Source organism: Labeo rohita, chromosome 3, assembly GCF_022985175.1.
Source record: "Labeo rohita strain BAU-BD-2019 chromosome 3, IGBB_LRoh.1.0, whole genome shotgun sequence".
Classification (NCBI taxonomy): domain Eukaryota; kingdom Metazoa; phylum Chordata; class Actinopteri; order Cypriniformes; family Cyprinidae; genus Labeo; species Labeo rohita.
Window position 1 is genome coordinate 47,233,479 of NC_066871.1, and position 71,728 is coordinate 47,305,206.

Here is a 71,728-nt window from a genome sequence, read left to right on the forward strand (position 1 = left end):
GCTAAATTACGAAAGACTAGTATTTTTAAGCTCTGATGTCTTTGGTTCTGCTTTCAGTACTGAAGAAATTAAGAAAATACATTTACAATTTATTACTTGGACAGAAACATTGTCAAGTTAATTGTAAATGTGTATGTGATAATATTAAGACACTTGTTTATGATGCATTTTCATTATTTGACAGCCAGATCTCTCTTGTAGCCTACATTAGTGCTGTGTGATTAATCTAATTTTATTTCTAATTTTGAGTTTGGTTTCCATGAATTATGCAAACAAGATGTTTAAGGTAAAGCAATATATTTGTTTTGTAGGCTATTGTTTTCCTTAGTTTGTTTGTTATTTATTTATTTATTTATTTTTGTATTAGACTTATATACAAACTTCATGAATATAAATCTTAAACTCTAAAAATACCTCCATACTGAAAAAAAGAATACCGTTAAAGAACCAGACTGATGCACAGATTCTGAGTATCATAATAATAGTAATACCGTTAAAACCTCGCTGATATAGATTTCAGTAATTATTTATTAAATGTTATCTTTTTTAATCAATACATTGTTATTTTTTATCAACAACTTTTATAGTGTGCTGATTGTATTTGCATAAGGAAAAATAAGTTTTCTAATTTTAGTTTTTATGTCCGAAAGCCATGAAGTGTTATGTTTGCTTTTTTAAATATCTCAGTAAAACTTTTGAATGGAGATGACTTGAATTGAATTAAATTTAATTTAAGCCTTTATTGTCATCTTATTTTTCTGCATACAATAAAATTAGAAGCATGTGTAGCATATCTTTTCTAAGATTTGACCAGAACATTGTTGAAACAATCCCAAAAGCCCAAATTCCACAAAGAGGCCCAGACAAAGTCATAAATCTGTCAGTGATACCCTGGCACCACAAGTTTGAAGCAAGTGTAACCAACCAACTAGCAGCTTTGAACAGCTTGCAACATTAATACAAAAAAAAAAAAAAGCACTTATTGATATTGAACATTTTAATGCAGGAATGTGATTGTCAATTTTCAAAGACACAGCACATGAGAAAAATCATTAGTAGACACTTTGTTGAGTGGGTTCCACCACCTAGGACAAAGACCAGATTCCTTCTATACCCTTTTGACCTTTTCGTTCCACCCAGAACGTACACAGTCAGCTTGGTAAAGCTCTCTCCAAGATCATTCTGTGTTCCCATTATTATATGTGATTTGTAAATAAATGCATATGATTTTGCATAAAAGGACTTATCGTGCAGGAGTTTAATATTGTTTCTAAATCATGTTACTTGCTACCGAGTGTCTGTGAGAACAAAACACAGGAGTAGAAAAGACTATAATATATATACTGTTAAAAGAAAGGCTCAATAAACTGTTGCACAGATATAATAAACTACACATCAATTTCACTCTGCATACCAGATGCACATATAAGCGCTTTATGTCAGTCCTATCTATCCTATGTTATTATTTAAACATTTAAACTAGATAAATGTATGCTATTAGGTGCATATCCAAGAGTTATATATAAATATATTTATAGTTATATACATATACTGTGTATATATATATATATATATATATATATATATTCATAATCTATGAGAAAAAAAAAATCAAACTAGTGGATAATTAAGCAGCAAATGTTATTCTAATAAAATCCGTGCACAGTATTTTTAGAAATCCAAACATTTAGTGAACAAAAACAAAACAAAACAAAAAAAAAAACACTATTTTGTGGGGAACAAAAGTATGGCATTAAATCTGGTGAAATGTTAACATTGCTATTTGTATTATTCTAAAATTAATTACTTAAAAACAATGTATATAAGTATGCACTATAAAATTAAATACATTTCTTTTAAATGTATAGCATTTTTTTTAAATAAGGCAAATAATAAATAACATTCTGAATAGTTCAGAATGGGTTCTGGGCTTGTTTACCAACCCCGCCCACCCTGGGTGCTAGTGAAGTGGCGAGCTTCATTGCAGAGAATTTGCATTGTAAGAAGCGTCTTTCACACCGAACGCTAAAAGCGTCCTATTTCTATAAGCGTTCTGTAGCTATTTTGAACTTTAAGCGCAGAGCACGCGGCTTAGGCGCGCGCTTTTGTCAACGCAGAAACAAGCCGTCCACGGGAGGCGCAAGCAATTGCAATTGCAATGAGTAGGTTTCATAGCGCAGCGCTTTCCACGGTCGGCGTGAAAGCAGTTAAACACGTGCGCATTGCTTGAAAGTGTGTGCTTTCACCCGCTGTGTTTTACTTTAGATATGCTCTCATTAATGCTGTTTGTAATGCAGTACTATTAGATGCACGAAACTCGCGCACTGACGGACTTTCACGTGCGCTTTGTGTTTGTTGTCCTGAAGATCGACTGCGGCTGTGGTTAAATGCACTTTCATTTTCACTATTGCCTGAAAACTTTCAGATAATTAAAGAACACTTATTTTAAATAATTTTAAAAAGTAGCCTGTTTATATGATAAAAAATAAGGTTTGCACAAAATAAATTTGATATAAAATTTCTATGAAAATGTAACCAAGTGCAGAAATATTGAAAAGTGAGAATGTGATGCATAGTGATTTTGAATTGATAATGAAAACTGAAATGAATCATGAAACCAGTGAAGATTCACACCCCTATTTTTAAGATGGCAGTACTTACATACAGAGATTCCAATTATAAACACAAAGCAAATAAACTGCAATTTTGGTTAAAATGTAAGATTGTAAAGATGTATTTGCACAGCAGAAGAATTATTTGGGGAAAAATCTAGATCAAGAATCGTTTTGGAATCGGATCGTGATTCCCAGAATCGGAATTGGATCAGATAGTGAAGTGCCTGAAGATTCCCATCCCTAATAGTGTCTGTGACACATCACATGGGCAGTTGTCATTGCCACTGTCACAACCCTAGTTATAGAAAACAAAAATTTTAATTGTAAAAAACAACATATTATACATGTGTTTGTTTTATTAGAAAAATACTATATACATTAAAAAAGTGGGCTCAATGTAGACCAAATTTTCCCATTTTATTAATGACTTTAAATAATATGTAAATCACTTGGAACAAACAAAAAATAGAAAATCACTGAAATGTATGTAATTTTCTTTCTCTTTTTCCCCTCTTTTCTTCATTTTTCTCTGGCAACAATTTTTCTTGTGACATTGAATTAAAAAAAATAAAGCTTTAAAAAGTCACAACCCTAGTGAACACTTGTAAGATTTTTCTCCAGTGTGAATCCTCTGGTGCTGTTTCAAATGTTCAGCTGAAGTAAAAGTCTTTTCACACTCAAAGCACATGTACTCTCTCACAGCAGTATGTATTTTCTGATGTACTTTCAAAATTGAAAAACGCGAAAAACTCTTTCCGCACAAATGACATGAATGCGGCTTCTCCTTTGTATGAACTGTCAGGTGTCTCTTCAGGACTGAAGCCCTCAAAAATGTTTTATCACATTGATCACAAGAGTACAGTTTCTCTCCAGTGTGGACATTCATGTGATCCTTAAGATTTCCTGATCGTATAAAACTCTTCCCGCACCGATCACACGTGAACGGTTTCTCTCCAGTATGAACTCTCATGTGAAGCTCAAGACTATAATTGAATTTAAAATTCTTTCCACACAGACCACATGTGTGCAGATTCTCTCCTGTTTGAACATTCATATGTGCCATAAGGCTTCTTTTTTGTGTGAAACTCTTTCCACACTTATCACATTTGTACGGTTTCTTTCCAGTGTGGATCATCTCATGTCTTTTCAGGTCTCCAGACTGACTGAATCTCTTGTCACAGTGTGAACACTTGAAAGGTTTCTCTCCAGTGTGGATTTTCAGGTGTACCTTAAGTTGTGATGATTGTGTGAAACTCTTCCCGCATTGCTCACATGTAAACGGTTTCTCTCCATTATGAACTCTCATGTGAATATCAAGATTATATTTGCTTTTCAAACTCTTTCCACACTGAGTGCAGGTGTAAGATTTCTTGGCTGTTCTTTTCTTTAAATCTTTCTGTTTTGTTTGAGCGCAACTTGTTGTTTTTTCTCCAGTTTTGACATGATTTTTCTCCTCATCTTCACTCAATTTTTCGTTTTCCTCACTTCCTTCAATAAACTCTAAAATAAAAGCAAAAACAGTTTATCTGTCAGTAGCTTGAAAAAAAAAACTGAGAAATGATACAGTACATAAAAGTGATTTAACATAACATGTTATATATGTATATATATACCACAAGACAAAAAATAATAACTGATTATATAAAAATGACCCAGTTCAAAAGCATTAAAAGCCTTGAATCATAATACAGGATGTGTGCAATTTTTACTTTTGTTGAGCCATGATTTTTTTTCCATTTAGTATTGCACTTCAGATGCCACATAAATATTTACATGTCTCCCAGAAGACAATATAAATACAATTTACAATTTTTCTTAATGCGTTCTGTTGCTTTATGAGCATCAGTGACTGTTTTCATCTTTTGTAATAGTTGCCTATCAATCGCTAAATTATCAGTGTGAAAAGATGGATCTCAAAATCTTACATTCACTTTTGAAAAGGGTTCAAATATGCAGATGTTGTTGGAAAACCAAATAATGTGCAGGAGCTGGAGGATTTTTCAGAAGAACACCAGGCAGATGAACTCCTCAGGACAAACAAGGGACTCATAAACGATGTTTGTGTCACATACATAATGTTATGTGAAATGGTTTATTCAAGACAGTACTAAATAAAAAAATAACATGCAATTTTCAAGATCCCTCTTATTTTTGTAAAAAGTATAAACATTCAAGGGATATGTACATTTATGAGCACAACTGTATTTTCTTAGGGAGCCAATATAATGCTGACCATCTATCTCTCTAAAACTTTATGTATAACAATTTGCATGTTGCAAAACTGCAACAGCTGATTGCAAGAATTTAAGCAAAGAGATTTCTAGGCATACCTTTTCTTTTATTCGACACCTGATGTGTGCAAACTACTTTGCTTGTTTTGCTTGCTAAGATTTTTCCTAAGATTTTCTTTGTTAATTCCATGTTCTATAGGTAATCTCTGTCATGCCAATTCAGATTAGCACAGTTGGTTTTCAAATTAATCTATTTTATTTTAGTTCAGGACTCCATAGTCCGGGAGTTTGTAATCTGTTCTTAATCTGTGTTTCAGAAAGACATTTTTAAATTAACTATTCTAGATTATGCCTACTCCTGTCTTAATTTAAACATGATGAGTGAAGAATAAACACCAACCTCCTTTTTCCTCATGTTTTTTCTACTAGTTTCTGGTTCTTCATGTTTTATCCTCCATGTTTCTGGTTCTTCGTGTTTTATTATACAGGTTTCTGGTTCCTCCTGTTTTATTCTCCAAGGTTCTGGTTCACTCATGTCCTCTTCACTCTCCTCTTTAATAAACACCATCTTCACGGCAGCAGATCTCAGTTCACCTGATACTCCTCCAGACATTATATATTCCTGCTTGCTTCAAAACTTAATCACGACTGTGAGGACGAGAATGTTACAAGACCTATCGACCTGATTCAAAACTGTATTATTCTATTTACAGAAACTAAATTTCTAACACTTTGTATTAAACCAACATCACGAAAAAACAACAGAGGGCGCGTTGAAACTAAATTTCTTCTTCTGAGGTTTACTGGAGTTTGTCAAACAAACGTATGTGTTTTAGGGCCACCCGCTGGACTGGAGTGTGAAGCGTTGAGAGGAGGGTAAATAATACTGGGAAAATTAGTGCGTTAATAAGATGCACTAATTTGTTTTCCTTTAAAAATCCGATCTGCACAAATAAAAAGGAACCATAATGAAACAAAAATAAATGAAAGGCCTTAAAATTATAAATTCGCATGGCATTCGATCAACATCAACAGTCTTCATGATTGAGGATTACAAGAGAAGTGACGTCAAATATTTCTGAGAAAATTACATATGGTTCCCAATATATATATATATATATATATATATATATGAAGAGTTCAGATGCAAAACCAGCTAAATCCATCTGACGTATTTCTATAAAAAAAACGCATTTTTTTATCAGGCTCAGATGCATAGGTTTCTATGTAAATACCAGTGCTTCTGATTAGGCTGAGGCTGGAATTTAGCGAGTTTGAAGAAGAAGTATTTGATGGACATATAATATGTGTTGAGAGCATTCATTCAGTATCATTATCTCATTTTTGACCGATATGGCTTTTAACTGGTTTTGCATCTGAACTCTTCATATATAGCTTTGTAATTGATCCGTCTTTGCTTTCTTGTAAGTAAGAATAAATGTCCTGAACCGGAAATGAGCCCTGCATATATATAGCGGCATTTGGCGACACGAAGCGACAAAGTGTTCACCGCTGAAGTGAACGGGACGTTTAGAGTGATTTACTGCGTGTTTAAAGTGGCTGACAAACGACCAGGGATTATGGTTAACACCTTTGTGTTGTTCTTTTTGTGCTCATGGCGTCTGGTTGGTAAGTTTGAGTGTTTTTAATTATGACAGTCCATTCATTTTTATTAATAAACGCTTGCCTTACAGTGGTTGTCATTATCAGCTTCGTATCTCGTAAATGTCTTTACAAATGTAATTTATTAGTATTGACTCCAGCTGTGAAATAGTGGAAGGAAATCCAAAAAAAAATCTGATATTTAGTTTGAAATCAGTCTGATCCACAGACAAATGTTTGTTTCACTTCTGTTTTAATGAGAGAAAAATAACCTGAAACTGAACATCTGAACTTTTATTGGTATTAATGTCTAACAACATAAACACTTTTAATTCTTAAATTCTTATTGCAATTTAACCAACATTCACCAAATCACTTAACTGTAGTCTGTTACAAAATATGTTCCCATTTTTCTGTAGATGTGAGGACAGTATCAGTGTTTGAAGGAGATTCTGTCACTCTAAACACTGATCTCACTGAAGTACAGAAATATTTGTTGATACAGTGGCTGTTCGGAAGCACAAGAATAGCTGAATTTGACAAACTCACACAAACCAACTCGACATATGATGGTCCAGATGAGAGATTCAGAGATAGACTGAAGTTGGATCATCAGACCGGATCTCTGACCATCACAAACACCAGAACCACTGACTCTGGACTTTATAAACTAACAGTTATCATAAACAAAGAGACCAGCTACATGCGTTTCAATCTTACTGTTTATGGTGAGTAGAGAAAACAGTTTTAGCATGACTATTCCTATGGGTCTACTATAAACTAACACCAGAAGTGTGTGCGATGAGACTGATGTCAAAGTATCTGTCATTATCAGAAGCTCCACAAAGTACTTCATCACCAGAAAGATCTTCAATCTCCAGTTTTTTGGAGGTGAATAATATAACCATTAACCAAACTGAGGATGCCAACATTACTGAACTCCATCAGCCATGTTCAGGTACATCACTTATAATAAATGTGAGAACTGATATCAGTTCTTAAAAATATTCACCCTGAAAGTCAGAACGGAAAGCACACTCAAGTTGTTATCAAACATATTCATAAAGCAATTAAAACCGCAAGATTTCACAAGACCGCAAGAGTCCATTTCCTTTTCTTTCCTCTTTGTGATTACACTGTAACAGAAGAAGCAGAAGAGCGACAGCTGTGAAGCAGGTGTCTGAGAATGAGCCGTGATGCTTAATTAAACATTGAGGCAAAAAAAAAAAAAAATTCTCACAGAAAGAGTCACATAATCGCACAGGTTTCTAGGGGAACTGAGATTAAAGAAGAGGCTGAAGCTTTTAAAAGAGTCTTGTTTGGCTAAGCAAAGAAAGTATGTATGCAAACAAACTCAAACATGCATACACTAAAGCTTGTGGTTGTGTTTCCTTCACAATGAATGCTTGAACTCCTAAGTATAACCCCTAAAATCTTTAACTGTAAATGAAAAGGAGGTAAACACACAATTCTGATTCAGCGTTTCTCTTTTTTTCAGATCACATCCTCTGTTGTGGTCTTATTGAAACTGTGATCCGGTTGATTGTTTCTGCTCTGGTGGGTGTGGCTGCTGCTGTCATTATTGTTTATGACATCACATCTACAAGAAGTGAGCTAAACAGAACAAGATAACAGACTGGATATCACCATCAGATCCATGGAGTGAAATTAGACCATCAGTATGAAATAAGCAGAACCTTTAGCTCCAGATATGTTTGTGGGTATAACCCTAGAAATAAAATATGCATTAATATTTCCTGTTAATTAATAAATATTAACATTTTCATTCATTGACCATTTGTTGATTGCATATGCCCAGAATATGACTATTGATGTATTAATCAATCTTGTTTCTGTTGCACTTTTGAAATGACTATCCTAGAAGAAACTGGTGACTTTTAATAAAGTTTTAGTTTTATAACTGAGTGAGAGTATTTCTATTGTTTTACTGTACATCATAAGACCCTTAAACAATTTAATTCAAATAGCAGTTGAATATCATTTACAGAATCCCTTTATTTTGGGAACAGATAAAAAATAAACAGACACATAAAAATTCCTTTATTTTTATAATAGAATATATTTTCACTGGGAACAGTGAAAATATATTCTATACTGCAATAAAGGCTATGGATTAACACTGCATAACTGATATGTTTAGCACTAGTAATGCTCAGTCCATCCTAGTTTGTGTAAACAGAAAAAAAAAACTTCCCTTTAGAGAAATTTTAATGAAACAGTATAATTGATGTTTTTCTCCAGTGTTACAGTTCATACTTAGCAATAATTATAAATCATCAAGACAAGGCAAATTTATTTATATAGCATTTTTTTTTTAGCATTTATTTATGTAAAATAAATTAAATAATCTTTAAAAAAAAAGTCACAACAGTAAAAACAAGGAATTAAAAAAAAATAAAAATAATTTAAAAATTGATTTAAAATGACTTAAACAGTTAAGAATAAAAATGATTATATATAAATACAGTGCAGCCAGTTTGGACGTAGCATAAGAGCTATAAACAGATTCCCCTTGTTTTGAGTGATCCCTGGTATTTCTATCTGACTCAATCCTAATGCTCTGAGTGGTCAGTTATCCCAGAGGAAATTGGTGACTCCACTACAAAATTATCTAACAAAATGATATTGATAAAAGTGCCCAGCTCATAGAAAGTATCCATTACAGAGCTCCAGACTAACATTTGTTAGCAGTGGCAGCACCGCCACTAAGTTCTACAGATGGTGACATCAGAAGCAGATTTGGTAGTGCTGAGGGGTATTGAAAATAAAGCTAATCTCAAATTTACAACTGTTTTGCATTAAAAAGTGTAGTTATTAATAATATACACATTTATTTCTTGGTAATACACAGTTAACAGTAAATGACATAACATGAAGTAGCTGTTTCTCTAGTTTAATTTGATATTTTGCATTCATGTTAACCTAAAACCCACATGCTAAAACAGTGTGTTGTGTTATGGCTGTTTGGGGTGGGGATAGTTGAAATAGTTCATTAAAAATGTTACAACCAACTCCTTATGATGATTCCAATGAGTCCAGTTATCCAATCACATCCTCTATTGAGGCAAAGTCATGTGAGGTTCTTGTTGCACATCAAGAGATTTATGTAAAATGTTTTTCCATCATAGTTTATGCACATCTTCTTGTTGGATAAAAACACTATCCACCTCAAATGAGCACATACATTTTTTTGTGCATGTTCAGAATTTGTTTCCAGCCATCATTCATTGCTTTCTAAACTGTCATCAGGCAATGAAGTGTTTGATTGGTCATTTTACTATTTCCTACTGACAGAGAGCATCATTGACTGACAGAAAATCACTCGATTCATGTCTTTAAGTCTGTACCATATGTTGTCAGCATTATTTCTCTAAATGATGTTTACAATGCATGTATTTCTTTATGTCCTGACTGAGCAACATCTATTTCAGACGAGCAAATTCTAGCATAATTACATAAGCAGTGAATTATTGTACAAGGTAATTTAAGGTATATGCACAAAGAAAGTAAAACATTTTATTCAGATTTCATAATAAGCACCAAAATGGCAGCGCAGTCACTTTTATAACATCATCAGCAACTCAGTTCTTTATTATAGATCAGTGGCATATATAATAATATATAATAATAACTTAATAATGGGTTACTACGGTCATATGGACTTAACAGACACACACACGCAGTGCCGATAAAGTCATTAGATGTAACTGAATATATTGCTATAACGCAAACATCCTGTTTGCATAATACGCTGAAGTCAAACTCATTTGAATATAAGATTAATTTAATTGCACAGCCCTACGGTACAAGAAAGATCTTACTACTGGATTGCAAAATAACAAAAATGTGCCAGTGAAGAATGTCTTGGTATTCTCGCATGTAAAAATGGTGGGCCAGATACAGTTAGCTTGATAATATTTACATAACAATAATAAGTGTTTTTCCTTAATTTTCCCAGCACCAAAGGTAGAACAGTTAACATCAGAGCTTATCGATACTACACTCTTTCATAATTTAGCCACAGGGCTCATTTATTTTTGGGTTCAAATATTCATTCCTACTTACAAGAGAAGCACAAAAGGATGAGTTGCAAAGCTACATGACAGTGCATCTTGCATCTGCATTTTCTAAATACGTCTTAAGAACAACTCAGTCATTTTAAAAACAACAATGAAGAAAAAAAAAAAAAAAAAAAAAAATCTCAGTCTCTTTTAAGTGCTACAGCCTCTTCTTCAGCTTCCTGAACAAGAACAGTCTGTAAAAAGCTTCTACTTTACTTCATGAAAGACTAAGATGAAAGAGTAAGCAAACTACAAGTGACACATATGCATTATAAGGCAACTGAATATAACATAAAACTCATACGAAAACACAATGACATCATTTATACCATGAAGCAAAATGATATACAAGAATAAAACGTTTTGAATTTGTATTTTGCCAAGGAACTCCATCTTTGATTTGATCTGAATCTCATAGTTGATTCTGCTGGTTTTGAAGATGAACATGATTCATTCACTGTGAAAACTTTAGATAATGTTTCTTTGTCATGTCACTTGTAATGACTGGTTAGGACAGATTTATCCAGATCATATTTTAATGCTTGATGCATTATTGTTTCACATTTGGTAGAGGAGCCAGCATCAGATCTGAAAGTGCTGGGTCTGAAGATGATCTACTTACTGTGATGTCTTTTTGTATGTGTGCGTAGACCAGATGAATTATTGAAACGCTTCCCACATGCAGTGCAGTGATACGGTTTCTCTCCAGTGTGGATCCTCTCATGTATTTTCAGGTGTCCTGACATACTAAATCTCTTGTCGCAGTGTGAACACTTGTAAGGTTTTTCTCCAGTGTGAATGTTCATGTGACTTTTAAGTTGTCCATTTTGTAGGAAACTCTTCCCGCACTGATCACACACGTATGGTTTTTCTCCAGTGTGGATTCTCTCGTGTTTTTTCACATTTGCTGAACTACTGAATCTCTTGTCACAGTGTGAACACTTGTAAGGTTTCTCTCCAGAATGAATCATCTCATGTGTTTTCAGAGTTGCGAAATGACTGAATTTCTTGTCACAGTGTGAACACTTGTAAGGTTTTTCCCCAGTGTGAATCCTCTGGTGCTGTTTCAAATGTCCAGCTGAAGTAAAAGTCTTTTCACACTCAAAGCACATGTAATCTCTCACACCAGTATGTATTTTTTGATGTACTTTTAAATGTGGAAGCTGTGAAAATCTCTTTCCACACAAATTACATGAATGTGGCTTCTCTTTTGTATGAACTCTCAGGTGATTCTTCAGGACTGAAGCCCACAAAAATGTTTTGCCACATTGATCACATGCATGCAACTTCTCTCCAGTGTGGATGTTCATGTGATCTTTAAGGTATGCTGCGTGTGAGAAACTCTTCCCGCACTGATCACAACTGAATGGCTTCTTTCCAGTATGAACTCTCATATGTGCCGTAAGGTATCCTTTTAGTCTAAAACTCTTCCCACACTGATTACATGTGTGCGGTTTCTCTCCAGTGTGAATGTTCTTGTGATGCTTGAAGGTTGATGATTGTGAGAAACTCTTACCACATTGATCACAAACGAACGGTTTCTCCCCAGTATGAACTCTCATATGCTCTGTAAGGTATGCTTTTTGTCTGTAACTCTTACCGCACTGATCACATGTGTGCAGTTTCTCTCCAGTGTGGATCCTCTCATGTGTTCTCAGATTTGCTGACTGACTAAATCTCTTGTCACAGTGTGAACACTTAAAAGGTTTCTCTCCAGTGTGAATCCTCTCATGCAGTTTTAAACAGGTAGCTGAAATAAAAGTCTTTTCACACTCAGAGCACATGTACTTTCTCACACCACTGTGTATTTTCTGATGCACTTTTAAATATTGAAGCAGCGAAAAATTCTTTTCACATAAACTACATGAATATGGCTTCTCCTTTGTATGAACTCTCAGGTGTTTCTTCAGCGCTGAAGCTCTCAAAAATGTTTTGTTACATTGATAACATGCGTGAAGCTTCTCTCTAGTGTGGATGTTCATGTGACCCTTAAGGTTTACTAAGTGTGCAAAACTCTTCCCACATTCATCACAAGTCAGCGGTTTCTCTCCAGTATGAAGTTTTATGTGAACATCAAATCTATATTTGCTTGTCAAACTCTTTCCACACAGAGTGCAGGTGAAAGATTTCTTGGCTCTTCTTTTCTTTAAATGTTTCTGTTTGGTTTGAGAGCAACTCAAAGGTTTTTCACCCATTTTAGTATGATTTTTTTCCTCATCTTCACTCTCCTCATTTTTCAACTCTGCAAATAAAAGTAAAAGAGGTTAATTTTCAGTAACTTTCAGTAACCCTGATGAAACCAGATGTAACAGTGTAAAGCAGATAATTGCTATACAAAAGGTTGATAATTTTGATGCAGTTTTATAAATTATATGTCTCTGAAACTTCTTTTGCTCATACTCTTGTAGACACACCATAGTAATGCAAGTAAGCAACAGCCAGTGGGATTCACAGATTCATTCTTCATTTTGACATATGAGGTCATTTACATATTAATTAGTCTGCAGTTTTCCATTTTTTAAGTTTTGTTACATGCTGTTCATACATTGGCAATTATATTTATGCAATTTAATACTTGGAAAATTTCAGTTTGTTTATAGAAACAAGTACCTAACTTTTTCCAAGCAGACTAACATCACTTGTCTAGTGATCAACTCAGCTAGCAAGTAAAGTTCTAGAGCAGCTTTTTTGTTCTGTCCTAACATTCAGTGAGCAATATTAGATAGTATACATTTTAATACTTAGCCAGTTTGCACTGAGCACTAAAACAGCTTCTTTCTTTTTTTCCATTTGGAAGATGGAACCATAGATTCATTAAAGGCTTAAATCACCCAAAAAAAGGAAATTCTGTCATTAATTACTCACCCTTGTGTCATTTCCCACCTGTAAGACCTTCCAAACACAAATGGAGATCTTTGGATGAAATCCAAGAGCTTTCCCTCCATTGGCAGCAACGAAACATACATTCAAAGCACAGAACAGTAGGAACGACATCGTTAAAGGGGTCATCAGATGCCCATTTTCTCTGTGTGGAAAGACGGTCTTGTTTACATTAGCCGCATTTAGCCGCTAAACTTCCTAACTATCACATTATAAATTCTCAAAAGATTCATAAAAAACGCTTATTTTCACCTTGCTGTAAATGAAGCTGGATCATGAATGATTTGCGCGAACATAGACGGATATATGTAGATCAGGAGGCGCATTCCCTTCACAAACAAACATAATCTACTGCATCTTCAGCAGCTCAGATGTCCGGAGTAAATGACGACCACTATGTTCATTATTACACCCAGCAACACAACACCTCAATCGCTCAATCTGAGATTTTCTTGTCTAACTTACATCCCTGCTCCGGCATCAAAACATGGAAAGTTTCTGGACTGTTACAGCTGATCTGAGGTAAGATGCTCATGTCAATCAACTATGGTGGGAGCGACCTCTGTGGGTGTGACAGCACACCGACAGGCATCTGAGAACAACTCGATTTGAAAAAGGGGATATTATTTTTACAGATTAATTAAAAACCACTGCATGGATTTTTATCATTATAGGGTAGATTTGTACATACACTGCCAACACACATTAATGTTCAAACAGCATGAAAAAGTGAACTTAGCATCCAATGACCCCTTTAAAGTCCTCTTCAGTTTACCCTCAATTTTATTAAGTGATGCAAGTGCTTTGTTTACACAATAAAACATAATTTTCAACTTTGTTTATGAAAATATTGATCTGCATTGTGTTTACAAGAGCATTACAATGCATTTGTACTGTGTTCATGTCATAGAAGACTCACGTCAACACAATGCACACGAGTGAGCGTTAGAGTACCACAACACGTGTATTGGATAATATTTTGTAAATGAAGTGGTAATTATGTTTTTTATGCAAACAAAACACTCATACTCACTTAATAATAGTGGATTACTTAATAATATCCTTAATGACATGGATTACTTGATGTCTTTCCTGCTGTTCTAGACCCTGAATGTGCAAACTGTATGGCTGACTATAGAGAAACAGAGGGCTTTCAAATGTCATCTAAAATATCTTAAATTATGTTCCGAAGATAAACAAAGGTCTTACAGAAGTGGAATGACACGAGGGTGAGTAATTAACAACAGATACTTGGGATATACTGAAGTATATTTGATTGTGCTAACGTGAAACTAATGCAAATATACTTCAGGTACACTTTAAATATCTAGTATTTAAAGATCAATATTATACAGATGTCCTACAATCCGTAGCTATATTAAAACAAGCTTTAGATTTAATATTAATAAACATCCATTGTGCAAAAAAGAAATACTCCAAATAAAGTTTAATTATTAAACTAAATTATTAATTATTTAATTGGAACGTCAAATAATAATTACCCAAGTACTCTGTTGTGGTATTGAGAATTATGACATTTCGCTGGTCTCTAAAATGTAGATGTCATAGTAACCATTAATATAAATAACTTTCATTAAAACTGCGGTCCATAACTATTTTGTGGGAGACCTTAGCAAATATAATTTGTCATTACCATTTTGTCCATCAGAGAAAGATAAGTGCAGACAGAAGAGATAAAACATGCCATATTCTATGCATGTCATATCTTTTTTTGTGCAAGCATAACACAACACCAAATACAGTGTCACTGATGTACAATTTTTTATTTTAGTGTCACTGATTACATTAATAAACAGGTAAACATTTCGCCAACAAAATGTTTGAGATTACACTGACAAAAAAACTAAAACAAAGTGAATCTGATGTGTCTCAGGTTTTGAGCTCAACAATTGTGCAATTGTAAAAAAAATAATAATAATAAAAGAAAAAAAAAAAAAAGAAATGAGCGAAAATAAAATGTAAGTTTAAACACTGTAAGGAAAATTAAGCCGCCATTCTTTACATTAAGTAATCTGCAGGCACACTGTTAAATATTCGTTAGCTTAATGTACCACAAATTCATTAAAAATGAATGGATAAACACCAACCTCCTTGTTCCTCGTGTTTTATACTCAAGGGTTCTGATTCCTCCTTTTTATTCTGCAGGGTTCTGGTTCACTCGTGTCCTCCTCACTCTCCTCTTTAACAAACATCATCTTCACAGCAGCAGATCTCAGTTCAGATGGTACTCCTCAAAACTGTATTTTTTCTATTTTCAAAACAACATTTCTAACAGTTTGTATTAAAACAGCATCACGATAAAACAGAGATCACGGTGCAAAGAATCTTCTTTCTCTAAGGTTTATTAGTGTTTGGCAAACGAACGTATGTGTTTTAGCGCCACCCGCTGGACTGGAGTGTGAAGCGGCGGAGGTGGGAAAAATTAGTTGGTGCGTGTACAAGATGCGCTGATTTGTTTTCCTTTAAAAAAAATCCGATCTGTATCAAAGAAAGGAACAATAATAAAAGGAAAAAAAGGAAAGTCCTTAAAATTATAGACATGAATAATCTCATGTGTTTTCAGAGTTGCTAAATGACTGAATCTCTTGTCGCAGTGTGAACACTTGTAAAGTTTTTCTCCAATGTGAATCCTCTGGTGCTGTTTCAAATGTCCAGCTGAAGTAAAAGTCTTTTCACACTCAAAGCACATGTAATCTCTCACACCAGTATGTATTTTCTGATGTACTTTTAGCTGTGGAAAACTCTTTCCACACAAATGACAAGAATGTGGCTTCTCCTTTGTATGAACTCTCAGGTGATTCTTCAGGGCTGAAGCCCACACAAATGTTTTGCCACACTGATCACATGCGTGCTGCTTCTGTCTAGTGTGGATGTTCATGTGCTCCTTAAGGTTTGCTGAGCGTGCAAAACTCTTCCCACACTGATCACATCTGTATGGTTTCTGTCCTGTGTGGATCCTCTCATAGACATCCGTGTGTGCTTTACAAACTCTAAATGTGTCATTTTACTAGTTCTTATGTGTATTTAAATGTCTGAACCTAAAATAAACGTTATTTGGTTGAAAACACAGTTTGATTATATGACAAGCGCAGCAAGCGTGTCTCTGTCAACGCGTGAAAACACAGTTTGAATTTGGCAGTTGTGTAACGTCGAACGTTCTAAATCCCATATGTGGGACACAGAAATAAGAATCCCACATGTGGGTACCGCTCAAAGGGTTAAATATTCAAACAGTAATTTTATGTGCTTTCACTTGTCAATTTTTTACACTAGTGTGGTCCATTTACATTATCTTGCCTAGGGCCCCACAACGCTACAGGCCAGCAGTGATGCTCACTTTACACAGATTGCTCAATGTGCAATACTTCTCAGATTGCTCAGTGTAATATTGTTTGTGGTTACATGTTCATTTTCTAACACCAGTCAGGAGCAGTGCAATTTCATTGTATGCAGAATAACAATAAAGGCTTTTAGTTCAATTTGATTTAAAAGCTTTATTTAGACATATAAAACAAAGCCCAAAACATCATGGCTTTTCAACGATTAAAATTTAAATGATAAAATTACTTTGTTTTTTTTTTCTTATGCAAATACAACCAGCAGACCATAAATGTTGTTGATAAGTTATAAAAAGTAAAGATAATGTATTAATTAAAAGATAATATTTAATAATTACTCAAAGAAAAAGTTAACATTAATTACTGAAAGTAAAAGTAAAAACTCATGAAATGATCTGACTTACAAGTAGGAATAGTTATACATATACATGCCAGACCAGTATGTGGCACTGTAATTCGTCCACAAAGATACACTAAAAACAGAGGCTTAGAGCATGAGCATAAACCTTGTGCACTGTGTACAAACCCAACATAACAATAAGAAAAGCTAGTAGGCTTTTAGAAATGCTAATGGGTTTTAATAGCTTCTGCAGCACAAACACAAGCATGTAGTCCACCATTGTTTTTGCTGTTATGTGATGTAGCGGTGTCTGACTGGGGTTGCAACGTGGGTTGATGACATCATTATTTTCCAAAATATATGGATTGGCTGTATGCACAAAATTGCAAATGTGTCATTTTCAGATGCATCACTTTGGGACCCGGTTAAAAAAAAAGACTCCCAAAATGCTGGATCCATCTAGACAAAACACAATAAAATACAACATATTTACAAATATATAGCTAAATGCATCTTTATGTGTACAAGGCCTTACTGTGATATTTTTTTGTATGCCTTTGTAGATTAGATGAACTATTGAAACGCATCCCACATTCAGTGCAGTGATACGGTTTCTCTCCAGTGTGGATCCTCTCATGTTTTTTCAGATGTGCTGACCGATAGAATTTCTTGTCACAGTGTGAACACTCATAAGGTTTCTCTCCAGTGTGGATCCTCTCATGTATTTTCAGGTCTCCTGACTTATTGAATATCTTGTCACAGTGTGAACATTTATAAGGTTTCTCTCCAGTGTGGATCCTCTCGTGTGTTTTCAGATGTGCTGCCCAATTGAATCTCTTGTTGCAGTGTGAACACTCAAAAGGTTTCTCTCCAGTGTGGATCCTCTCATGTATTTTCAGGTCTCCTGACATATTGAATCTCTTGTCACAGTGTGAACACTTGTGAGGTTTCTCTCCAGTGTGGATCATCTCATGTTTTTTCAGATTTGTTGACCGATTGAATCTTTTGTCACAGTGTGAACACTTGTGAGGTTTTTCTCCAGTGTGGATCATTTCATGTGTTTTCAGGGCTCCTGACTTATGGAATCTCTTGTCACATTGTGAACATTTATAAGGTTTCTCTCCAGTGTGGATCCTCTCGTGTGTTTTCAGATGTGCTGGCCGATTGAATCTCTTGTCACAGTGTGGACACTTATAAGGTTTCTCCCCGGTGTGGATCCTCTCATGTGATTTCAGGTCTCCTGACTTATTGAATCTCTTGTCACAGTGTGAACATTTATAAGGTTTCTCTCCAGTGTGGATCCTCTCGTGTGTTTCCAGATGTGTTGACCGATTGAATTTCTTGTCACAGTGTGAACACTCAAAAGGTTTCTCTCCAGTGTGGATCCTCTCATGTATTTTCAGGTCCCCTGACTTAATGAATCTCTTGTCACAGTGTGAACACTTGTATGGTTTCTCTCCAGTGTGGATCATCTCATGTTTCCTCAGATGTGCTGACCGATTGAATCTCTTGTCACAGTGTGAACACTCATAAGGTTTCTCTCCAGTGTGGATCCTCTCATGTATTTTCAGGTCTCCTGACTTAATGAATCTCTTGTTGCAGTGTGAACACATATAAGGTTTCTCTCCAGTGTGGATCCTCTCATGTGTTTTCAGATGTGATGATTGACTGTATCTCTTGTTGCAGTGTGAACACCTGTATGGTTTTTCTCCGGTGTGGATGTTCATGTGTTTCCTAAGGTTTGCTGATTGTGTGAACCTTTTCCCGCACTGATCACAAGCGTATGGCTTCTCTCCAGTATGAATTCTCATGTGACGCTCAAGACTTGTTTTGAGTGTGTAACTCTTTCCACACTGAGTGCAGGTGAAAGATGGGTTGGCTTTTCTTTCATTTACATCTTTCTGTTTGGTTTGAGAGCAACTCAAAGGTCTTTCTTCAGTTTTGACATGATTTATCTCCTCAGCTTGACTTGATTCTTCATTCTCCTCTTTTGCTTCAATCAGCTCTGAAATAAAAGTAAAAATGATTAATTTTCAGTCATTTTTAAAAAAAAAATGTAAACATAAGAGTGAACCCTGATGTAAGGGCACCAGACTAACATTTGAGAGCAGCACTACTAAGTTTTACAGATGGTGGCGCCAGAAGCAGCTGGAGGCTGGTGTGAGGGACATCAAAATGAAAGATAATTTAATCATAAAATTACTACTGTTTTGCATTAATAAGTGCACTTATTCATAATATTAGATGTTAATCTCTTGGCAATACAGATTTGAGGAGCTTGAGTTCAGAAGCATGCAAAATATACTTTTATTAATATCAGTAACATGCAAAATCTAATTGTTTCATCCACTGGATTTATGCATTATATTAATATCCATTTCTGAGGTGTCTTCCCACCCCTTTGGGTGTGGTTATGTTCCCCTGTGTGTGCTCTCTCTCCCCCTCTATCCCTGCATCCCAATGTTCATCCTATCCATCCTAAATAGTATGTGAGATTACAATAAGTGTGTCCCAAAGCATAGTATGCTGAAAAGAGTATGCCAAAAGTCCCCGGATGGTCTACTATTTCAGACTGATTTTTTTAAGTTTGGATCAGTGCATTCTCTAATGGCTAATATTGCTCACAAACCATTGCACTTTGGCAAAGGATTTGATCTAGAAGTACAAACACAAATAAAATAAATTTAAGAAACAAAAAACATGACAGATGTGCACAACTGGTGGTTAGGTAGAGATGTTTAGAAAAAGGGTTTGAGTTACTAACATTTAACCTGGTAAAACTATCTGCAACAGCAATGTAAACTTGTACAAACATCCATTTGATTGTTAACTTTTAAATGCATCACTATGCAGAAAATATGAGCAGAGATATAAAGAAAAGTTTTCATCATTAAAGTGGCCTGCCTTCCAAAAAACAAAATGTGTTGTGATTGGTTAGTGAGGACAAACGCGTGGATTAGCATGTGAAACGTAAAAATATCCAGTCAGAAATTGAATTGACAGAAGCATAACAAATACAGTCATGGCACAGCACAAAACGATTTGGACAGAAGAGATGGAGGATCTACGACTTCACCCAAACCCTTTTCTTTTTTTTCCCATGAATTTTATGTCAAAATCATTCCAAACACCATTATTGCCAATTCTTCCTGCCTATTGTCCACCATGTTTATTCTCAAATGTTTTTAACAATTTGAAATTACATGACAAATATTATACTGTAAAATAAACATTATACATGATATAAACAATTATACACAAGATGATCTGTATGCAAGGTTTTATATAAAAATATTAAAGCATTTACAAACTTTCACCATTTTAATAGCTTTTTTGTTTCATAGAACATAATACTCCATTTCTTTCCTAAAAGAAAAAAGCAGGGTTTTTTGTTCTCATGTTTGTGGTCTCTCACATTTTGAAGATAAGATTTTAGTAGGAGAGAGAGAAAGGGGTGGGATCAGGGAAAGGTCCACAAGCCGGGATTCGAACTCCGCGCGCTATTTGTCGGCTCGCTAACCACGAGGCTACTGGCGCGGATGAATCTGCTAGTTTTTAAGAAGAAGATGAACTTTATCTAAAGCTTCACAATGAATAATGTTTCTTTGTCATGTCGCTTATAATGTCTAGATAGGATGGATTTATTCAGATGATATTTTATTGCTTAATGCATTATTGTGTCACATTTAGTGAAGACATGGCCTCAGACCTGAAAGTGCTGGATCTGGAGATGATCTACTTACTGTGCTTGTTTTTTGTATGTCTGTGTAGAGAAGATAAACGATTGAAATGCATCCCACATGCAGTGCAGAGATACGGTTTCTCTCCAGTGTGGATCCTCTCGTGTCTTTTCAGCTGTCCTGATTCACTAAATCTCTTGTTGCAGTGTGAACACATATATGGTTTCTCTCCAGTGTGAATCATCTCGTGTTTTTTCAGGATTCCTGACCGATTGAATCTCTTGTCACAGTGTGAACACTTGTATGGTTTTTCTCCAGAGTGAATCCTCTCATGCAGTTTGAAATAGTATGCTGAAGTAAAAGTCTTTTCACACTCACAGCACACAAACTCTCTCACACCAGTATGTATTTTCTGATGCACTTTCAAACGTTGCAGCAGTGAAAAACTCTTTCCACACAAATTACATGAATGTGGCTTCTCTTTTGTATGAACTCTCAGGTGTTTCTTCAGGTCTGAAACCCTCAAAAACATTTTGCCGCATTGATCACATGTGTGCAGTTTTTCTCCAGTGTGGATCTTCATGTGCATCCTAAGGCTTGACGATTGTGTGAAACTCTTCCCGCACTGGTCACATGTGAACGTCTTCTCTCCGGTATGAACTCTCATGTGAACATCAAGACTATATTTGCTTTTCAAAGTCTTTCCACACTGAGTGCAGGTGAAAGATTTCTTGGCTCTTCTTTTCTTTAAATCTTTCTGTTTAAAAGGATTTTTCTCCTCAACTTCACTCAATTCTTCATTCTCCTCACTTTCTTCATTAAACTCTAAAATAAAAGGAAAGACAGTTCATTTGTCAGTAACTTTGCGCACTAAACTAAACGACTAAACGCGTCTAACAACCGCATGCGATTTATCATGCAGCCCTAACTGTATTGTTTGCAGGGAAGAGAAGCTGTTTTATCACATTGCATAATAATCCAAATTTTTTTCTCTTAAGTTCTGTAGAATATGCTTTACAATGTTGATGTGATTAGCGTGAAAACAGTGTCGCCTGCTGGACACTCAATGCCACTTTAGCCATCATGTACTTATCCAAATAAAAGTCTGTGTTCAAATAAATGTACAATTATTATCATTGTAAATATAAAATTTTCTAGGGCCAAGAAGGAGAATCAGAGATTGTGGGTCACATACAGTGAACAGAATGTTGAAACACAAAATGGAGCTTGTATTTTAGCATTTTAAAATGCTAGCCTGATGTACAGTGAAATGCTAAAAGACATGCAGATGAATCCATACACAATGTTTAATTAAACATTAAGCATTCTCATGCCTTTAGAAAACCGTAAGGAAGAAAATGCTTCTGGATTAAGACAACGTTATTAAAAGTTCATATTTTGGGCTCATCTGTTTTTCTGCACAGTATGATGTATTAGTATGGTGTGTACAGAATGTGCTCTTTTAATATCACTTTCTTGTGCATTATGCATTTTTATATAAGAGGAAAAAGCTTAACATGTAAATAAACGTGCTGTGTTCACATTTTGGGCTTATATGCATTTCTGTACATAGTATATGTTTAACAATTTGGTCTTTATCACTATCTTGGTGCATAAAGCCACATGAATCTTTATGTGTGTACAGCATTTTACAATGTCTCTGTTCAAGTTCTGCTAATTCACAAGACGAGAGATTATAATCACAAAGGTAATGTTAATTATTAAACTAAACAAAAATCAAAACTTTCAAAAACACAAAATGAGATTCTTTTATTAAGTTATAGGCAGTGGGTTTAATCTGTGCCATTATTAATAGATTTACTATCCAGGCGTCATCTTGTCATCTCCATTACCTGCTTCCCTTGGTGTTTTTACTCGTAGAAATGGTGAAAAAATAATGCTGGACACCGCGTTGTCCAGTCTTCTCTCAAAAAGATGATCTGAGTTACTATTGCAATTCTCGATGCAGCATGAATGATAATGCTGCCTTAAATGCAATAGTGGAAAGGCAGCGCTATTCTGCAAGTATGGCAGATAAACAAAGCAGTTTACCAGAACTCAGTGTGGCGTGACGTCATATTCTCATTGTCTATTCACAACAGAGCTGAACTCAGTGAGCAATAATCCGTCTGACTATCGTCAATCAGCACAACCCTAAATCCTACTGCTCAAAATACCTGTTTTTTCTTCTTTTAAAAAGTCCACCACTATCTCTTGAGCTGAGCTGGATGGCGCCATTTTGGCCGGAGTGAGACAAGCCTTGAGTGAGCAACAGATTTAGATTTATGTCTGCTCCAATCCAGATGCGATTCCATCCAAGCTGCCTTTCATAAAGACGGATAATTTCAACGATCGGACAAGTTTGACAATATCACATTAAAAAATTGCTGACATGGAAGACCATAGCAGAAGATTCAATGTATGGTTAGTCGGCCTCAGAAGGTGTTGAGTGAGATGACTGTAACCACTTTTTAAAGGTGAACCTGCCCAAATGGATACATTACATTGCAAACAGAAAAAACAAGTTGAACACGCATGTATTCAGACAAGCCAGCTAACTGCCCCGCACAGTTATATTTAAACTGTTGGACTACACTGATGGCGAGGGCCATATACCCAGTCAAGTTTGGCAGTGAAACTCTTCATTACTTTCCAGAGTACAGCGCAGACACCACTAACTTTACACAAATTTAAAAACATTCCTTGACATTAAAGACATTAGGCTGTTATGCGTAACTGTAAAAATAAAGGACAATAATGTGAGCAGGATTGCCAGGTTTTCACAACAAAATCTGCCCAATTGCTACTCAAAACTAGTCCAAAAGTGGCCCAAACGTGTTTCGAGGGGGATCCCCCAGTAAAAATGGTGTTCTGGAGGGTAAAATAAATGTTTTTAGTGGGATTCCCCTGGTAAAATTACCTTTGCAGCTGAAAAATCTTACGTTATTGGGGTTGTTTCAACCCGCGGACATTAAAAACAACCCGTGGCAACAGTGTTAAAGTAGCCAAATTCTGCGGGAAAACCACGGACTTGGCAACACTGAATGTGTGTGTGTGTGTGTGTGAGAGAGAGAGATGCTTTCCATTCAGTAACGACCTGTTCTAGCAGACATTATCAAGTATGGAAAAAACAAGTCTAAAAGCATTCACTATGTGTATAAGTTAGAATTCCCTTTATAATTCAAATGATCATATATATATATATATATATATATATATACACTACCGTTCAAAAGTTTGGGGTCAGTACATTTTTATTGTTTCTTTTTTTTTTTTTAAGAAATTAATACTTTTATTCACCAAGGATGTATTAAGTTAATAATTTAAAGTTTATTAAAAGTTAATAATAAATAATTTACATTGTTATAAAATATTTATATTTTGAATAAACACTGTACTTTTTAAACTTGTTATTCATGAAAGAATCCTCAAAAAAAAAATTACAGGTTCCAAAAAATATTTGGCAGCACAACTGTTGATATTATCCAACACTGATCATTCTAATAATAAATCCACATATTAGAATGTTTTCTGAAGGATCATGTGACACTTAAGACTGGAGTAACAGCTGATAAAAATTCAGCTTTTCATCACAGGAATAAATTCTATTTTAAAGCATGTTAATTATTTTATATTGTAAAAACATTTTGCAATATTACTGTTTTTTTTTTTTTTTTCTATATTTTTAATCAAATAAATGCAGCCTTGTTGAGCATAAAAGACTACTTTAAAGACTATTACAAGTCTTACTAACCCCAAACTTTTGAACGGTAGTATATATATATATATATATATATATACATAGTATATATTGTGTGTATATATATATATACACAAATATACATATATTGTAATCATTTGTAATGGAAGGACCCCCCTGACCCACCATCCCCCATATATATATATATATATATATACTTTTTTTTTTAACTATTCGAGCACTGATTCAAGATGAATGATAGAATACAGAAATACAGAATGAAGAATAAAGACCAACCTCCTGGTCCCTCCTGTTTTACTTTCCAGGGTTCTGGTTCCTCCTGCTTTATTCTCCAGGTTTCTTGTTCCTCCTGTTTTATTCTCCAAGGTTCTGGTTCCTCATATGTTATTTTAAATGGTTCTGGTTCCTCCTGTTTTATTCTCCAGGGTTCTGGTTCAGTCGTGTACTCCTCGCTCTCCTCTTTAACAAACACCATCTTTACAGCAGCAGATCTCAATTCAGATTTTACTCCTCAAAAGTGTATATTTCTATTTTCAGAAACAACATTTCTAACAGTTTGTATTAAAACCGCATCACGATAAAACAACAGAGATCACGGTGAAAAGAATCTTTCTTCCTCTGAGGTTTAATGGTGTTTGGCAAACAAACGTATGTGTTTTAGCGCCACCCGCTGGACTGGAGTGTGAAGCTGCGAGAGGAGGGAAAATAATACTGGGAAAATTACTTAGACTCGCATGGTATTTGATGATATTGTTTGACCAATATCGCACCTTTGTACGTCTTGTTAAAATTGCTACAAAAATAGGTGTTAGAGATTATATCAGAATTAGCTTTATCAGAAGAATAAAAATTAGCTTTAGTGTGTTTGCAGGCACACAAGGAATTGTTGTGAGGAATTTGTTGTTGTTGTTGTTGTTTTTTAAGGTGCTCATGGTACATACTAGGGTTGCAACAACTAATCGATAAAATCGATTATTATCGATAATGAAAATCGTCGACAACGATTCCCATTATCGATTAATCGGTCCGCCCACAGTGCACGTACAACTTCACAGAATCACGTCAAATTACAGCACAGAATGACGCATTTCTATAGACACAATGCATCTAAAAATAGTGTAGGAAACATATGAGATGCTGCAGGAGAGTTACGTGATCCCAAAACATGAGAATTCCTTATTTTAAACTTGAAGCTAATAGCGTAATGGCTTGCCCTGTGAGGCGCTTTAAGATCCGTTCCTCAGCATGAAAACTTTAAGATTACGGCCATATCCTTATCTGTAAATGTCACAAATTCACACAAGCATTTCCATTTATGCATACAAGTCCATTCTGACAGTCTGTGTTAAGTTTAAATCTTTACTGAATGAGCATGTCAGACTGGAACACAGACAGGGAGACAATTAATACTCAGCGCAAAAACATTCATTGTGCTGAAACATCTGTCGTTGAATGTTAAATTTAGATTTAAAATACAACATGTAACGCACGTATTTATGGAGGGTAGGAACTGTAAAGTAGGGCTGTGACGGTGGCAGATTTTTACCGCCGCGGTGGTAATGGACCAACTACCGCCGGTGGCGCGGTGTTTTTATATATATCAAAATAAATGAGGCTCAAACATTATTAACAAACGTGCGTGTTTATTTTAGCAATTCCGTCAGTGAACAAGCAGCCTACAAAACGCTAAAATAAATCTCAGAAATAATACATTTAAATAAGAAAGTAGCCTAAATAAGTGTTAAATAGGCTATTAAACAAATATTCGTTCCAAAAAATTCCTAACAACCTCGACAGCTCATCAGAATTACTGGCCCGAGTCCGACTGGAACCTGTCTTTTTTCTCTTTCTCTACCCCATTGCGCAGCTGCTGTTTTTAATAGCGAAGTAATTACATTTATTTTCGTTTCTTTAGTTTATAAAGTTAATTTAGAAGTATATCTGGAACACGTTTTTTTTTTTTTTTTTTTTTTTTTTTTTTTTTTTAAAGTAACGACCAAGCGGCCAGCGGCAGACAGATCAATTTAGCCTTCTCAAGTCATCACGATTTAAATTAAAATCCATAGATATAAAAAACTTAAAGCATATCACAATATTAGTTTAATCGTTTAACCTAGATAAATGTGTGCTATTAGGCGCATATTCAGTCGTTTGTGCGGAGAGTGAAAGCTACAGCTCTTTGCAGGACATGGAGGCGCCAGCGCTATGTGAAACTTCATTTTTGCTCATAAAGGTAAGAGTAATACATTTACCTTAAATTATTACTTCACTACTATAAAACGAAATAATTTAAAACGAAAACAAAACTCTTTCATTAGCTATAGGACTAATCCATAAAGATGCATTTAGGCACTAAAAGCACGTCCAGTGAGCAGATGGCGAGTCAGGATCGTCAACTTCATCTTTGCGACACTGACTCAGACAATACTAGTTTATTAATAAATAATTTTGAATATCTCCTTACTTTTTCCCCGGCACCTTCATGGTAATTGCTTTAGCTGGGGCTTTGCGGCCAGCTTAAGCTTACTGCGTGCATTTGAACGCGGAACTCTGCGCTGAAGGCATTTGCGCTCGCTGCTGCTGCTGCTGTTGGCGGGACACTAAACACCGCCACGGCAGAATAAAGAGCAGAAACACTGTATTTTATGCTTGTTATAGTGTGTTTTTCTTCAGATATTTGTCTTTTCTCTTTATTACGACAGGTGGTCTAATAAATTGTTAAGCACTGTGCTTTCATGGCATTCAGAATATGGAATAGTGTAATCTTGACAAAAAAATAAAAATTGGAATTTTAAAGCCAACTAATCGATTAATCGAAAAAATAATCGACTAACTAATCGATTGTCAAAATAATCGTTAGTTGCAGCCCTAGTACATACACACATACATATCACCGAAAACATTTAAATAGTAGTCACTTCAGTCAATTTATGAATCGCAGGTTTTTCAAGAACACACAAGCAAAAGTAAATGATTCCAGCCATGTTTTATTAGCAACTTATCAGTTACTGCCATTAGCGAAGCGTTATAGAGTTACATTATGTAGAAGTAAATGCTATAAAAATTAATTTATACCTGTATCTTTTAGGATTTTAAATAGTGGACTGCAGTAATTGTGGTGGTATTTTAACTGTTGTTCTTGTTTTGTGTGGTTGTTGTGTTTTGCTGCAGCTTGAGTCCAAGACACATTTTCTGCAAAGGGCAATAAAGTTTTTATAATTGATAGCGAGTGTGTGATGACAACAGTGACATCAAATGCTTTGTAAAAAAAACGGTAAAATTCCGGCAGCTGGGGTGCCGGAAAAAAACCGTAAAATAACAGGCACATTAAATAACAGTATTTTTCCGTAATTCAAAAAACACATTTTTTCTGTAATTTTACACAAGATTTTCTGTATTTTCTTGAGCTTTTAATATTCAATATGGAACTTTACTTAAATATTGAGGAAAGTTACATAAAAAAACATGAAATTATCCATTTTGAACACTGCTTTAATTCAAATAATCAGCCATAAAACAGTGTTTTAATAATTTATTCATCTGCAAGAGTATAACATCTCAAATGCAAGAATATTAATATAGCATAACTGCAATTTACTTATATTCTTTGTTTAAAACTACAACAATATAATAACAGCAACAATATTCAAATAAACAAATTACTCCAAAAGTTAAAATTTCTGCAACAACACAATTTATAACTGCAACAGTATAAAATTATTAAAAAAATCAAAGCTGCAGCAATATACAATAAAAGGAATTTTTCAAATCTGTAAAAATGTAACAATTTGATAAACAAATCCGAACGACCTGGGAACAGATTAATTCATCTTGACAACATCTTGCTAATCAATGAAAGAACCTTCGGACTGACTGCTGTTAGCTTTCTTGATGTGGTCTTCTCCACTTTTGATCCCTTCTCAGGGTTCATCTTAAAGGCATCTGTTCAATGAAAAAAACTTTAGTAATAAAACATAGACTGTAACATATGCTCCAAATATAGAAATAATAAAAGCAGAGTAATTAGAATTTGCATAGGGCATGCTTGTGGAGGATATTTGCTATAAAGACATGTATGTGAGAGGATGTTATGTGTGAGACAGACATATTGTAAGAGAGTGTGTTATGTGAATGTGTGTGAGGATGCGTGTGTGTGAGAGTGTGAGTATGTGAGGGTGTGTGTGTGTGTGTGTGTGTTTGAGAGAGTGTGAGTATGTGAGGATGCGTGTGTGTGAGTATATGAGTATGTGTATGAGATTGTGAGTATGTGAGGATATGTGTGAGTATATGAGTATGCATGTCTGAGAGTGTGAGTATATGAGTATGCGTGTGTGAGATTGTGAGTATGTGAGGATGCGTGTATGAGATTGTGAGTATGTGAGGATATGTGTGAGTATATGAGTATGCATGTCTGAGAGTGTGAGTATATGAGTATGCGTGTGTGAGATTGTGAGTATGTGAGGATGAGTGTATGAGATTGTGAGTATGTGAGGATATGTGTGAGTATATGAGTATGCGTGTGTGAGTGTGTGAGTATATGAGTATGCGTGTATGAGATTGTGAGTATGTGAAGATATGTGAGTATATGAGTGAGTTTATGAGTATGCATGTGTGAGAGTGTGAGTATATGAAGATATGTGAGTATATGAGTATGCGTGTATGAGATTGTGAGTATGTGAAGATATGTGAGTATATGAGTGAGTTTATGAGTATGCATGTGTGAGAGTGTGCATGTGTGAGAGTGTGAGAGTATATGAAGATATGTGTATATGAGTATGCGTGTATGAGATTGTGAGTATGTGAAGATATGTGAGTATATGAGTATGCGTGTGTGAGATTGTGAGTATGTGATGATGTGTGTGTGTGTGAGTATGCATGTGTGAGAGTGTGAGTATATGAGTATGCGTGTGTGAGATTGTGAGTATGTGAGGATGCGTGTGTGTGAGTATATGAGTATGCGTGTTTGAGAGTGTGAGTATATGAGTATGCGTGTATGAGATTGTGAGTATGTGAGGATATGTGAGTATTAGGGCTGCACGATTAATCGAACGATGTCGTGAGGCGCGTTTAGTCAATGAAGCCGGTACTTTGATTAGTAGCTCCATCACGTGCGTTCAGCTGGAGCGGCAAGTAATACACAGAGCCGTAAAGCACTGACAAGCTACGCCAAAATCGCGCTCAAAATCGAATTCGATTTTGCGGCCGATTTGGCGTAGCTTGTCAGTGCTTTACGGCTCTGTGTATTACTTGCTCTGTGTACTGAACGCACGTGATGGACTTTACTGAACGCACGTGATGGAGCTTTACTACTAATCAAAGTAGTGAGTATATGAGTATTGTGTAAACGTGATTATGTGAGGATGCATGTGTCGATTAATCGTGCAGCCCTAGTGAGTATATGAGTATGCGTGTGTGAGATTGTGATTATGTGAGGATGCATGTGTGTGAGTATATGAGTATGCATGTGTGAGAGTGTGAGTATATGAGTATGCATGTGTGTGAGTGTGAGTATGTGAGGGTGTGTGTGTTTGAGTATGTGAGTGTGTGTTTGAGAGTGTGAGGATGCGTGTGAGAGTGTGAGCATGTGAGGATGTGTGTGAGCATGAGGGTGTGTGTATGTGTGTTTGAGAGAGATGAGTATGTGTGTGTGTGAGTGAGTGTGTGAGAGAGTGTGAGGGGAGTATGTGATGTGTGTGTTTGTGAGAGTGTGAGTATGTGAGGATGGGTGTGTGACAGTGAGTATGCGTGCACCTGGTATTTATCACGTTATGGGGACCAAATGTCCCCACAAGGATAGTAATACCAGTAAATTTTGACCTTGTGGGGACATGTTTTAGGTCCCCATGAGGAAACAGGCTTATAAATCATGCACAATGAGTTTTTTTGAGGAAGTAAAAGTGTGCTCAATCTCCTGTGAGGGCTAGGTTTAGGTGTAGGGTAGGTGTAGGGCCATAGAAAATACGGTTTGTACAGTATGAAAACCATTACGCCTATGGAATGTCCCCATAAAACATGTAAACACAATGTGTGCGTGTGTGTGTGTGTGTATGTGAGGATGTGTGTATGAGAGTGAGTCTGTGTGTGTTGTTATTTTTTTTTTACCTTTGCACAAACTCTAGCGTTGCTCCTTGGTCTCCTGGGTATGAAATGTTGAAGCAGTAGTACGAGGCAAACATCAGCTTCAGAGCATCACTGAAGATGGTGATGTGGCTGTTTACTACGACTTGGTCCACAGAAAACATAAAGTTCTCTGCTGTCAAGCGGGAACTTCCTGTTGTTATACATTAGAAAAAGAAGGGATCAGTAACACTGTGACAAACTTAAATTCCTGCAATATTAAATGGTTTTCCTTTAAAAATATTCAAACATCTTTGTGCAACTCTCACCCTTTTACACTGACCTTGACTTTATACGCTCACAGAACTTGCTCACTGAATCTGCTCACAGAATCTGTAACGAGAAACAGAAGGCATGTAAATATATGACATGTTGGGAAATCTACAAAAATACAAAGAAATATATTATATCCATAGTACTGAACCCTATCTGTGTCACCTGTGAGTCCACGTCAGTGAGTCCCTATCAATAATCCCTACCAGCTTCAATAACAGCAGCGCATCACTGCAAAAGATACTTTTCTTACTTATATTTTTTGTCTTCTTTCCAACCAAAATATATAAAAATTCTCAAATCAAGAAGGATTTTCTAGATGAGTAAAAATTATTGTCTTGTTAAAAAAAAAGTCAAAATAAAGTGGATTTTTGCTTGTTCTAATCAACATATTCTGCCAAAGGGGTAAGAAAAATAATCTTGTTTTCTGATTGAAATAAGATTTTTGCTTACCCCAGTGGGAGATTATTTTGCTTGTTCTAAGCAAAAACTCACTTAAATTTGACTTGTTTTTTAAAAAAAAAAAAAAAAAAAAAAAAAAAAAAAAAAACAGATTTTTTTCTAATCCTTCTTGATTTAAGAATTTTTACATATTTTGGCTAGTAACAAGACAAAAAAATCTAAGTAAGAAAAGCATTTTTGCAATGTTTAATTTAGAAGGGTAATTAAAACTATCAAGAAACAGAAGTTGTGAAACTTTTTCCCCTAGACCTACATCCAATACCTAACCAGCATATATTTTCATGCTGGAATGCTGGTTTATACTGGTCCTTTAAAGTTTAAACCAGCAAAGGACCAGCATCCCGGCATCAAAACCTACCTAACCAGCATATGCTGATTTTTTTTTTTTTTTTTTCAACAGGGTTGACTGCAGATAGTTCAGATCATCATTGTGACTATATCTGAAAGTAAAACTTGCAGTCCAGTTTGTAAAGCCAATTTCAGTATACAGGCGTAATAACCAGTGCTTGTAACGTTAGAGGGAAAAGGTGCCGACGAACAGTGCTCGGAGGGGGTTGGGTCACTTTAAGCGTTAGTCCTAACGAATCTGTTTCTGAATTAATAACTTTCATCCAACCTTGCCTCGGAAAACAGTATTTTTAGCTTGTAGACGACGCCTACGACGATGTATATAAAAACTAACTAAACATATTGCACTATGGGTAAAGTTGGCAACATTTTTTACTTACCGCATCAATAACTCCGTATCTAAACCTTCTTAAAACACAAATTACACGTCTTTCGAATAACAGTAACGTAAACAACCAGCTAACGTTAACAACCTAATTTTCAGCAAAACGAACCTGTTTGTGTTTTTCCCTCAGGGCCTAACGTTATAAATTCAGCCTAACGTAACTTTACTTGATAAAGAAACCTAATACTACAAAATTATGTAGTACTATTCGGACAAAATCTAGCAAAAAAATTAAAAATACACTGTACCATCAAATGAAACCTAAATTTTAAACTTTTTGAAGATTTTAAATGTCTAAAGTTAACATTACTGATCAGAGCCAACGTTTAAAACACTGATTTAACAATTTTAAAATATTTCTTATGCTAGGACTCAAATATTAAAGAAGTAGTAGTAATGACCAAAATATAAGACATGTACTTTACCTGCTTATTTTCGCCTCACATCGAAGATCGAAGCTGAAGTTTGAGTGATAAATAATCCTTACGCGCGCGCGGCAACCCCACCGCCGCACCGCGTGCTTAGTGGAGGATGTATCCTTGCGCCAGGGCGAGAATTCCTTTAGTTCGAATATTAAAATCTTAATTTTTGTAATTTAAATATCAGCGTATTAATTATATTATTATATCACTTCATGAAACGACACTGTGGAAATAAACGTGTAACAAAACACTAAACGGAGCTGAACTACTTTGAAAAGCGGAAGAAGATGTGGTCAGTCAGTGACAGTAGTAATGAAAGTGATTCTTTTGCTCGAATTGATTCTTTTGCATCGAACATTTTACGAGCCGGTTCAAAAACTGATTTTCTTTTACGGAAACACGCAATTACTTACATACAAAACATATTATATCATTAATAATTATATAAAAAATATTTTTTTATTTAAGTCAGCTTACTTCACGAGTTACTGAAACTGCTTAGAATAAGCTGGCAGAAGAAAAATCTGTGCTGACTTATAAATAATGTAATGTAAATGTGCCGATTTGTATATAAAAAAATGCAGTTGAACAGGGAGTATTAATTTTATTTGTTTGTGTTAAAAACTTGCACTGCAATGTCCTATTTTTCAAAAAAAAATTTTTATAGTTTTATTATATTCTATGTTATTCTTGTATTCTTGTTTATGTGGAAATTATTTTTTTTGCAATGTTGACATGTTTTTTAAATTTACAGTCTAATTCTGTCATTTTTTCAAAAATTTCAAAAATACAGTTTTTTTCACGTATTTCAAAAATACGTGAAAAAACTGTAAAATAAAACAGTAAAATTCTGTAAAAAACAGTTGCACATGCATGTGATTTTACACTGGATATGTAAATTTACATTCTATTTCTGTAATTTTACAGTATTTCAAAAATACGTGAAAAAACTGTAAAATAAAACAGTAAATTTCCGTAAAATAACATTTTTTTACAGTGCATCGCTGATATTGCCTTGAGAAAATAACTTTTTGATATTTCTACTTTATTTAATACTTGTAGTTCTAGAGTACTGTATGAGATACTATGTATAAAAGTGGATTTTGCATAATAGGTGGCCTTTAAATTAAGTGTGGCCCATCATTTATCCCATTGTTTAACAAATTGGATCATAGAAAACTGATAAGCTTTATGTTTGAGTTGCCTTTTTGCCTTTGTGTAGATATATAGTTTTTTAAAAAAATGTTAAATATTATCCTTTTGACCATGAAACAAAACTACAGATTTTGAATAGTCTCTCGTTTTTCTCCTCTAACCCTCACTCATGAAGACTGTTGATGTTGAACAAATATACATGAGTATTTAAATAATTTTAAATACTTTTCATTTACTTGTGGCTTAACGGCTTCTTAAAAGTAAAATTCAGTGCACATTGTACACGCACTAAGTAGTTTTCCCGGTATTATTTTCCCTCCTCTCGCCGCTTCACACTCCAGTCCAGCGGGTGGCGTGAAAACACATACATTTGTTTGCCAAACACCACTAAACCCCAGAGGAAGAAGATTAGTTTCACCGCGCTCTCTGTTGTTGTGTCGTGATGCTGGCTTTCTGTTAGAAACTGTTAGAAGTGTACTTTCTGTTACTATAATTATACAGTTTTTGAATGAGGTCAAGAAAATACCTGTAATATTCTCATCCTCATAGTTGTGACTACGTTTTCAAGCAAGCAGGAATATCTGGAGGAGAATCAGCTGAACTGAGATCTGCTGCTGTTGAACATGGTGTTTATTAAAGAGGAAAGTGAGGAGGACATGAGTGAACCAGAACCCTGGAGAATAAAATATGAAGAACCAGAAACCTGGAGAATAAAACACGAGGAACAAGAAGGTTGGGTGTTTATTCTTCATTCATCTTTAAAGCTTTTAAGACAGGGTGTCACAGATCCTTAATGTAAAAATAAGACCTTAACTATTATTAAAAATATATGTTGCAAAGATCTTATGGAAATGTGACTGAACTGACAGAGAATTTTTAATTATTAGATTTTATTTTCACTTTTTTGGAAACGTAAAGTCGCTGTATAGGACTGTAGTTATTTACAACCATATGAGTGTCTCAGTAGAGCCTTATTTGCTTGTTTGGTACATTTCGTTATTGTAATGTGCTCCAGTGTGGAGCTAGCTAATGAGAAAATCTTTTAATTAGTGGTGGAAAAATATACTCTGAGGCATTAGAGTTTGTGTTAATGGGCGTGCCAGATGAAGTCTCGATTCGAGGCACGAAACCAGTGACAAATGAAGTCTCACTTTCTGTCCAGTCCAGCGCAATTCACTTTGAATGTTTGAACCCCCAGATTTTACTTATTAGACTACATTAATTACATTTTTAAATACTCAGTCATACAAATAATATGAAAAATACAAATGGTTTCAGGAAAATTAAATATTTGCCATATGCAATTCATATATGTGAATACAGAAGTAAATTCTAATTTGAATTAACAACAACAACAAAAAAAAAAAAAAAAAAGCTCTGGTATTGGATTGGTATCGGCAGATACTCAGTATAAGACTGGATCAGTTCCAAAAAATGGTATTGTTGCATCCCTACTGTCACGAAACACACGAACAAACACACAGGAGGAGATGACTGGTAAGTGCAAACGATAACAATGTTTAATAGCGTAGAGTGAGTCAGAGAATTAACAAACAATTTATGGCAGACTTTCCTGAATATGGTTCTTTCCAAACTTCTAAATATACGATGATCACAGGAGAAGTAAAACACAATCCAACATGAAGGAGCTATGACCAAAAGGGATCATAAGCGGTCTGGTGTGAACTTGAGACCAGACAAACAAGAAAAACGTGTCCATTTTTAGAAGTGGCAAACATCAGGTGTGTGTAATTAGAATTCAGGTGACGTGGAAAGTTGGTGAAAGCCTCCTGTTATGTGGCTTTGCTGGTGGATAGGTAAAAAATGCCTGACATTTTACCTTTATATTGTTTCTTATGTTTATGGCTTACAAAAGGAGATGTTAGGCAGCATAATGTGTCATTCAGTTACTTTTCCATATAGCCTAGCTAATTAAATGGTGAGAGAGTTTCTCTCTTGACACTCTGTTATTTATTATGTGTTAATTATTGTTCTAATTATTTAGTATTTTTGTTTGTTATATGCAATTGCTATGGAATAACAATTTGATGATTTAATGTAAATGAATGATTTTTCTGATCTGTCATATCTATAGGCTATTAAGGGGTTAAACAGATTGCAGTTGATCTGTTATATGTATGGACCAGGCACCACAGTTCAGCATGCATGTGATTTGCACATTAATTTGCCAATTTACACATTCAAGCAATTTAAAACTACAAGAAGAAAGTCAAAGAGAACTCAACTGTTACTCACACACTGTTTTAACTAATTGCAGAGGCTGAGTAATCAGTCAGTGTCTATTGATTAATCAGTGAAATAATCAATGATTAGTTGAATAATCATTCTAACAATCATTTATCGATTAATCAGTTATCAAAATAATCATTTGTTGTAGCCCTAGTACACAAATGTTTTCATTTTTCCAAATGTCCCAATTGATTCTCATTTTAGGCCTGAAGAAAGTGAAAGAAGAAAGACAAGATCTGAATGAGGTGGAGGAGAAACATCAGTGTCAGAAAGATCATGATATCAGTGAAGAACAATTAGTGAGTTGCAGCAATCAAAAAACAGACGTCAAAAGGCCTTTCAGCTGCTCTCAGTGCGGAAACACTTATAAACATAAAAAGAGCCTGGTGAAACACATGAAAATGCATAGTGAGGAAAAGTCTTTCCGCTGCTCTCAGTGTGAAAACACTTACGAAAATAAAAGAAGCCTTATGAAACACATGAAAATCCATAGTGAGGAAAAACCTTTCAGCTGCTCTCAGTGTGGAAACACTTTCATGTGTAAAAAAAACCTTAAGAATCACATGTTAATTCACGCTGGAATAAAACCGTTTAACTGCTCTCAGTGTGGAAAGAGTTTTACACAGAAATGGCATCTTAAGGCACATTTGGTAACTCACACTTCAGAAAAGCCTTTCAGCTGCTCTCAGTGTGGAAACACTTTCAGACGTAAAGAAAACCTTAAGAATCACATGCTAATTCATACTGGGATAAAGCCTTTCAGCTGCTCTCAGTGTGGAAAGAGTTTTACAAAGAAAGAACATTTTAAGGATCACATGTTAATTCATAATGGAGTAAAGCCTTTTATCTGCTCTCAGTGTGGAAAGTCTTTCACGCGTAATGGAGAACTTAAGACTCACATGTTAATTCATGCTGGAATAAAGTCTTTTACCTGCTCTCAGTGTGGAAAGAGCTTTACAAAGAAATGCCAACTCAAGGAGCATTTACTAACCCACACTTCAGAAAAGCCTTTCAGCTGCTTTCAGTGTGGAAACACTTTCAAACGTAAAGGAAACCTCAAGAATCACATGCTAATTCATACTGAAAAAAAGCCTTTAAGCTGATCTCAGTGTGGATACATTTACATGTATTCATTTAGCAGACACTTTTATTTAGCATGACTTACAAAAACGAAAAGGGCCTGGACAAGAAGTTGTGCAGCATGGATCTTTCTGATGTTGTTTCACCTGTAAACAAGGATTTGATCATCACATGAGAATTCACACTGAAGAGATGCCTTTCCAGACAATTCATACAAATTAAAAGCCTCATATCTGACCTGTTTGTGGCAGGATCTTTCTACGTGTTTTAAAAGCATGAAATTCTTGTGTGCTGTGTCAGGATGGATATTGTTAAGGTTTTAAAGGCATTACTGCTCTTACTGATCATGCTAAACCACCTGGTATTTTGATCAGTTTTTTTTTTTTTTTTTTTTTTTTTTTTTTTTTTTCAAAAACAGAAACTCTCAGTCCCCTTGGATCAGTTCTCAGGATGTGAACCTTTTCTCTCAAAACTATGAAACTTTGAAATACGTTCAAGCTCTCTGAACAATTCGTTTCCTGTTCTGTTTACATGTAACACACTGCTACAAAAATAAAAGGACTATGAATTCAAATGTACATATTTCTTTTCTGTGTACTGTGTACTATAATACTGACTTTTTCCAGTAAACCTTTAATTATTGTATGGTATAGTAAATACTAGAAAAACAAATTTAATTTCTACATGGAAAAAGTTAGGTTAGGCAATAATAATAAAAATAATAATAATAATAATAATAATAAGTTTAAAATTTAAAATAAAAATTTTAAAATCTATTTAAACTACTCATGACCGTTTTATTGTAGGCGTATTAATTGTAGGTTTATTAACTTGTACAATTTAGATCAAATAATCTGTTAAGGGAATTGATTTGTTCCTATTGATTTACATTACAACTGTGGCATGTTGTAGCTATAGACCAATTATCTTTTTGTAAACATCCGGGATGCGCGCAGCTTGGTTGCAGAAAACACAGAGAGATCGCCTTTACAGCTAGAGAATTACAAGGATACGGCACAAAATACGTAGATTTAAAAAGAGTATAGATTATATTGATTAGAAGTCTTTTTTCAAAATGTTATTCGCATATTACAAGAGCTTTTCACCCAGCGATAAACACTGTTATTCAATGAAATTGTCGTTAAATAGTGGAATAGTCTTACAGATCCGAAACCAGGATGACGTTTTTTATGGGCGGTTCAAGTGGCAGTCTGTGGAGCCATGGAATAAAAGAATAAAAAATGTAAATTTGATTTTATATTTCAAAATCCTGACTTTATTTTCGCAATTCTGAGATTATATCAAACAAATCTAGAGGAAAAACAACTCGTCATTCTCTCTTTTCCCATTAGTCATTAGTTTTGTTAAATCGAGTTATAAAGTCCGAATTAGTAGATATAAACTTGCATTTGTGAGGTAAAAAGTCAGAATTGTGAGATAAAAAAAAAAAAAAGTTCGGTAAAATGTTAATAGTAATAGGTTTAAATAATATTTCATGCTGTAGCTGTACGGCTAATACAGTACATCCCTTATGAACAGCGTATGTGAATATTATGTAGACCTATTGTTTAATCAAATTTATGCTTTAAAAGTACTGTAATCATAGCAGTTTTCATCCTATAGTATGCCTGTTTAAACGTCTGCGTTAGCTTCAAATGGCCTCTTTGGCTACAGTATTGTATAAAAATTATTAGCATTTCGATTTTGACATCAAAAGGCACAAAAATATTTTTTTCCCTTATTCCATGGAGTTTACCCGTTTACCTTCGTTCGCTACCAGTGTTTTTCTGCAACCACTATGCTCGCGCAGCTGCAAGTGACGTCACTGTGACGTCTACTCGAAATTGGTCTATTTCTTCCAAATGTGCAGACGATTGTTTCTTCAAAACAAATGCTATATTGATTAAAACAAACAAACAAACAAAGGTTCAAACCAAAACTACGCCCTTAACCTCAGTCAATTCACTATGCAGAAAGTGAAAGTTAAAAAAAACCTGAGGGAGCTTTTTAACGCTGCATTAACGGCACAGACGAGAGACGAATCTATTCAACAAATGCTGATAATGGTATATAACAGTCTTTAATTATTGTCTTAATATTTCTCTTGTCGCACGTTTAGTGAAAACACGAGAAGAAACGTCTTTCGCGTTAAACAGATTGTTTTTGAAAATCGGCGCATGAAATAAAGCTCTTCTTTAATTTTCATTGATAACTGCAGTGTTCATCATTTTAATTACAAGACTATAATTAATTGTATGAATTATTAGACCTGTTTTTAAAACATGTTCAATGAGGGGTAAACTAATAGCCTAATCTTTTATTATCCCTACAGTGCGTCGCGCGGTGCTATGAAATTATTAAATGCACATTTAATAATTAATGTAATCTAATACTGCCAATGTTTGATGCTTTTGAATTGTTTAGCAACTTATTTTTCATTCTTGTTTTGTTCTGAAAGCCCTTCAAAATAGCATGTAGATTAGATGTTGTGATTATCGTTTGTACATTAACATTAACGCTTTATTTCACGGTGTTGAATGCATTAATGTAGACCGGTATCTAAATGCGATTTTATAACGTTATGCTAGAGTAGACCTACCACATCACCCTCCATATGACCATAGAGGACTCGAAAGCTCTCGAATTTCATCCAAAATATCTTAATTTATGTCCCGAAGATGAACGAAGGTCTTACAGGAGTTCAATGACACAAGGGTGAGTAACTAACAACAGATGTTTTTGGTGGGGGTGGGGGGTGAACTAACCCGGAGTATTCCAAAATACTTCGGATATACTTAAGTATATTTTAGATCGTGCTAAAATGGAACTATTGGAAATGATGTTGTGGCAAAAATCTTTGCTTGAGGCTCTCGATCAATAAAGACAAACTGCACAACTGCGTTTTAAGGTTTATTTCTTGCAAGAAAGGTTCACAGTCAAACAGACACAGCGCCCTGCTGAGTGTGACAAAGGAGGGAGTTATCGCCTCCACTTTATATCTCTTTGCACACCCAAGGTTACAGACTAAAAACAGCCGGGGCTGTCATATAAGGAAAGAAAAACCTGCAAAACAACTCTATAGATCATCCCTTCTCAGCATTCTCCATACATATTTATGCTTTCTCTGACCACTGGGGTCAGCCTCATGGTGGACGTGGGGTCCCCAATCCCCAGTTGTTCCCTACAAGGCACAGAGGCCCTTTTTACCCAGGAGTCTGATCAGCACTTTACCACCTGCTGTTTTTCCCATACCTTACACACAAGTTTGTCACGTAAGCATGCAAAAATCACTCATAAATGAATTTTCCCCAACAATGACTTCAGGTACACTTTAAATATCTTGCATTTAAAGACCAATATTATACAGAGATCCTTAAGTGATATTAAAACATGTTTTAGGCTTAATATTAACAATCGTGCATTTGCAATAAAGAAATACTCCAAATAAAATGTAACTATTAATCTAAATTATTATTTATTTTATTGGAACATCAAATAATATTATATAATTATAACGCATTACAATTAAGAGATGGTAATATTATAATGTAGCTACTTACTTTCGAAAGACAGTAACTAATATTGTATTACATTTTGGAAGTAACTTAACCCAGCACTGCCTTGTACACGCACTAAATAATTTTCCCCATATTATTTTTCTCTCGCCGCTTTACATTCCAGTCCAGCTGGTCGCGCTAAAACACAAACTGTGTTTGTCAAACACCATTCAACCTCAGTCAGAAGAAGAAGATTGGCTTCACCGCGCTCTCTGTTGTTTTGTCCTGATGCTGTTTTAATACAAACTATTAATAATGTAGTTTCAGTAAAAGAAAAACACATTTTTTGAATCGGGTCAGTAAATACCTGAAATATTCTCATTTACATAGTCGTGACTAAGTTTTTAAGCAAGCAGGAAAATCTAGAGTATCATCAGCTGAACTGAGATCTGCTGCTGTAAAGATGGTGTCTGTTAAAGAGGAGAGTGAGGAGTACACGACTGAACCAGAACCCTGGAGAATAAAACACGAGGAACCAGAAACCTGGAGAATAAAACACGAGGAACCAGAAACCTGGAGAATAAAACTTGAGGAACCAGAAACCTGGAGAATAAAACACGAGGAACCAGAAACCTGGAGAATAAAACACGAGGAACCAGAAACATGGAGAATAAAACTTGAGGAACCAGAAACCTGGAGAATAAAACACGAGGAACCAGAAACTTGGAGAACAAAACTTGAGGAACCAGAAACCTGGAGAATAAAACACGAGGAACAAGGTGGTTGGTCTTTATTCTTCATTCATTTTTAAATTTATGGTACATTAAGCTAACAAAGATTTAACAGGGTGCCTGCAGATCCTTTAACAGCCTTACATTACTTAATGTACAGAATAAGGGCTTAATTATCCTTAAAATATTTTAAATCTACCTTTCAAATGTCTTAAATATGCAATGGAACTGACAATAAGAAGATTTATATTTTAGATGTGAGATTTATTTTCACTGAAGAAAGAAAGAAAGATGGAAAAAGAAAGAAGCTGTTCTGGTGCTCAGTGCAAACTGGCTAAGTATGTATTAAAATATAAAAGTATCTGATCAGATCAGATACTGCTCACTGAATGTTATTACAGGACAGAAGAAAAAAGCAGCTCTACAACTTTACTTACTGGCAAGTGATGTTAGCCTGCTTGGAAAAAGTTAGCTACTTGCTTCTACAAACTGAATTTTCCAAGTATAAATAAATATAATTGCCAATGTCTGAACATGTAACAAAACTTTAAAAAATGGAAGCCTGTAGACTATTTAATATGTAAATGGCCCAGGGCAGTTTCACTGGAAAAATCCAAGGGAAACTATCATAACAGTGTGATTTTAATGAACCTCATCTGTCGACATGATGTCGGCGAATCCTACTGGCTGTTGCTCGCTCACATTATTATGGTGTGCAAAAGCATGAGCTTTAGGGACATTTAATTTATCAAATGCATCAGAATGATCAACCTTTTGTATAGAAATTGTCTGATTTACACAGTTACATCTGGTTTCATCATGGTTACTGAAAATGAACCTCTTTTACTTTTATTTGCAGAGTTGATTGGAAAAAATGAGGAAAGTGAAGAACTGAGTGAAGATGAGGAGAAAAATCATGCTAAAATGGGAGAAAAATCTTTGGGTTGCTCGCTGAGAGAGTACATGTGCTTTGAGTGTGAAAAGACTTTTACCTCTGTAAAGTGTTTAAAACAGCACCAGAGGATTCACACTGGAGAAAAACCATATAAGTGTACACACTGTGATAAGAGATTTGGCCGGTCAGCACATCTGAAAAGACATGAGAGGATTCACACTGGAGAGAAACCGCACACATGTGATCAGTGCGGGAAGAGTTTCACACTAAAAGGAAGCCTTACAGAGCATATGAGAGTTCATACAGGAGAGAAACCGTTCACTTGTGAACAATGCGGAAAGAGTTTTGGTCAATCAGCAAAACTTAAGGATCACATAAATATCCACACTAGAGAGAAGCTGTACACATGTGATCAATGCGGCAAAACATTTTTGTGGGCTTCGGTCCTGACAAAACACTTGAGAGTTCATACAAAGGAGAAGCCATATTCATGTCATTTGTGTGGAAAGAGTTTTTCACTTCTACATCATTTAAAAGAACATCAGAAAACACATACTGGTGTGAGAGAGTATGTGTGCTCTGAGTGTGAAAAGACTTTTACTACAGCATACTGTTTAAAACTGCACGAGAGGATCCACACTGGAGAAAAACCTTACAAGTGTTCACACTGTGACAAGAGATTTAGTCTGTCAGGACACCTGAAAACACATGAGAGGATCCACACTGGAGAGAAACCGTATCACTGCAATGCATGTGGGAAGCGTTTTAATCAATCTTCTGCACTACACAGTCATACAAAAAACAAGCACAGTAAGTAGATCATCTTCAGATCCAGCACTTTCAGGGTCTGATGCTGCATCCTCACCAAATGAGACAATAATGCGCTAATCAATAAAATATCATCTGGATAAATCTGTCCTAACCAGACGTCACAAGTGACATGACAAAGAAACATTACCTAAAGATTTCACAGTGAATAAATTCATTTTAATTTTCAAAACCAGATTCAACTGAGATGCATTTGAGAGTTCCTCCCAAAGAACAGTGTCAAAATGTTATTATTGTATGCCATTTTGCTTCATGATAAAAAAATTGTATCATTGTGTGTCCTTATGAGCTTCACAATATGTTGTCTTACAAAGCATATGTGTCGCTTGTAGTTTGATTACTCCTTCATGAACGAAAGTAGAAGCTTTTACAAACTGTTCTTGTTGTCAACATTTTTAAGAGAAACTAAGATTATTTTTTAAATTTGTTTTTTTTATTGTTTTTTTTTAATGGAAAGTTATTCTTTCACTTAAGATTAAATGAAGGATCATATTCATTACAATAGCGAACATAAATGAACATCAGATAGACGAGATCCTCAACAAATGTATCACAAATGACAAAGTGATTTTTTTTTCCTGAAATATGAATAAAATTGGACACTTTCTTTGTGCGTATACCTTAATTCACCTTGTACAGTTATTCACTATTTATGTAATTATGTTGTTATATTGTTTTTATTTGTAACGGCAAATGATTCAACAATTACTTTTTAGCAGCATCCATTTTGAAGTTAATGATTTAAATGTTGGTTAAATTAATAATTAACATATGCTAATATTTTACTCTTTAGAATTTGCACATCTGAAATAGATGTTGCTCAAACAGGACAAAAAAACAATGCACGCATTATAACATCATTCAGAAAAAAACGATGCATAGTAATGGCATGGTAAGCGAATTTGAATTTCGATAGAGCAACCTAGTAACAGAAGCTTGTATAATATTTATTGTATGTCCAAATCAATTTCTGATACTAATACCAGATATATGCACATGTTTAATATTTCCTGCATAATTACGCACATAAAGGAATATGTATTGTGTTGGATCAGTTACCTGTGATTTCAGTGTGCAACACACACCTAAATCAATATATGGCTTAATATTCTGCACAAGTAAAGAACATAAACACTGCAGACGACATCTGAAGTAAAAAAATAATTTACACACACATATCCTAAAAACTAGACCTGTGGGACCGATTCACATCGCTTCAAATCGGGTAATTTTCTGTCAGTGTTTTGGCTGTCAGTCATTGTTGCTCTCTGTCGATAGAGAATAATAAGGTCGAACACTTCATCGCCTGACAGGGCTGGATTTATGCATTCTAGGCATGTGCCAATGCTCGGTTGTCCAGTGGTGGCCCAAACACAATGAAGAAATATATATTAATTTATACTATGGGCTATCTACAACAGTAAAAGAACCAAAACCACATTGGACATTGAGCAAATATATTTCTATGTCTTCCACCTTTTTATGTACAAGCATCACGCTTTACTTCTCCCTTTATCTTTCACAGACGCACACACAGTACAGTCACACAAGTGGAGACGCGAATAGAAACCTGTCAGCGCTGCCAAACGAATGTATCAATAAAATAGTTTCGCAGCTAAAAAGCTACATGACATTTCTCAGTAAAAAGTTCCTGAAGCGGTTTAACGTATAGATTCCCTGTCAGTACACGTTGTTCTGGACTGCTGGAAGCACATACACAGGTGTTCGCACGTCTCTCTTACTCTCTCTCTCTTTCTCTCTCTCTAACTGCATTAGTCTGCATTAACTGCATTCGCCTGCATACCTGTATAAATTGCGCAAGCTTCTGTTATTAGCTCTAAAATAACGTTAACTTAAGGTTTGGGATGAGGTGCGTAAAATTGTTAAACGCGCACGACATTTCTTTCTTAGTTCTTAAACAAATTAAGAACTACATTCGATTTTTATTGACTGAACGCAAACGCTTATTGCGATAGAAATCACTGTAACGGTTTCCACTGATTAAGAAATATTTTTCTTTGTTGGGGTGGTATTATTAGGCCCATATAATAAGGAAAGATGGCCCACAAAATGTGTTTTGCATATATCACGAAATCCGGCCCCGCCGCCTGCATGGCAGTTTAGAAAGCAATGAACGATGGTTGGAAATGTCAAGATGGGCATAAATTCTAAACATGTGCACAAAAAACGTATTTGCTCATTTGAGGCAGATAGTGTTTTTATGCAATAAGAAGATGCACATAAATTTTGATGGAAAAACATTTTACATAAATCCCTTGATGAGCAGCAGAAACCTCGCATGACTTTGCCTCAATAGAGGATGTGATTAGATAATTGAACTCATTGGAATCATCATAAGGAGTTGGTTGTAACATTTTTAATGAACTGTTTTTAACTATCCCCACCCCAAACAGCCATAACATAGCACACTGTTTTAGCATGTGGGTTTTGGGTTAGCATGAATGCAAAGTATAAAATTAAACTAAAGAATCAGCTATTTCAGGCTATGTAAGCCAAATAATTGTATCTACACCACAATTAAAAAAAAAAAAATACTTTACCTGAAAATTATTTTTTTGGTCATTATCTAAAGTTGCTCACATTCACATACCATGTCTGTAACATTAAAAAAATGTGAATGGAGTGTATGATATTGATGACGTTTAAAGAAAAGAAAAAGTCTCCCTGTGCAAGCAGGTGGTCACATTGGTTATGTTGAAGGAAGTTAGCCTTGATAATATCATTGCGCCCACTGCACGGATGGTACGGCAACAAAGTTCCTTAATTATTACGCTGGAGTGAAAGTATAGTTCCTAGTCATGTCGGCCTAGAAAATCACAACTTTTCATTTTTTGTCAGTCTTAGTACACGATGTAACTACAGAAGTGTCAAGTTTTCAATAGGAAAAATATCAAAACTCTTAGATAATTTTTGAGCGAGATGCTAAGGGTCTAATCAGATTCAATGATCTATGCTAAGATATGCTAAAAGTGCTACCACCAGACCCGGAGATTGGCTAAATGTTGGAGGAGTACTGGAAACTACATCAATTGTGGCTATTAGTGAGAAAGTGCTTTATATAGAAGTAAATAGAAGGAGAGGCCGAGTTCAGTTCATTTGCTAAAATAGTACTGAACACTGAGCTGTAATCTATGAAGACAAAATTTTAAGTTTAGTCAACTCAAAAAAGTTTAGTTCAACTTGAAATGTTAAGTTGTACTAAGTGATAACTTCTACATTTGAGTTGATTCAACTTAAAATTTTAAGGCAGCTGGGTAACAAGCCTTTTAACAAACCATTTTTTTATTAAGTCAACTCAAATATCTAAGTTATGACTTAGTACAACTTGACATTTTAAGTTGACTAAACTTATTTGAGTTGACTGAACTTAAAAAGTTAGAGCAGCAGGGTAACAAATTATTTTAAGTTGACTCAACAAATTGTATTTTTATTTTATTTATTTATTTATTTTACAAATAAAATCTGCTGGCCGCATTTTCTTTTTCTTTATCATTATATATTTTTTAAATCCCAAACAAACATTATACATGGCTGTTTGTATCCCTGGTTTTTGTACTATTGGTTTGGGTGTTTTTTTTTTTTTTTTTTTTTTGTACTCTGTTGTTTGTTTTTTTAGGGCTTGTCAGTGTGTGGGGACATGCAGAGTAGAAAAATAATAATTACTGATTACTACTTTGAATCAGTACATTATAACAAAAGTGATTTATTAAAAGATGCTGTTTTTGCAGTCACATTATTCTAAACCAGTAAGCTCCTGGAAAGTCCAAGTAAGCGAAAGCATTCAAACAGTAATTTCAAAAGATCCCAGCTGAAGAAGAAGGGTCTTATCTAGCAAAATGATTGGTTATTTTCAATGAAAATAAAATAAAAAAAATACAGTTTAAATACTTTTCTTGTCTTGCTCTCCCTGAACTCTGTGTATTCTGGTTCAAGACAGTTAGGGTATGTCGAAAAACTCCAATCGTATTTTCTCCCTCAACTTCAAAAATCATTTCAAAATCATCCTACATCGCTGCAGATGTACTGACACAGTCTTTGCAAAGTGAACATGGAAAAAAGATCAAACACCCTTAACATAAAAGGTAAAAAAGTGTTATAGGATGACTCTGAAGTTGAGGGAGAACATGAGATGGGAGTTTTTTGACAAACCCTAACTGTCATCAACTGGCAGAGTAAAAAAAGACGAGCATTTGAAATTATGAAGTTTATAAATTGTATTACTGTTATGACAATAACTGATTGTTTCGCTAGATAAGACCCTTCTTTCTCATCTGGGATCGTTTACAACCGCATTTAGGAAATATATTAAAAATGCTGAAATGTTTTACTCAAAAAAAAAAACAATCCCTTTTATAACTGAAGAAAGCAAGACATGAACATCTTGGATGACAAGGGGGTGAGTACATTATCTGTAATTTTTTGTTCTGGAAGTTGACTTCTCCTTTAAGTCTGCACCGTATTTTGTCAGCATTATTTCTTTGAATGATGTTATGATGTGTGTATTTATTTTTGTCCATGATTGAGCAACATCTATTTCAAACATGCAAATCACTGCATTACAATTTTTATAGGAGTATAATGTTATGTATAACTTAACCATTTATTTAACCAACATTTAAATCATTAACTGCTTCAAAATGCATGCTGTTAATGAAATAATTGTTGAAACATTTGCAGTTACAAATAAAAAACAATATAACAATTACATAATAAATAATTATACAAGGTAAATTAGCATATATGCACAAAGAATGTATACAATTTTATTCTGATTTCACAATAAGTACTTTTTTTTTCATCTGTGATGCATTTGTTGAGGATCTCATTCATCTGATGTTTATGTTCATCTGATGTTTGCTACTGTAATAATTATGATACTTAATTTTTTAATAGGCAGGGAAGGTTTCCAACATTAAACAAATAACCTTTTACAGGCAACGCATTTGTGTTTTAAAAATATATAGAAACACTTCCGATACTAACTGACTTGTTAGGTGATGTTTTCTCATTAAAATCATAAGATTTACTCTCAATTCAATAGAATGTATGTTAATACTAAGGAAAAAGCAATATGGTGGCACAGTGTCTTCATTTCTATGACATTATAAGCAATCCAGTTATAGATCAGTGGTGTAAACTTATAATAATGGATTACTAGAGTCATGTGGACTTAAAAGACATGCACTTGGTGCCCATAAAGTCTTCAAGACACATCAGATCTCTAATATATTGCTTTAACTCAAACAATTTATTTTCATAATATTCGGAAGTCAAACTCAATCAAAAATAAAATTAGATTTATCACACAGCCACAAAATGCAATGCAGATATCACTTCTGGAATGCAAAATAACGAAAATGCATCACAGACAAATGTCTTGATATTATCACATGTAGAAACAGTTGGAAATATAGAGTTTGATAATATTTTTGTACCAATAGTAAATTGTAAGTGTATTTCCTTAATTTCCCCAGCACCAAAAGTAGAACAGTTAACATTAGAGCTCATTGATACTACAGTCTTTTGTAATTTAGCAACAGGGCTTGTTTAAAACCAGGTTCAGGTATTCATTCCTACTTTCAAGAGAAGCACAGTAGAATCAGTTGCAAGGCTACAGGACTGTATATCTTACATCTGCATTTCCTAAATACATCTTGATACATACAAGTGAGTAAGAGTAACAGTCATTTTAAAAACAACAATGAAGAACAAATTAAAATTAAATTTCAGTCTCTCTTAAGTGTATTAAAAAAAACAATTTATAAAAAGCGATAAATATGGATTCTAAGACAACTGAACATAATATGAAACTCATTACAAAACAATGGTATACTTTATATCTTGAAGCAAAATGGTATACAAGAACAAAACTTTTTGACATTGTTCTTTGGGGAGGAACTCCATCTTTGAGTTGATCTGAATCTCACAGCTGAATCAGCTGGTTTTAAAGATGAAGATGGAATGTACTCACTGTAAAAAAACTTTAGATAATGTTTCTTTGTCATGTCGCTTGTTATGACTCATTAGGACAGATTTATCCAGATGATATTTTATTGCTTGATGCATTATTGTGTCACATTTGTTAAGGACGTGGCATCAGATTGTAAAGTGCTGTATCCGAAGATGATCTACTCAAGGCGCATCCCCATGAAGCCAGAGCTTTCCCGGTCCAATTGTTCTTCCATAAACACAGCGCCATCTTGAAATATCTGTGTACACACAAAACCACTGAAACCGACTCAAAATGTTGTAGTATTCATGCAAGACCAGTATGCGGAGCTGTAATTCTGCCACAGAAGTTTACTAAAAACAGAGAAGATGACTTGAAGCCATGCCTGCTGTATGCAAATTGCAAGTTAAAGCTAATAGGCTCGAACACAAGCATGTAGTTCGCCTTTGTTGTTGCTGTTACGTGATGTAGTGTCTGACTATGGTCGAGATGCAGGTCCATGTTCATGGAGACTTGTTGTGATATTTTTTTGTATGACTGTGTAGAGCAGATGAATGATTGAAACGCTTCCCACATGCACTGCAGTGATACGGTTTCTCTCCAGTGTGGATCCTCTCATGTATTTTCAGATTTGATGAATGACTGAATCTCTTGTCACAGTGTGAACACTTATATGGTTTCTCTCCAGTGTGAATCCTCTCATGTGTTTTCAGGTCTCCTGACCTATGGAATCTCTTGTTGCAGTGTGAACACTCATAAGGTTTTACTCCAATGTGGATCCTCTCGTGTGTTTTCAAGTCTCCTGCCCTATTGAATCTCCTGTTGCAGAGTGAACACGTATAAATTTTCTCTCCAGTGTGGATGTACATGTGTTCTTTAAGCTGTGCTGATTGTGTGAAGCTCGTCCCGCACTGATCACAAGTGAACGGTTTCTCTCCAGTATGAACTCTTATGTGAACATCAAGACTATATTTGCATTTTAGGCTCTCCACATAGATTACATGTGAACAGTTTCTCTCCTGTATGAACTTTCATGTGTGTCATAAGGTGTCCTTTTCGTGCGAAATTCTTCCCGCACTGATCACATGTGTACGGTTTTTCTCCAGTGTGGACTAACTCATGTTTCTTCAGGTCTCCTGACTGAGTGAATCGTTTGTCACAGTGTGAACACTTATAAGGTTTTTCTCCAGAGTGTATGTTCATGTGTACCTTAAGGTTTGCTAAGTGTGCAAAACTCTTTCCACATTGATTACATATGAACAGTTTCTCTCCTGTATGAACTCTCATATGCGTCATAAGGTTTCCTTTTTGTGTAAAACTCCTCCCGCACTGATCACACATGTGTGGTTTCTCTCCAGTGTGGACTGCCTTGTGTTTTTTCAGGCCTTCTGACCGGCTGAATCTCTTGTCACAGTGTGAACACTTGTACCGTTTTTCTCCAGTGTGGAGAAAAATGTGATCCTCCATGTGATCCTCAAGGCTTAACGACTGTGTGAAACTCTTTTCACACTGATCACAAGTAAATTGTTTTTCTCCAGTATGATCTCTCAAGTCAACATCAAGATTATTTTTGCATGTCAAACTCTTTCCACACTGAGTACAGTTGAAATAGTTCTTGGCTCTTCTTTTCTTTAAATCTTTCTGTTTGGTTTGAGAGCAACCTGATGGATTTTCTCCAGTTTTGACATGATTTTTCTCCTCAGCTTCATGTAATGTTTCTTTCTCCTCACTTTCTTCAATAAACTCTAAAATAAAAGCAAAAACAATTCATTTGTCAGTAACTTGAAAAAAAAAAAAGAAGAAAGAAATGTGAAAGTACATAAAAGTGAACCCTGGTGTAACAGTGTAAAGACAACTCCTCATTATCATTATCATTTTTTAAAACATTATATACACAAATCCCAAGTTTCTGTAAGGAGAACTGGGTCATTCTGTGTCAAATCAACCAAATTTCAAAAAGTTCCTGGCTTAGATTTTTGATTTTCTGGAGAAAGATTCACATGTCTAGCGATGAAAGCCAAAATATTGAATGTCATGGGTAAATATTTACTGAGTAATCCACTTTTGTAGACGGAGGTCAAAATGTCAATTTTCATCTAAAATTCAGAGTTCAAGTTACAGGGGGTTAGAAATACTTTAGAAAGATGCCAGCATCATAATGTTATTTTTTTTACACAGATATTGATTCTATTAGTAAAATCTGTTGACTTTAGCAATCTTTGTTGCATTATGTGCCAATGGTGACCATTCAAAAATAGGGAAATAGCACTTTTAAAGTTTTTCTTTAAAGTTTGCATGCCTGTAACTCAAGAAATATTAAGGATATCTTAATGCCCTTTTAGATATTGGGTCTTAACAAACTTTCCTTTTGGCTTTTTTATTTTCAATGCTTTATGATATTCATTTCCAGAGATACTGGAATTTCAATATGGTTCCAGGAGTAAATTGTTAAAATGTACACATTTTCAGTGGTCAAAAACCAGGGTCAGTTAGCAAAAATATGAGACTTTCTTTTAAAGAGGAATGTCTGAAGAACAAATAATGTTAAAGGTCATTAAAATATATTTAAAACTTCTTGAGTTAACAGGCATGCAAACTTTGGAGAAAAACTTGAAAAGTGGTGTTTCCCTATTTTTGAATGGTCACCACTGGCAGATAATGCAACAAAGATTGCTAAAGTCAACAGACTTTACTAATAAAATTATCAATCTCAATGTAAAAACAAGTAATGTTGCCGTCATCTTTCTGGGGTCATTTTTACCCCCCTGTAACTTTTGACATTTAATATTTTGGCTTTTATTATACATGTGTATCTTTCTTCAGGAAAAATACTAGCAAAAACAAAAATTTAAGCCGGGGACCTTTGGTTGAGTTGACACGGAATCACCCAACTATTAAATATGTTGTGAATGTATTTTTAAAGGGAACTGACTGTCTTCAGAACAGTTTAAATGGCATTTTCATTTTATTTGATAAAGTGTTCATGAATGTAGCTCTGCTTTGTGTACAGCCGGGAAACCACTGTTACTGCCGCTCCAAAAGCACCTCCTGCTGGCAGAGAATGAGCCCGTCTCCAGCAACATGTTTTTGTTGTTGTTCACTCTTTGTTTCGGTTTTCTGCAGCAACTCTGAGCACTTTTCATATTCTTTATGCTGGCTAAAGCACTTTTGTTTCAATATATGATGGCAGTATATATATATATATATATATATATATACACACTACCGTTCAAAAGTTTGGGGTCAGTAAGACTTGTAATAGTCTTTAAAGAAGTCTCTTATGCTCATCAAGGCTGCATTTATTTGATTAAAAATATAGAAAAAAAAACAGTAATATTGCAAAATGTTTTTACAATATAAAATAATGTTTTTTATTTTAACATACTTTAAAATAGAATTTATTCCTGTGATGAAAAGCTGAATTTTTATCAGCTGTTACTCCAGTCTTAAGTGTCACATAATCCTTCAGAAATCATTCTAATATGCGGATTTATTATTAGAATGATCAGTGTTGGATAATATCAACAGTTGTGCTGCCAAATATTTTTTGGAACCTGTAATTTTTTTTTTTTTCAGGATTCTTTCATGAATAACAAGTTTAAAAAGTACAGTGTTTATTCAAAATATAAATATTTTATAACAATGTAAATTATTTATTATTAACTTTTAAGAAACTTTTAATTATTAACTTAATACATCCTTGGTGAATAAAAGTATTAATTTCTTAAAAAAAAAATAAAAAAATAAAAAAAAAAAGAAACAATAAAAAAAGTACTGACCCCAAACTTTTGAACGGTAGTGTATATATATATAGGATGACATTTCATAAAATTTGCATATTAATTTTTCAAAAGTTTTAGTACAGACATCTGTTGTGGGCATTTATGGCAGTCTTTCTTTTTAGAATATTGTTTATATTGCATCGACCGAAATTAAGAACTATATAGTGATATAAATTTTGGCCATATCTCCCAGCCCTATTTTAAATAGTCTTAGACTTAGTCTATTAAATGCATTTTAATGCATTTGAGACATTGTGTTTTCCCCAGTGCATAACAGACATGTCACAGTTACATTCCTCATCTGTAAATGTTATAAAGTCATGAAAATAAATTTTGTTTTGCTGTCAGGAGTGGGCGAGTGAACAAGCACTGCTGCATGCATATGCACTAAACAGACGGAACGCAGTAGAACAACAGCACAATAATTTTGAGTAAAATATATATTTTGCAAAAGTATTTATTGTTGGACATTAAGTGTACTTTTATGATGGCAGTAACTATAAGTAATGCTTTAAAGAGCAATTTTAGATTGCAATGTTTTAATGGCCTACCAATAACCATAAAGGTACAGCTGTCAAGAAATCTGAGACAAAGGCTGCATTGCTGAGACAAAGGCTGCACTATGTTAAGGTGGCCATGAAATCAAAATTAACGTTTTTTGTTTTTTTTTTGGTTTTTGTCTGAGTATGTTAGCCTTAAGCTTATCTATAAGCTAGTGTGCTCCAGAACAGCAAAAAAAAAAATATATATATATATAATAATAATTAAAAAAAAAAAAAAAAAAGTGTTTACAAGATATAAGCTTTTAAAACTTACAGTCTCTCACTTCTGCTAATATGGATCAGCTATTTTGATGACAACACGCTGCACTTCAACTTCTCATCAAACATTCTGTCCAATCAAAATTTTTCTAGATTCCTTGTTCACAGTGTAAGTATTTCCCTGTATGATGAATGGCATGTAGTGCACAATGTAGGCGATAGGAGGTCTGGTTTAGCGCTTGGTCGACGCAGCAACAAACCGTCCTCACACGGCGAAAGCCATTGAAATGAATGGGTTTCATAGCGCAGCACTTTCTGCGTTCGGTGTGACAGCCGCTTTAGCACTGAGCGGATCATATGCGGTAGTCGGTATATATTAAACTCTTTTAAAACTACACAGCATTAGCATGATTATGATTTTTTTTTTCTTAGAAAGAGTTTCATATAGAATTTAATTTGAAATTTGAATTTTTATATTTTTATTTATTTGATTGCATTGCCTGTACACTTTTATTTTTGGACTGATAATACTGTAATAATGCATCTATAATAATACTATTTTGTTGAAAAGTTTTTCAAAAAAAATTTTTTTTTTCTAATTTCTAAGGCACAGAGCCATAAATCACTGACAAGCTACGCAAAATCGCGCTCATAATCGAATGCTATTTATCTACTATAGCGATTTTGCGTAGCTTGTCAGTGATTTACGGCTGTGTATTAATTGCCGCTCCAGCTGAACGCACGTGATGGAGATTTACTACTAATCAAAGAACCGGCTTTACTGACTAAACGCACATGATAATCACATACGATTTATCCTGCAGCCCTAGCAAGAATTCATTACAAACAGATTTCTATGCATTTCCCTTTTTCTTTTAGTTGACACCTTAAGTGTGCCATGATTAGCTATTCTAGATTATGCCTACTCCTGTCTTAATTAAACCCTGTCCTAAATACATGAATATATAAATTAAATAAAATAATCCTCAGACTCCAGAGGATAAACACTTTGTAACCCTAATGTGCCATAAACAGTCATCACTTATGAGTGAAGAATAAACTCCAACCTCCTTGTTCGTCTTGTTTTATTCTCAGGGGTTCTGGTTCCTCATCTTTTATTCTCCAGGGTTCTGGTTCAATCGTGTTCTCTTCACTCTCCTCTTTAATAAACACCATCTTCACAGCAGCAGATCTCAGTTCAGCTGATTCTCCTCCAGATATTCCTGCTTGCTTCAAAACTTAGTCACGACTGTGAAGATCAGACTATTACAGATATTTACTGCCCTGATTCAAAAGCTGTATTTTCTACTTACAGAAACTACGTTTCTAACAGTTTGTATTAAACCAACATCACAACAAAACAACAGAGAGCGAGGTGAAACTAATCTTCTTCCTCTGAGGTTTAATGGTGTTTGTCAAACAAACGTATGTTTTTTAGCGCCACCCGCTGGACTGGAGTGTGAAGCGTCGAGAGGAGGAAAATAATACGGGGAAGTTTCTTAGTGCGTCAGTTTTTTTTTTCTTGTAAATAAGCCGATCTGCACAAATAAATGTAAATAACTTAAAATTATAGACTCGCATAGTATTTCTTTAGCATCAACAGTCGTCCAAATAATTCATTGAAAATCACACATTACAAGAAGTAAATATGGAAAAGTCATTCACTTGTGATCAGTGTGGAAATAGCTTCTCAAACAAACTCAAGCATTACATCTCAAGCATTACATCAGAGTTCACAGTTGTGATTAATGTGGGAAAATCTTACACAAATAAACATGTCTAAAGAACCATGTGAGGATCCACACTGGAGAGAAGCCACATGAATGTGATTTTATAATATTTATAATACAGTGAATATAACACTTATTTGAAATTCAGGGTCAAAGAGATAACGACGAGACCACTGTGTTCTTTAAAACAAAAGTTTATGGACACTGGAAACAAATGTATTTTATAATTATATTAGCTGTTGCATATGTTTGTATTTTTTTTACAGTTTTTTTACAACATTTGTTTTGTTTTGTTTTTGTTTATTTGAAATTCAGGGTCAAAGAGATAATGACCACTGTGTTTTTTTAAAACAAAAGTTTATGGACATTAAAACAAAAGCAATTATTTATTTTTATAATTATGTTGAAGGAGTCTCTAATTTTGTGAACATCTCTGTTGAATTTTTTTCAGAATGTCATTTCTCCTTTTATACAAGTTTTTTTTTTGTAATGAATACTTTTTAATGAAGTCTATAAAAGTTGTGAAAGGTACATATATTGGAAATTATATGACTCTCTATTTAGCAACTTAATTGTGAATGTCTTTTATTTGTTTATTTTCTTTGGAGCTTCTTTCTTTGGTGCTTGTTGTTTACATGTTTAATAATAATAATAATTCTGAGGCTGTTGGCCCTGCCTGGTTGATCATCAAAGCACTGGCTCACACTGGCCAGACAGTGGAAAAGTGGCTAATGACTCCTTGTCCGTTTGTTGGCAAGAGGAGAACTGGCCCCCGACTGAGCCTGGTTTGTCTTGATGGAGTTTGGTTCTTTGCCACTGTTGTCTTTAACATGCTTAGTTGGGGACACTCAATACTGAACAATGTTTTCAATTTGATTGCATATAACAATCTCTTGTTTTGCTCACAGAACACAGCAGAGACTCCTGAAATGCACTCGATTCTGCTGTTTCACAGACACAGTAATAAGACACAGACTCTTCCACATTTATCCTGCACTCTGGGTTATACTTTCATTAATGGTCTGCACAGCCCTTATGTAAACATATGTAAATGAATATGTGTTTGAGTATTTGTTAGTCAAATATGAGGAAGCTGGACATGTTTTTTTTTAAAAATGTCTGTGGCTGCACCTCATCAGTGATCAGGCATTATGTTTCATGAACAGGCTTGTTCTTTTTCTCTGATTCAGACAGACCATTTTTTTCCCCAATTAAAACGGATCCGCTTATGTTCTTGTTTGTTTGTTTGTTCTGAAAATATCTCAGGTTATGTAGTCAACACATTATTCTCTGTTTTTGCTGTTGATGTTAAGCAGAGTTGACTTTGCCAAATTGCTTCACACTCCAGTCCAGCAGGTGGCGCTAAAACAGATATGTTTGTTTGTCCAACACCATTAAACCTCAGAGGAAAATTAGTTTCACCGTGATCTGTTGTTTTTTTGTCGTGATGCTACAAACTGTTAGTTGAAATGTACTATTTCTAAATAGAGAAATATAAAATTGAATCAGATCCGTAAAGCTTCAGACTAAGTTTTGAAGCAAGCAGGAATGTCTGGAGATGAATCAGCTGAACTGAGATCTGCTGCTGTGAAGATGGTGTTTGTTAAAGAGGAGAGTGAGGAGAACACGAGTGAACCAGAACTCTGGAGAATAAAACAGGAGGAACCAGAACCCTTAAAAATAAAACAGGAGGAACCAGAACCCTTGAAAATAAAACAGGAGGAACCAGAACCCTTGAGAATAAAACAAGAGGAGCTAGAACCTTGGAGAATAAAACAGGAGGAACAAGGAGGTTGGTGTTTATTCTTCATTCATCTTTAATGAGTTTGTAGTACATTAGGTTAAGAAAGATTTAACAGGGTGCCTGTGGGTCCTTAAACAGTTTTACATTACTTAATGTACAGATTTTTTTTTAATCCACCTTTCAAAATGCTTTAAAATGGGATAGAACTAACAGCGAGGTTTTTTTTTTCACTCCTTGCTTTTTTAGAATCGTAGAACTGTTGAGCCTGTGAGATCAGATTCATTTTGTGGGCAAATGCTTACCTGTTTTCCCCTCTAATGTTTTCCGCTTAAAAACAATTAGGCTAATGTACATTTATGGCACTGTACTTGGCACGCATATTAAATGTCATTTAATAATCATGACCAGTGTTGGGGAAAGTTACTTTTAAAAGTAATACATTACAATTTTGTGTTACTCCCTGAAAAAGTAACTAATTACGTTACTTAGTTACTTTTTTAATCTGGGCAGGGCTTTCTTTTTGTTTTTAATATAAAACAACTCTAATTTAAAAGCCCTTTTACACCAAAAGTGAAATGATTTCACCTCAGGCTGCAATAATGCAGGATATCCCTCTTGAGCTATGTATAAAAAAAATGAAGCACAAATGTTAGTTTATCAAAAGTAATTTTAATTATTAGTATGGCTGAATTGCATGATTGAAGGTCAGCAGCAAAGACACTGTTAATTAAATGGAATTAAATACATAAATGATATTTGTTTTATTTGCGTTGCATCATATTCTGAGTTTGCATTTCACTGTTTTTAGTCATTTTGAGGAATACTGAATCTGTGTTTTTGTGAGTGAGATGAATTAATGCATGTTCACATTTAGTCTAGAATACAGTAACATCATGTTTACTCACAATTTCCTGACAGGAGACTTGTCAATCAATAAATTGGGAAAAAAGTGACTGGTGTTACTTATTTGAAAAAGTAACTCATATATTTTCTTAGGAATTCAAAAGTAATGCGTTACTTTAATAGTTACTTGAAAAAAGAAATATTATGTAACTCACGTTACTTGTAATGCGTTACCCAACACTAATCGTGACAGCCCTACATTCAGCCTTTCTCTCTGGTTTTATGACAGCCATACCTTTTAGCAGAACATTACAACTTTACAATATAAAATTGCTCATTAAAGCATTAAACTCACTAAACTAAAAGTTAAAATCACTAAATAAAAATATGTTTTAACTGCTATTAGAAACACAGTAGTTTTACTAACAATTTTAGCAGTTTTACTAACAATTTTAGCAAAATGCATAATTGACTCATTATTGCCCTATTATTCTATTGCGTTTCATCTGTTTAGAGCACATGTGCGCAGCTGTGTTTATTCATTGATGTCAGTTATGCACGGAGGAAAGCACAAGGTCTCAAATGCATTAAACAGCACAAATACATTTTGATCAATTTAGGGCCATTAACATTACATAAAATAACATCTGATCCATTAACATTAAGGGCTGCTTAAGAATAACATCCACAAATTAGTTATAACTTAATTTGTCATTCATGGAACCGCTTTGATTTATGTAAGGTTATTTTAAGTCCGCTTTTGGACTTTAACCCCCGCTTTTCTTCAGGTCTCTGCAGTGTTGTGATACATCATATTGACATAGCAGCAGCGATGAGAGAATGCGCTTGAGAAACAGTTTAGAGAGGAGAAATCAGTCTACAAATAAAATGTTGGTCACAGATTATTCACTTTCTAAACAATAAAAGTATTGCAAATCCACTATGTAAGGGATAATCGATGGTTCGCGTCATGCATTCTTAGACTCCACGTGGTGTATTTAAAATCCTTTAATGTACAGCAAGCCATTGATTATCCCATTTATTCCATGGTCATTAGCCAAAGTATAGACAAGTTAAACGTATTGCTCTTTGCAGCGAAATATTTGACCGAATGGGTAAAAAAGCCGGTTATTTTCGTCAGTTATGAGATGCAGCTCTAGCATTCTGCCCTCTTCAAATCAGACAAAGAGATTAAATAGTGCATAACACTTTTTTCAATCGGTGCATTGCATTGTTAACCAATCCCTGTCTATAGGCACATTGTTTTTTTTACAGTGACAAATACTGGCCTGTCAGCATAATGCAGTGTTTTAGTTTTCACGGATTTGTGTGAACAGGGATTGTTTTGACAATGTTCTTGTCTGTATATTAAAACTTTAAAAATAAAAATTCAAAAAGAAAAATGTTCTGCTTTAGTACAATGTTGTGTGAACGTACCCTAATTTCCCTAATGTCCCAATTGGTTTTCATTTTAGGCCTGATAAAAGTGAAAGAAGAAGAAGATCTAAATGAAGTGGAGAAGCATCAGGATCAGAAATATCATGATGCCACTGGAGAAAAATCAGTGAGTTGCTCCAAAACTGAAAACAGCTGCTCACAAAGCGACATGAAAATAACAGAAGTCAAAAGGTCTTTCACCTGCTCTGAGTCTGGAAAAAGTTTTACACAGAAAGGACACCTTAAGGATCATTTAGTAACTCACTCTTCAGAAAAGCCTTTCAGCTGTTCTCAGTGTGGAAAGTATTTCACACGTAATGGAAGCCTTAAGAAACACATGTTAATTCATACACGAATAAAGCCTTTTACCTGCTTTCACTGTGAAAAAAAATTCAAACAGAAAAGAAGCCTTGACAATCATATGAGGGTTGTTCACACTGGAAATAAGCCTTTCAGCTGCTCTCAGTGTGGAAAGAATTTCCGCTATAAAGGAAAGCTTTGGAATCACATGAAAATTCATACTGGAATAAACTCTTTCAGTTGCTCTCTATGTGAAAAGCGTTTCACGTGTGAAGAAAACCTTAAGATTCACATGTTAATTCATGCTGGAATAAAACCTTTCAGCTGCTCTCTGTGTGGAAAGAGTTTCACACATGAAAGAACTCTTAATGAGCACATGCTAATTCACACTTCAGAAGAGCAATTAACTTGTCCTCAGTGTGGAAAGATTTTTACGTGTAAAGCAAGCCTGAAAAATCACATGTTAATTCATGCTGGAATAAAGCCTTTCATCTGCTTGCAGTGTGGGCAGCGATTTTCACGTAAAATAAGCCTTAAAAGTCACTTGGTAACTCACACTTCAGAAAAGCCTTTCACCTGCTCTGAGTGTGGAAAGTCTTTTACACGTAAAATATACCTTAGAAATCACATGTTAATGCATTCTGGAATAAAGCCTTTTACCTGCTCGCAGTGTGGAAAGAGTTTCAGTCATAAAGGAAGCCTTTGGAATCACATGAAAAGACTTAATTCATGCTGGGGAAAAAGCCTTCCACTTGCTCTCAGTGTGGAAAGTGTTTCACCTGTAAACAAAGATTTCATAGTCACATGAGAATTCACACTGAACCAATGTTATCTGTGTGAGAAGCGCTTTAAACGGAAAACAAATCTCCAAGTGTATCTTCACTCTGAATTTAAAGGTTCAGTTCGCAGTTTTTGAAAAAGCTGCTGAATGTGAATCAGACCGAGCCCCACAACACACTTGCAATCGGTCTGTTGTGTCTAATGCCATTTAGTTTTAGTTATAACGTTGTGATCTAATTGGTTTTACTTAGTCAACTACAGATAAGAGTATGTATAGGAGTAAATTTAGTCAACTAAAGTCTAATGGGTTTAGTTAAATTGTAATGTATTAAGCATTTCTCAAACATTTCCAAACATTTTCACCTCGTAAGAAGCATCTATAAATCTGTTAATATGAATATTATGGTTTGAACATGCGATACAGATTTAACTGCTGTGCTATGAAACGTCTGTATTTATCTTGAAATTAAATAAAACCACTTCTCAAAGAAACAAGAACATGATCTTCTTTTTTATATACTGGTATATGGGTTATTATGTGTCAACTCAACCAGAGGTCCCCGGCTCAAATTTTTGCTTTTGCTATTGCTTTTCTGAAGAAAGATACACATGTATAGTGATGAAAGCCAAAACATTAAATGTCATGTAATCCACTATTTTGTAGAGGGACAATTTTCACAAATATTTGCATGCCTGTAACTCAAGATATTGGGTCTTAACCAACTTTCCTTTAGGCATCTACATTTCCTAGATTCCAGAGATATTGGAATTTCAATATGGCTCCAGGAGTAAATCATTAAAATGTACACATTTTCAGTGGTCAAAAACCAAATGTGGGTCACTTTGCAAAAATGTAAGATGACTTTTCTTTTAAAGAGGAATGTCTGAAGGACAAATAATGTTAAAACTAGAGATGCATCTTGAGATGTTATCTCTTCAACTGTATTGAATATACCAGTCTGAGTGCCATTAATATTCTTTTTCCAGAGTTTGTGTGCCTATAACTCAAGAAGTATTAAAGGTATCGCAATATGATTTTAGTTCTTTATAAACTTTTCTTTTGGAATCTTCATTTTCAAGGCCCTGCATCATTCAGTCCCATGGAGATATGGGGATCTCAATGAGGCTCCATTTTCAGATTGCTGAACATTATATTTTCAGTGGTTGAAAACCAAATGTTGCTCACTTTGTATGCAGCCGATGCTTATTTTATTTGAAGAACAGTGTCTATAGAAGAAATAATGTTGAAATGAGAATTGTATCTTGTTTCCCTCTATCAAAACAACTGCATAGGACAAGTTGAGGTACATTACCTTGCATTCTGTAGTTTGTTCAAAAGATTCTATATTTGAATCAGTTTCAGGTGTATTTGGAAGGATTTGTTCATTTTACCAGCTTCTAAAACTACCAACAGTTTAAACATGCAGTATTGTAACATGTTTAAAACAAACCCCATGCCTCATAGGGAAGTGTGGCTGCTTTCGCCACAAATTGCATTCACATCAATAAACCAGGATTTGCCCCACCTGGAATAATAATTAGAATTTCATTTTGTTTTCTTTCTTTCTGTCTTTTTTCCCTCATACTTCAAATAATTAACAGTGGGTTCTAAACCCAACATTCTAAACCCTAGGAAAATGGAATTCTGGGTAATCTTATTTTACATTTCAGTGTTTGTACTTCACCTGGAGTTGATGATTCATCCTGGTCATGATCTGACGTGTCACACTTTACAGTTCTAATCCCTGGGTTACTGTAATTATTTGCATAATTGCATTGTAAACAGTAATGATCAGATAAACACAAAACAACATTTGGATTTTGATTACTGAAAATGGGTAGGAGACTAAATTTGGAGCTACACTGAGATCTTGATAACTCTGGCATTAAACCATTCAGGCCACTAAAGATGAAGATTCCAGAAGAAAAGTTTCTTAAGAACTAGAATATAAAATTATATTAAGATAACTTTAATATTTATTGAGCTACAGGCACACAGCTTATGGAAAAAGAATGTTTATGACTCAAACAGGTATGTTCTATGCAATTGTTTTGATAGAGGGAAACAAGATACAATTCTAATTTCAACATTATTTCTTTGGACTTTGTTCTTTAAATAAAATAACATCGACTGCATACAAAGTGACCAACATTTGGGTTTGGTCAGTGTTGGGGGGTAACGCATTACAAGTAGGACTTGTTAATGATAATGAGTTTTAACAACCTATCTTGACTAAGATCTTGAAAAGGCCATTTCTGCTAGCCAGATCAAGAGCCTTGGTGAGATCAGCAAAGTCCACATAAAGGGGCTGCTGCTGGAGTGAGAAGATCATGTCGACAGTGGATCTTTTGAATCAGAACCCACACTGTGACTCAATAAACTTTCATTGGCTTTAAACTAGTCTGCAGATTGTGTGGACTTCTTGCCCAAGATGGAAATGGCAGTATCATGCACAGCATCCCTAATTTGTTGCCATCACACACTGGCGTAGCTGTTTAATTTTCCTGGAAGGATGTCATCCAGCACTCATGTAAACTATTCCACTCTGTCCTGGTCATGTGTCTTTCTGGTGTCAGTCTGTGGCCTACCTTACCTTATGGGGGCAGACAATTTGTCTGCCAAAGCCGAAATCGGACGCCTTTTCCAGTTTTGAGATGATGTTGATGCAAGTAGATGCACACTTTGGCCTCTGAAAGAAAATAAAAATTTTATTTCGGATTTCACAGAAGTTTTTGGAGGAATTAGGACAAACTAGGACAGACTTTTAATCCTTGGGGATTTTAATATTCATGCTGTCCATCTGATACATTGGCATAAGACTTTTTAAATGATATAGAATCATTAAATTTAGTTCAGCATGTAAATGGTCCAGCGCATAGGTATGGCCATACCTTGAATCTTGTTTTCTCTTATGGATTGACTGTTGGGGACCTTGTAAGTTTTTCTGATCACAAATCTGTGATTTTAATATTTCATTTTTATGTTCTGAAGGAAAACCAGGTTTTCCAACTTTTAAATGTCGGAAACTAAATTCTAAATTCTAAAATTGTTAAAAATTTTGTATAATGAGTCTGCTCTTGTAAATTTGGACAATGAGAGACCTTCATCAAGTTTGTTTTCTGAACAAAACAAAAGTAACGTCTTTATTACATTTTCATCTCACCGTACTGCTCTGAATGCCACAAGTGACACAGTAAAGATGAAAATGTGGAATAAAGATGTTATTTTTGCTTTCTTTGTGCAAAAAAGTATTCTTGTAACTTTACAGTTGAACCTCTGATGTCACATGAACTACTTTAATCATCTTGGTACTTTTCTGTGTCTTGATGATGTAATTATTTGTAAATAGACTGCAAAAATAATATTTTGTCACACATTGTTTTGTTTTGTTTTGTTTAGAATCATGGGAGAATGATGATCTCTATCTGAAATGAGAGAGAGAAAAAAAAAATATGATTCTCAGTTTATCCAGAATTGTGCAGCTCTCATTCGAGATGTAAAAGGAGCGGCATATTTACACATCTACTCTTTCTTGAAACAGAAGTAATGTATTAAGTTTAGAGCAAAGAAACTAAACCTAAAGTATCGATCTCATCAGGCTTGTATTGATCCGATACCATTATCAATCTTCATATCACTGCTAGAAGAAGAAGGGTTGCTAATGTAAACAAACTCATTCAATCTCAGTCATGTGTGAAGTAAAATATAGTTTATTAGACAAATAAAAGCTTTTAGATATTAAAACTAAAATTATACAATTATTTTTCCTGAATAAAATATAATCAGCAGACAATAAAAGTTGTTGATAAAATATAAAAGGTAAAAATAACAATGTATTAATAAAAAAGGTAACATTTGATCAATCAAATTTTAATCAAATACAGAAACAAGCTAAGTAAAAGTGAAAACTAATGAGCTGAATCACTCTCTCCTACTGACTTACAAGATGAGTATCCATACATTTGGTGAGGACGTGGCATCAGACCTGAAAATGCTGGATCTGAAGAAGATTTACTTACAGTGATTGTTTTCTGTATGACTGTGTAGAGAAGATAAATGTTTAAAACGCTTCCCACATGTAGTGCAGTGATAAGGTTTCTCTCCAGTGTGGATCATCTCATGTATTTTCAGTTTTGCTGAATGAATGAATCTCTTATCACAGTGTGTGTTTTTTTTCCATGTCCATGTGATGCTTAAAGGTCGATGAGTGTGCAAAACTCTTTCCGCACTGATCACAGGTGAATGGTTTCTATCCAGTATGAACCTTCATATGGTCCGTAAGGCACCATTTTCTTGCAAAATTTTTCTTGCACTGATCACACGTGTGCGGTTTCTCTCCAGTGTGAATCATCTCATGTGTTTTCAGATTTCCTGACTGACTGAATCTCTTGTCACAGTGTGAACACTTGTAAGGTTTTTCTCCAGTGTGAATTCTCTCATGTGTTTTCAGCTGTCCTGAATCACAAAATCTCCTGTCACAGTGTGAACACTTGTAAGGTTTTTCTCCAGTGTGGATCCTCTGGTGCAGTTTTAAACTGCTCGCTGTAGTAAAAGTCTTTTCACACTCAAAGCACATGTACTCTCTCACACCAGTATGAACTTTCTGATGCACTTTTAAATGTTCTGGACGTGAAAAACTCTTCCCACACAAATGACATGAATGTGGCTTCTCCTTTGTATGAACTGTCAGGTGCTGCTTCAGGTATGAAGCTCTCAAAAATATTTTGTCACACTGATCACATTCATAAAGTTTCTCTCCAGTGTGAATGTCCATGTGATGCTTAAGGGTTGATGAGCATGAGAAACTCTTTCCGCACTGATCACAAGTAAACGGTTTCTTTCCAGTATGAACCCACATATGGTCTGTAAGGTTTGCTTTTAGTGTGAAACTCTTCCCGCACTGATCACATGTGTGTGGTTTTTCTCCAGTGTGGATCATCTCATGTAATTTCAGGTGTGCTAACAGTCTGAATCTCTTGTCACAGTGTGAACACTTGTAAGGTTTTTCTCCAGTGTGAATCCTCTGATGCTGTTTTAAACACTTTGCTGTAATAAAAGTCTTTTCACACTCAAAGCACATGTACTCTCTCACACCAGTATGTATTTTCTCATGTTCTTTCAAACTTTGTCGATGTGAAAACCTATTTCCACACAAATGACATGAATGTGGCTTCTCCTTTGTATGAACTACCAGGTGCTGTTTCAGGACTGAATCTCTCGAAAACATTTTGCCGCACTGATCACATGCATACGGTTTCTCTCCAGTGTGGATCTTCTCATGTCTTTTCAGGGATCCTGACTGAATGAATCTCCTGTCACAGTGTGAACACTTGTAAGGTTTTTCTCCAGTGTGAATCCTCTCATGCAGTTTTAAACCACTCGCCGAACTAAAAGTCTTCCCACAGTCAAAGCACATGTACTCTGTCAGACCAGTATGCATTTTCTGATGCACTTTTAAATGTTCTGAATTACATGAATGTGGTTTCTCTTTTGTATGAACTCTCAGGTGTTTCTTCAGGACTAAAGTGCTCAAAAATGTTTTCCCGCACTGATCACAAGTGAATGGTTTCTCTCCAGTATAAATTCTCATGTGAAGCTCAAGATGATTTTTGTGTGTGAAACTCTTTCCACACTGAGCGCTGGTGAAAGATTTATTGGCCCTTTTTTTCTTTAAATTTCTGTTTGGGTTTTTCTACACTTCTGATATGATTTGTCTTCTCAGAATTCTTCTTTCTCCTGATTATCTTCAATCAATTCTGAAACAAAAGTAAAAACAGTCCATTTGTCAGTAACTCATAAAAAAATAAATAAATGATGTTATATCAGATGAACCCTGATATAACAGCAGAATGTAACAGTAGAAAACTGCATTACAAATTGTTGATCATTTTGATGCAATTTTATAAATTATACATCCTTGAAACTTTACATTAATGAAGAACATTGATCTTCAAATTTTTAGTTTTAAAATCTTATAGGCACAAATCTCATGTTTCTATAGGGAGAATTATTAAATATGTTTGATCAACTACAAGAAGGATCTGAGAATCATCAAATACAAACTGTTGCATCAAGAGAGCGACCATTCATTCTGATTTTTTTCTTGTTCTCCTTTATAATCATTACTCATTCATGTAATTTACTCTATTGTTTTTATTATTTACAATTTATATCATTTTGTTATTTGATAATTTATTCATTATTTTATGATGTTTTATATTTCTAGTTATTTTCATTGTTTAATCTTATGATTATGAGGTTTCATTAACTGTTTTGTCTATATGAATAGATAAGAGATAAGAGGGAATGTTTATGGAAACTCAAGGTTTATGGGATGTTGTTGTGAAGCAGTTTGGTGTAACACTACTTGTTGGATTTGTGCTGGTCAGATGAAGTGTGAGGATTGAAACATATGCAACTAATGGCTCATTGTACGGTACTCAGTTATTCAATTCAATTCAATTTAAATTTATTTGTATAGCGCTTTTCACGATACATATCGTTGCAAAGCAACTTTACACCAAATTAAAGCTATGTTATGGGATTATTTTTGTGCCAATAAGAATGAACGTAACTTTATAAAACTGAACGTAACTTTCCAAGAAACGATCAAAAATATGCCACTGCAAAAGAAGAAAAACACAATGAAAATGAAAAAATGAACTCAGTCGCACGAATTTAACATGCTCTTCAAATATGCTTCATGCTTTGTTAATGATTTTCAAAGAATCGTTTTCGCGAATCATGGATTCTGAATGCGTTGCCACAGCTTTCGCTTACGCTTCGCAAATTTTCGTTTGCTGTTTTGGCACAAACCTCTCGTGGGGGCGGGCTTAACAGCGATCTACTCTAACTGGCTAATGAGCTTTTGATGGACAGTTGCTCTCTGAACTGGAAGCACGGACGGTGACGTCAGTGGCGCAATACGTCGTGCTTTGTTTATAGAAAATATCAGAACTGTTGCACACTGTACATGAATAAAACTTTTATCGATGTTATTGATTAACGTTACTTTAGCAACACGAACTTACTTCAAGCTGCCCTGAGGGACAAGCTGAGGTGGAAGATGATGCTGCTCCGTGTCTCTGCTGGGAGCTCATCTTTAGAAACTAAGAGACGACCGTAGGTGAAATACTAATAACATTAATACTTAATATAAACAAAGCACGACGTATTGCACACCGCAACAACTTTCCAATATGTGCGCCACTGACGTCACCGTCCGTGCTTCCAGGTCAGAGAGCAACTGTCCATCAAAAGCTCATTAGCCAATCAGAGTAGATCGTTGTTAAGCCCGCCCCCACGAGAGGTTTGTGCCAAAACAGCAAACGCAAATTTGCAAAGCGTAAGCGAAAGCTGTGGCAACGCATTTAGAATCTATGATTCGCGAAAACGATTCTTTGAAAATCATTAACAAAGAATGAAGCATATTTGAAGAGCATGTTAAATTCGTCCGACTGAGTTCATTTTTTCATTTTCATTGTGTTTTTCTTCTTTTGCAGTGGCATATTTTTGATCGTTTCTTGGAAAGTTACGTTCAGTTTTATAAAGTTACGTTCATTCTTATTGGCACAAAAATAATCCCATACTATGTCTGTGTCCATTGTCTCGGTCAACCAAAATCACAAAAATCAGTGATGAACTGCCTTTAACTGAAAATTGAGTGTTTACTGTTGTCCTTTTGCATTATTGACACACTGTTTTCCTATTTCATACTGTAAAGTGCTTTGACAAAATCTGTATTGTTAAAAGCGCTATATAAATAGAGGTGACTTGCAGCAGCATGTTTCGTACTGTCCCTTTAAGACCTGCACGCATCCTTTTCTTAAGGATGAGCGATACCACTGATTATGTTTTCGATATGAGACTGATTCTTTTAAAGGCCAGTATCGTTGATGTCGATACTGATACAACACTTCTTTAAACTGAACTTTTAAATTATGAAATGTATTAAATTATTAAATTACTAAGAGTCATGGGTACTGCAGGAACCCAGGCATTTCACCCGGTGTTAGGGTTTAACTGGTGACCAACTTCTGGTTTATGTCCTCTGCTCCAGGGGCCAGTTGCATAAACTTAGCCTTTATGTCAAGACAGTGTCTTAAGAACTAGTCTGACCAACTAGCACAGGGGTTAAACATGTTAAACATTCTAATACTAATATATTAGACAATGAACCGCTGGATCACAATTACTGTAGTAGGCTATTTGACATCCTTATATGCAAGAGCAAGGTTTTACTGCGTTAATGGGTTTTATTTACTTTCCACAATGTGTATTTTTTCTGATTCTATCTCAAACCATATGATCGTTTAGCTTAAATAGTTTATGTAATATATTCATAAGCAGTATTCTGAGGGGAAAATAACGTTCAGATTTCATATATTGTTATAATGAGATATCTAGTGACAAGTTAACATGTTTACAAAGCAATATTTGTAAGCAGCGTTTTGACTGAAATAACGTTAATTTATTGCAACAGTAAAATTAGATATCGGCTAGCAAATGCAGAGGTCACAAGTAAACACGGACGCTTTCAAAGAATCATAGACTAAACCTACGTTAAGTCACAGTGTAAAAAGGGGCTTTATTATTTACAAAGATCCAATACTTTGTACTATTTAATATGGGTTCGATCCCTGTGTCAAGCCGATGTTGTGTGATATTTTTTATTTTTTATTATTATTATTATTAATAATATTTCATTATTATTATTAAAGTTATTTCATTTTCATATGATCAAACAGTGTGATTATTTAGCCTATATTGGTAATTGGTATTCTTAGACTATGGGCACTTTTATGTTATTTGGTCATATTTTTAAAAATACATATAACTTTGGACAAATTCCTCTTTCTTTTTCAAACTAACAATAAAACCTCCTTAAAAATGTTTTACTACCTTTCTATTATGATTTTTTCATACTTTTCCACCCCTTATAGGTGCCAAAATCACGTTTTCTCCTTGTCACACAGACTTTTAAACTTTAACAATGAAAATGCAGTTTAAAATATGACTTATCTGGTAACTATTAATGTACTTAAATTAAGAATTAAAATACATTGTAGTATTTAATGTGAGACCACTAGCAATATTACTTTTTATACAAAATATAGCTGTCACACAGTATTGGTGTCATTTCCACCACAACACTGTTTTGTCAATGGATTTGTGTAAAAGACTGTTTAGGAGGTGTCTATGGAAATGTTCAGTGAGATCAAAGCAGATGTTGGACATGGAGGTAATTTACATTTTCATCAAGCTAAATATTGCTTGATCAGTTAACATATTTACATATATTACACACATATATATATATATATATATATATATATATATATATATATATATATATATTTAAATACATTTCCAAACGTGCTGTACCTTCAAGGGTGTTTTTAAATATCTGAAGATTTTAAGTTAAATAGAAGTATTTTGCATACATGAAATGCTAAGTATTAATTCAAAGCTAATCAGTGAAGCTATCTTCCATTTTTTTACAAAAAAGCTACAAAATTGTCATTTCCACCACACTGCCCTCTGTGGTGGAAATGACAGCATGTGGTGGAAATGATATTTGTGGTTACAAAGTACAATTGATATGGATTAAAGAGTACATTTGTGTAATACTTTTTATATTTTAATATATTACAATACTTTTAATATTTATATTATGATATTATTTTTATTTCTAAATTATATTACTTTTATTTTAATTTATTTAATTTTTATCCATTTTTAAGATGCCACCTAAGACAACAAAAAAAAGGTCACAGGCATTTAGGAACAAAATAAAAGCTGAGCCTGACCTCTCACAATTATGTAGCCTCATAATTATCTCACAATGGTGAAATTTTGATGCAACATTTATTGCTTATATTTTTGCCTTGCCATCAGTTGTGTCAGTTATTCACAGTATGCACTGTAACTGTTCATCTGTGAGACAAACCAGTTTTACATCAAACTCAGCACATACTTTTTAGTTTATTTTCCGTACTTCAGCCGCTATGGGCCATCATACCAATAATTTGTAATCTTTACAAGAATACCAAATCATGTAATGAGCCAGTGTGCATTTATTAGACATCTTAATATCACACCAGTTTGTGGTTTCAGAATCGGCTGCGGTCGCTCCATCACTTCTGAAGCAGAGGACCTGAACCAGGAAGTTGTTGTGGTTTTCCCTCTTAACCGTCAAAGAATTACTCTTGAGTCTTGGGTTTTGATGCCAAAAGATAGACTTTATTGCCAAAACAATCAAGCCAAATTGTCTATAGAGAACTGATCTTTACTTGGTTGAGGACAGCTTTTTATACTGGTCTTGTCATGCAAGCATGTCAGCCTAAATCATTGGGGGGTCCCTAAAGTAAACACTATGAGGGAGACAGATGTTTCCTATACCATGGTTTACTAGTAACTCTCCAAATAAGGGCATACTGTGCTCGACCATCTCCCATCCTATGGCTTCACCAGTGGGCCCCTAACAATAACAGTATGTGCTTGTCCAGCAAAATATAGGGTAGAACTGCAAAACTATAATAGTAAAATAATTTGGATATGATTCCTTTATATTTTAGTTAATAAAATCTTACTCAGTCACCAGTTAAACCATTACACCGGAACGCACATTTTAGAGTAGAATTACTAGCTACATCAATATTTTTAAGAGAAACAGCTAAAAGTAATTAATTTAATGAATATTTTTATTTATTATTATTTTATTTATTTATTTATTGGCTTTAGAAGAGAAAAAAAAAAAAACTGGCATGCTGCACCTTTAAGTAAAGCGAATTTAATTATCTTTATTAAACTATTTTTCCAAGTCTGAACAACTCCTTTTTTAACTCATCTTTTAAGAACGGAGGAACATTAGACACCATAATTGTTTTTGCCGATTGAAGGGCATTTCTGGAGTAAAAATCTCCTTTCTGCACTGACCACACGTGTTAAAATCACTCCAGCGCTGTTTATAGGAGAAGCTGACATTTACCTCACATTCCTGCAGACCTCAGACCTAAATTACGCAAAATATTCCATGCATGCCAGCAAAAAGCAACTATAGATAAGAAAGAGAAGAAAAATAGGACTCACCCTTATCTTACAACTCTCACGAGCGCTCAGGAGTGAAGCCAGAGCGTCTCGATCGCCCCAAAGCGGCTGAACCCAGTATAGGTCACAAACCCCACCCTTTCCATGTAATCTAATGGGACGCGAGACAAACTGAATATTTAAATTACACTTCAAATATTTGTTTCCAAAGATGGGTTTTGACCTTTTTATGTAGTTTTTAGGACGCTGATGTAAGTTCAAGTGTTCAACAGAATCAGTAGATTTGCTTTTACCTCTTAGATTGTGAGATGTGGTGCTACCACCCCCAAGCTATATGTGTCAACTGATCATCTTAACAGTTATTAACCAAGATAGCA

The 71,728-nt window shown here is 34.8% G+C and overlaps 6 protein-coding genes, 1 long non-coding RNA gene and 1 pseudogene across 14 annotated transcripts in view; 3 read left to right on the top strand and 5 right to left on the bottom strand.

Annotated features, from left to right (window-relative positions):
• Positions 1-3,025: 3,025 nt before the first annotated feature.
• On the bottom strand, positions 3,026-5,459 carry LOC127162776 (gastrula zinc finger protein xLCGF3.1-like). The gene is made up of 2 exons (XM_051105623.1): positions 5,247-5,459; positions 3,026-4,122 (listed from the first exon to the last, which is right to left on the bottom strand). Exons 1-2 carry the CDS (start codon positions 5,457-5,459, stop codon positions 3,199-3,201), a joined length of 1,137 nt encoding a protein of 378 aa, XP_050961580.1. The 3' UTR covers positions 3,026-3,198.
• A 1,857-nt stretch (positions 5,460-7,316) lies between these two features.
• On the bottom strand, positions 7,317-25,131 carry LOC127161127 (zinc finger protein 271). 3 transcript variants are annotated; one of them, XM_051103787.1, is made up of 4 exons: positions 24,906-25,131; positions 15,519-15,547; positions 11,153-12,772; positions 7,317-7,584 (listed from the first exon to the last, which is right to left on the bottom strand). In XM_051103787.1, exons 1-4 carry the CDS (start codon positions 24,983-24,985, stop codon positions 7,580-7,582), a joined length of 1,734 nt encoding a protein of 577 aa, XP_050959744.1. In that variant the 5' UTR covers positions 24,986-25,131; the 3' UTR covers positions 7,317-7,579. The 3 variants fall into 3 exon arrangements, with proteins under 3 accessions (XP_050959744.1, XP_050959742.1, XP_050959739.1); XM_051103782.1 differs by lacking the exons at positions 7,317-7,584; positions 11,153-12,772; positions 15,519-15,547 and adding exons at positions 16,855-17,568; positions 17,645-19,114; positions 20,853-21,614 and having other exon boundaries at positions 24,787-25,131; XM_051103785.1 differs by lacking the exon at positions 7,317-7,584 and having other exon boundaries at positions 10,143-12,772.
• Positions 25,132-28,256: 3,125 nt separating this feature from the next.
• Positions 28,257-32,565, bottom strand: LOC127161665 (uncharacterized). 2 transcript variants are annotated; one of them, XR_007827132.1, is made up of 4 exons: positions 32,521-32,565; positions 30,911-30,960; positions 30,613-30,781; positions 28,257-28,452 (listed from the first exon to the last, which is right to left on the bottom strand). It is a non-coding gene; the product is annotated as an uncharacterized LOC127161665 (long non-coding RNA). The 2 variants fall into 2 exon arrangements; XR_007827130.1 differs by lacking the exon at positions 32,521-32,565 and having other exon boundaries at positions 30,911-31,232.
• Positions 32,566-34,068: 1,503 nt separating this feature from the next.
• Positions 34,069-37,384, top strand: LOC127161433 (gastrula zinc finger protein XlCGF8.2DB). Of its 3 annotated transcripts, none has more exons than XM_051104211.1 (3): positions 34,069-34,137; positions 34,222-34,404; positions 36,127-37,384. In XM_051104211.1, the coding sequence occupies exons 2-3, from the start codon at positions 34,296-34,298 to the stop codon at positions 37,023-37,025; spliced, it is 1,008 nt and encodes a 335-aa protein (XP_050960168.1). In that variant the 5' UTR covers positions 34,069-34,137; positions 34,222-34,295; the 3' UTR covers positions 37,026-37,384. The 3 variants fall into 3 exon arrangements, with proteins under 3 accessions (XP_050960168.1, XP_050960169.1, XP_050960164.1); XM_051104212.1 differs by having other exon boundaries at positions 34,079-34,127; XM_051104207.1 differs by having other exon boundaries at positions 34,079-34,404.
• Positions 37,385-40,746: 3,362 nt separating this feature from the next.
• Positions 40,747-43,540, top strand: LOC127161375 (gastrula zinc finger protein XlCGF52.1). 2 transcript variants are annotated; one of them, XM_051104095.1, is made up of 2 exons: positions 40,747-41,281; positions 42,090-43,540. In XM_051104095.1, exons 1-2 carry the CDS (start codon positions 40,963-40,965, stop codon positions 42,941-42,943), a joined length of 1,173 nt encoding a protein of 390 aa, XP_050960052.1. In that variant the 5' UTR covers positions 40,747-40,962; the 3' UTR covers positions 42,944-43,540. The 2 variants fall into 2 exon arrangements, with proteins under 2 accessions (XP_050960052.1, XP_050960063.1); XM_051104106.1 differs by having other exon boundaries at positions 40,747-41,278.
• A 5,607-nt stretch (positions 43,541-49,147) lies between these two features.
• On the bottom strand, positions 49,148-54,862 carry LOC127161283 (gastrula zinc finger protein XlCGF57.1-like; annotated as a pseudogene).
• Positions 54,863-56,618: 1,756 nt separating this feature from the next.
• The window catches only part of LOC127161310 (gastrula zinc finger protein XlCGF57.1-like), a 243,173-nt gene continuing 228,063 nt past the window's right edge, over positions 56,619-71,728 (top strand). The window contains exons 1-2 of one of the 2 annotated variants that reach the window (XM_051104005.1): positions 56,619-56,989; positions 59,260-59,297. In XM_051104005.1, coding sequence (XP_050959962.1) covers positions 56,746-56,989; positions 59,260-59,297 — 282 coding nt within the window. In that variant the 5' untranslated portion in view covers positions 56,619-56,745. Of the gene's footprint in view, positions 56,990-59,259; positions 60,773-71,728 lie in introns of those variants that run through there. The other variant, XM_051103998.1, reaches the window with a different exon arrangement.
• On the bottom strand, positions 64,487-66,053 carry LOC127161303 (zinc finger protein 658B). The gene has a single exon (XM_051103985.1). The coding sequence runs from the start codon at positions 65,890-65,892 to the stop codon at positions 64,552-64,554; it is 1,341 nt and encodes a 446-aa protein (XP_050959942.1). The 5' UTR covers positions 65,893-66,053; the 3' UTR covers positions 64,487-64,551.

Coding starts and splice junctions, on each gene's coding strand:
- LOC127162776 (XM_051105623.1), bottom strand. CDS start 5,459: ATGTCTGGAGGAGTATCAGGTGAACTGAGATCTGCTGCCGTGAAGATG. Junction 4,123..5,246: donor AAAACATGAGGAAAAAGGAG/GTTGGTGTTTAT, acceptor GTTTTTGCTTTT/ATTTTAGAGTTTATTGAAGG.
- LOC127161375 (XM_051104095.1), top strand. CDS start 40,963: ATGGTGTCTGTTAAAGAGGAGAGTGAGGAGTACACGACTGAACCAGAA. Junction 41,282..42,089: donor AAAACACGAGGAACAAGGTG/GTTGGTCTTTAT, acceptor TTTTATTTGCAG/AGTTGATTGGAAAAAATGAG.
- LOC127161433 (XM_051104211.1), top strand. CDS start 34,296: ATGGTGTTTATTAAAGAGGAAAGTGAGGAGGACATGAGTGAACCAGAA. Junction 34,405..36,126: donor AAAACACGAGGAACAAGAAG/GTTGGGTGTTTA, acceptor TTCTCATTTTAG/GCCTGAAGAAAGTGAAAGAA.
- LOC127161303 (XM_051103985.1), bottom strand. CDS start 65,892: ATGAGAATTTATACTGGAGAGAAACCATTCACTTGTGATCAGTGCGGG.
- LOC127161127 (XM_051103782.1), bottom strand. CDS start 24,985: ATGGTGTTTGTTAAAGAGGAGAGCGAGGAGTACACGACTGAACCAGAA. Junction 19,115..20,852: donor ACATACAAAAAACAAGCACA/GTAAGTAGATCA, acceptor CTTTTATTTCAG/AGCTGATTGAAGCAAAAGAG. Junction 17,569..17,644: donor GCATACAAAAAAATATCACA/GTAAGGCCTTGT, acceptor TGTTTTGTCTAG/ATGGATCCAGCATTTTGGGA.